This window comes from Haliotis rubra, unplaced genomic scaffold (assembly GCF_003918875.1).
Source record: "Haliotis rubra isolate DU_JTF1 unplaced genomic scaffold, ASM391887v1 Scf66, whole genome shotgun sequence".
In the NCBI taxonomy this organism is placed as follows: Eukaryota; Metazoa; Mollusca; class Gastropoda; order Lepetellida; family Haliotidae; genus Haliotis; species Haliotis rubra.
The window spans coordinates 2,255,892-2,327,980 of record NW_025767368.1 but is presented as its reverse complement, the minus strand read 5'-3'; the positions used below and the strand labels follow the sequence as shown (position 1 = coordinate 2,327,980).

The window sequence follows — 72,089 nt, the reverse complement described above, 5'->3', positions numbered from 1 at the left end:
CGATTTAAGAGATGTTAACCTACTTGCACCAGGTGCAACCTAAGACAAAAAACTACTTGCATCAGCCAAATTCAAATTGCACTGCTTTTATTGCAATATGTAATGAAAGAAATATGCTATTGAATTATTTAGATGTTTTCAATCTCATCATAATGCAACTAATCCCTGTTTTTTTTCCATTCCTCATTAAATTTGTAAGTCTTAATTTGTTTAGTATTGCATGTGACTGGATTTACGTTTGTCTCTAATTTACGTTTCAATTTATCATCTGTAGTTTTATATCGAAATGCCACACACATCGGCAATGTCAATGGAATCACTCTTGTTCATATTGGCATGTTTCTCAGTTTCCGAGTTTTGTCAGCTTATAACTTCACTTGATTTCTTCAGGAAAAATATTGTACTGTACCTCTGTATGATGTTAGATTTATCGATTTATTTCTCAAAATTTGGTGCAAGTTAGATTAATACCTAGGTTGCACTTTGTAATATTGGATGCACCAGTGCAAGTATCAAAGCACTAAATTGAGCCCTGGATTGATATAATGAGCAGCATCCTGTCCTCCTGGACATCCTAATTTTTATCTCGGTCATCCAATTCATCTCATCACTTCTTGCAATAATCACATGCCACTAGCATATTCTTACAGAGAATCAAGTTAGACAAGCACTGCTACTAAAACAAAAACCAGTCAGCAAACTGTCTAGTCCTTTCAGACATCTTGTCAAGAGTGTTCTTAGGAAGACATACCAGACTCTTGTGTTGGAAAATGAAGGCTGTCTTCCCCTAGCCCTGCCTCGTCATCATTGTGATTGCTTCCATCACTCATCCCGCTGCAAGAACAGATCACCATGTGTGGCTGCTAGTACTAATACAGACTTGGTTTTATAATGCTAGCATGCCAGATACCACGAGTCAGTGAGTATGGTTTTATGCTGCTTTTAGCAATATTCCAACAATATCACAACATGAACACCAGACATGGGCATCACACATTGTACCCATGTGGGGAATCAAACCCGGGTGTTCGACGTGACGAGCTGATGCTTTAACCACTAGGCTACCCCACTGCTCCACCAGATACAATGCCTCAGGTTAACATGGGTGCCCTACTCAGCAACTGACATACTGGCTGACAACTGGTAGATGTAAGACTTTCATATCGTGGGTTAGATCACTGACATTACGTACCACTTTGATGATTTGTGCCTGACTCTGAGTGTGGGTTCGAATCCCGGATGGGACTCAACCAAACACATTTACTAGAATCTGTACATTTCTGAGAAAGCGTAATCCCAAATATTAAATACATTACATCTGACCACTTTCAAAATGCAGTGTGTATTCATTGTGTTTACATTTGTTCAAATGTTGTTGTTCAAATTTGTTGTTCACAAACTGAACCCATGGTGGGAATCGAACCCGGGTCTTCTGGATGACGAGTAAATGCTTTAACCACAAGGGTACCCCACTGTCCTTTAGGTGATATAATTTTATACATATTATGCATGACAACTACGAGATTGTCCAGAAAGAGGCACAGGATTTACACCATTCATAGAGAGTTGATAAATCTGACATCTATTACAGAATGAATATATACAATTTTCACAATATTAACATTGAAAGTTTCATAAACATAAATGCAATTGTATTTAACATGCTTAACAAGGATAATGAATACTGGTTTGCATATTTTTTATCCGGTTTGGAATTCTTCTTAAAGTGTGATCAGTATGGAAGTAATCAAAACAGGCCTACCTTTAGTTACGTGGGCTGAGTGACGGGCAGATCATGAGTGGTCAGGCGGAGGATGAAGATGTCCCGATGGAAGGACGTCGCTACATGATTATGTGCAGGGGGTTGATGTGGTAGAACTGATCTTGAACACATGAAGCGAAAACTTCTTCAATCCTGAAACAAATATTGCATGCAAATTCTACTGTTCTGTCATTAAGATTAAAAACACTAATTTTGAAAACAACCAAGAAATCACCATGGGAGACGAGGGCGTATTGTTTTGATACAGTGTTTCAGCAAAACTGTTGAGTACATTTAGCAAACAAGTGATTCAACATTTGATGAGGGAACTAATATCTGAAAAAGACAAACTAGTTGAAATGAGGCCAATTGTTGTTATGCATTTAATCATAAAATACTATATCTATCATGAGTATCTCCAAATATAAAATTGATAAATTAGCATAATGACACAACTCTCTTTACCAGAACTACTTTGTGTCTACCTCAATTTACTTGTTTGTTGTTTAATTACGGAGTTGTTTAATATGACACTCAACAGTATTCCAGCTAGTTGACAGTTTCCTGCAAATAATTCAGTCTGGATCAGACAATCCAGTGATTAACATAGCAAGCACTGATCTGTGCAGTTGGGATATGGTGACATGTGTCAACCAAGTCAGCGAGTATATTCACCCAATCCTGTTAGTTCCCACGACAGGGATTACTTCTTTAATGAAGACACTAGTTCACTAGAAAGACACTGGTGCCATTAAAATGCTTCATTACTGGACACACAGACCCTCTTCACAGTATAGAAACATGTTGACCTTCTTCATTGTATCAGATCACATCGATCTACTGCAGGAATTACTTCGAGGCAGGTCAGGGAAATGGACAATCAGAGCTACAGATAACCTTTTGGGTCATTGAGTTATGTACTCGCTTGTCTTCATCTCAATTGGGTATCCTAATTTTCCTTTGAGTAACCAAATAAATTGTACTCACCTCACTCAAACTCAATTGGGTATTTAGACATTTTCGATTAATTTTTAAAATATAATCAAGTTTAAATGTTAGTTTTTGTTATTTATATTTGATCTGTAATATGAGAAACAATAAGAAAGACTGCAAGTTGTCAAGTTCAGGTGCTGAAATAGAACCTCTCAATACACCTCAGTTATCTTATCTATCAACCGGTACACAAGCTACGATTTGACATATTTGTGTGTACGCATGTAAGATCACATTTATTGAGTATTTACAAAAATTCAAGCGTACTTGTACACAATAGACTTATAGGAATTGAGTTTTCACATAAATATTTGAGTAATTTACACAGATACGCATCTTATCTGTACCTCTGGGACAATGTAATGGGGTAGGGGGCACTGCAAAAAGAATAGTTGAATTGTCTGTCAAGCAAGGCAAAACTAGAACAGGGATTCTAAAGACTTCTATGCATGGGGACAAAAGTTTTACTTGAGTGCAAAGTACATGTTTGTAACCTCTGAAGAAGCATGGAATGAAATCACACAGATGAACAAGAAGATGTTTCCGTTTAAAGGAACCATGCAGTTATAATGCAATAGTCACTGTTTGGGCAGGAGTCATCAAAACCATTTCATGCTACTTTAATCTTTGTCTGTCTCAAGATTACCACAGTGATTGGATAAAAGGATGATCTGCTGAAAACTTGATCTGCTGAAAATCTGACCTGCTGAAAACATGACCTGCTGAAAACATGATCTGCTGAAAACCTGACCTGCTGAAAACATGATCTGCTGAAAACCTGACCTGCTGAAAACATGATCTGCTGAAAACATGACCTGCTGAAACATGACCTGCTGAAAACATGACCTGCTGAAAACATGATCTGCTGAAAACCTGACCTCCTGCTGAAAACCTGATCTGCTGAAAACCTGACCTGCTGAAACATGACCTGCTGAAAACCTGACCTGCTGAAAACATGATCTGCTGAAACATGACCTGCTGAAAACATGACCTGCTGAAAACCTGACCTGCTGAAAACATGATCTGCTGAAAACCTGACCTCCTGCTGAAAACCTGACCTGCTGAAAACTTGATCTGCTGAAAACATGACCTGCTGAAAACATGATCTGCTGAAACATGACCTGCTGAAAACATGACCTGCTGAAAACATGATCTGCTGAAACATGACCTGCTGAAAACCTGACCTGCTGAAAACAACCTGATCTGCTGAAAACCTCACCTGCTGAAAACATGATCTGCTGAAAAAAATGAAGCTGTCATTCCAATCCCTAATGAAACTTGTCATGACATCACAGAAAGTGATGTTGAAGCAAACAGTGGTATGACAAGAACAACCAACAAGGGAAGCTTAAAGGAGGCGTGAGAGTGCAGGGGCGGAATCAGCTTCTTGAGAAGGGGGGTGGGGTGCACACTCTTGAGAAAGTGGGGGTGCACATTTCATTTTCACAAGAGTTTCAATGGTCATTTAATCAACTTTCAAGACAAAAGTGGGGTGCGCACCTCTGCACCCCACCCCAACCTCCCTCTGGATCAGCCTATGGAGTCAGCCTAAAACGCGTTGCGGGGGATAACAAGATGGATATGCCCTCTGAAAGAAAGTTCTGAGAAAATACTTGCCAAAGCTCATCTGATTGCCAGAGGATTCTAAGAAATAGAGTAAAGAAATCTGCCAAAAGATTCTCCAACATGTTCAACAGAATCTTTACTGCTGTTATTAGCCATTATGGCACAACAGAAATGGACACCATGCTCCATAGACATCAAGACAGCATTCTTACAGGGGCTCAACTTTAACCAGAGATGTTTTCCTTGACCCCAAAGGGAAGCTCATGTGAAAAAGGAGTCCTGTGGAAACTACAGAAATGTGTGTATGGCTTGGCAGATCGCGTCCACTATATTGGCATAACAGGATCTGTGAAGTTTTGCAGTCTAGTGGGGCAAGAATATCTAAAGTTGACCCACAGTGTTCTATTCATATCAATGGAAATCTACAAAGGTGTGCTTGCTAGCCATGTGGATGATTTTGTTTAAGTACGGTACTTTAGAGTTTGAAGAAACTGTCATTGCATCAATTAGAGTGTCGTTCAATGTTGGACGTGAAGAAGAGCACCTTCAAGTATGTCGGCATGACTTTGCGTCCAACATGACTGCATGAGAAACCTAACTTCGTCTGAACATAGGTAAGGATGGGATGTCAAAGAAAGAAGCACTCCAGAGCTTGCGTCTGAACTTGAGATGTTCAGATCAAAGGTTGGACAGATCTTATCGATAGCATGACAGAGCAGACCAGACATAGTTCTTGATGTATTTACTGTCGAGAGTAAAAGCACATGGCGTGCAAAGATGTTTTGTGTTGGTGAACTGAATTAAAACCAATTAACTATACAGTCAATTCAGACATGAGATTTTGCAGGGTCAGGTCTTGACTGTGCATACCAGGGTATGAAACTCACAAAAAATTCAGCCAGACCACAGGGCTGGTTAGATGAAAAACTTGCCAGCCCTGATCAAAACTTACCTGCCCACAAAATATCTTCATACATGTCTAAATTTAAACCTGACAGGTGAATTTGAGAATCTGGCAGTCTGTGTTGAAAATAACACGTCCTGAAGGTTGGGCAGGCAGGTATTTTGAACGCTGTATACATACAAGGTACAAAGGACCACATCGTGGTTCCCGGCTAGGGTACGCACAGTGGGTATTCAAATGTACATGAGAACAGGATGTTGCATACTAAGGTACAAAGGACCACATCGTGGTTCCGGCTAGAATGCGCACAGTGGGTATTCAAATGTACATGAGAACAGGATGTTGCATACAAGGTACAAAAGGACCACATCGTGGTTCCGGCTAGGAGTATGCACAGTGGGTATTTAAATGTACATGAGAATAGGATGTTGCATACAAGGTACAAAGGACCACATCATGGTTCCCGGCTAGGGTATGCACAGTGGGTATTCAAATGTACATGAGAACAGGATGTTGCATACAAGGTACAAAGGACCACATCGTGGTTCCCGGCTAGGGTATGCACAGTGGGTATTTAAATGTACATGAGAATAGGATGTTGCATCTTTGCAACAACCCATTTTTTACTGTACAGTTTGCACACTTTATTTTCATGAGAATTTCAGTGGTCACTCAATAAACTTTCAGGACAAACCTATGACTGACAGATTTTTTATACTTTTTGGTACGGCAGGATATCGCAATCTGAAAGGCGACAGTAAATCATCCCGATAAAGAGGATGAATGAATGTCACATCATAAATATAGTACTGTAGTTAAAGGGGCACTGATCCAGAGCAATTTCTGTGGACTGGTTGTTGCTTTTGTTATTGTTTTGTTCCGTGAGTACCCGGATGATATCCCAGAATTTTGACTGGTTCGTGACCTCTGATGCACCACCCGCATGCGCATGCGCAATTGATAGTATAAGTATAGACTGATCGACAAAGATGAAATCTTTTTTACTCGATAATATTTCAATCTTCATTATTTGGATAACAAATGAAAACATTTTGGTAAAAAATGTTAGAACTGAAACATAACAAAGTCAATGTACATCTTTATATTTTGTCTTATAATCCTAATTAGTTTATTATCATATTTGTATGCATTTTGAAACTTAATGAAATGAACACGATCTGCTTATTAGTTTAGTTTCGCTTTTAGCAATACAGCAATATTATGGCGAGGTACACCAGAAATGGGCTTCACATATTACACCCATGTGGGCTTATACTTAGTGAATTTATAACATGACTGTAATATCTAGACATTTTATCGACTGCCAATGGGAATCATATTTCACACACACACACTGCCCTAAGTGAGACCTAGTGTATGTTGTCTGTCTCATTACACTTCATGCGAAATAAAAATGATTCTGTTGAATGCTATAACAAATGAATATGAACAAAATGCAAACATCGAAATTAAAACAGACTAAAGTTTTGCAAAAATATCAGGCTATTACCTTGTCGAGGAATGTATCCATCAATATCCACATAAAGGAATGAGATGCCATTCATCTGCAGCTGACAAAGAATCCTGTTCCATGTCATGTGTCTCTTAACAGTCTTATATGCGATAAAGTGATCTATCATTTCAGGTTTTCACATTGTATAGTCCCATTGGTCACCCAAGATAGCACACCTGACAACTAATTGCATGATGTCCGCTATTCTTTAAAAAGTAATTTAGTTTGCCAATAATGAGCAATCAATCAATGTATTGGCGGTTAATCCTTTGAAGGAAGGGCGTTGTTTTACACAGGCACTTTATGACAGGGTGTATTCAGTATAGATTAGTAAATCTACATGCATAAAGCGGGAGGGAGGTACTGCCTATCTTTTGACAAATCCCCTGTGCAAGATAAAAGCAATTAATCAAACAGCGTGTTATTGGTTAATCCTTTGATCAATGTCTGTTTTTGTAACTCAGCTGATAATTCCTCTTGCTGCACTTCAATGCGCATATTACATAAGATGTAATATATTTGCCACATCAGACCTTAATTTAGAATGTTGAGTATTTATTCCAGGCACGAGAAATGCTAAATGGGAGCCTTTGTCAGATAATCTGAGTGGTGGTACCACTAATTATACCTGTCATAAATTCATTAACTGGCCATCAGGTGAATGATGGCAAATAACATGTGTAGGTTTACCACCAAACAAGGGTTACAGCAAGAAAGTAGTAATCGCTGTATTGCATGGAAGTTTGATTGCATAGACTTATGGGCCAACACTGTTTTCAGGATACGAACGGAACTTCATTGTTGAATAAGAAATACACATAAGCAATTGCTGTGTACTTACTTAAAGGTCACATGCAACCAAAAAATCAAACATAATTAAAACACAATTATCACTTATTCATGACATATAATATACATTGCTGGTTATGAAAAAACATAAAAACAAAATTATAAGCGTACAATCGCAAATCAAAAGTGCAATATTTTGTACTTGGGTTTACTTCCCAAGAAAAGAAGCAGCCGGCATACCGAACCCAGTCAGATCGGGTGGGTGTGCACTCAAGTGTAACGGCTGGTTCATTTGCATTTTCCCTCACGGCTCATTGTGTGTGTATATATATAGATGTTGGGTTTTGTAAATACATGCTCATTTTTTGTGTATAACATTTTGCAATCAACAGACATCATAACATGTCATGTGTACAAGTATCACACCTGCCTGTCTGTGTAATTACATAATGTGACAGAGACCGAACTCGGACCATAAATCAATGCATTTTGTTTATGGTGTATAGCCTGATTCGTGTTAAGTTCAAATTGCATGTGGTCAGTGATCGAAGTTGTGTATTGAATACTGTCATTAGCAGACGGGCAGGCAGACACATAGGTGCCAATAAAACAGACATTGAGTTTTGTCTGTGACAACGACATATCTATATATCACAGTTAGAAATTCTGTCGACGCTAAATAATGACATTGCTTTTAAGTATCGAAATGAGAAAGTGACTTTCAGGTAAGAAGAGATGTGTGGTGAAATAGACAAATGAAATTATATAAACAGTTAATTTACTGTCATAACATATAAAAAGCTTGCACCTGTGAAATATCAACAAAACATTAGAAAAATAGCTCACACCAGAGCCTTCACCGAATATTCACCGGACAACCTGCTTCCAAGCTCCGCGAACCTATTTCATTGCGCATGTGCTATGAGCGTAGCCCAGCTGTTGAAACCACTTCAATTCCCCCAAGCTGGGGAAAGTTAGTGAATCGTTTGAACTTCTACGATTTGGTAGTTTTTTTTCCTCGCGTTAAATTCAAGTTGAATTTGCATTTTTGATGATTTGTTTCGATAAGTCCATACCCGAAAAGTATCAGAATCTGCAAAGTTGTGTTTTACGTTGCATGTGACCTTTAAAACTGTATATATACCTATTTACCTAAGTCAATTTTCAGATTTTCTAGTAATGGCAAAAGTGGGTTTGTTTAGTGTTTTCCAGGCGTGTAGCAAGCCAATCTTTTCTTTGTAAGCCCAATAGGTTGCAAAGCTTTATATTTAGATGGTATTGAGAGGTTTGCCCGATCTTTTGTGTAAGCCCTGGCTTTTTTTTACAATGGTAGCTACGCCACTGTTTACGGATTCAAATACATTAAATGTGTGTTTTTAATATCATAGCATAGGTAATAGACTTCATATTTTTACATGACATGATTAAATATCAAGGTAAAAAACACAGAAATGGGATCAAATTGGATCAGTCATTATACCATCCAAGCATTAGAAAATCTGAAAAGGCCTACACTGCTGGAATACTATGTTACAATCAGACAAAAATAATGGCATATGATGGGCATCCACCTTCCTAATGTCCCACTGTTTAGGTTGAAGAAATTCTGCCAAGGTGGACAGTAGCTATCAGTAGCCCAGTGCCAGTGTCCGTCACGGTCGAGGGAGCAGGGGCTGACCAGCCTGCAGCTTGGTTTCGTAATTCGACTGTTGACGAGAAACATATATTACCACCATGCCGTACCATGTTTTCGGGGTATGTCTTTTTCCCGTTATTTCTCGCGTACAGTGAGATGACAGCGCCACCTGTAAACACCGTCTCCAGTGCAGAAGCTTCCGTGGCAACCGGGACACAAAATGTTTGAAATATCCAGCTTTCAGGTAAGTTGTGACCTGAATGTCTGTAAAAATACTAAAATTCTACCCTAGAACGTAATGCACTTTCAGAACCTTCATAAATGTGATGATAACTTTTGAAATAAAGCTTGTAACTTGTAAAGCGGACCATCGTCTTCTAGAGTCAAAAGCTAAACATAAACATCACATGACTCTAATGGAATGTTGCTGACATAATATAAAAACTATGGAAAACCGAATTGGTCATCTCTTACGGATTTTTTCCCCGTGTTGCAGAATTCGTCTCACGACAATACAGCGCTATAGCCAAAACGATCTAACCAACGCATTTAAAGCTGTAACTGAAGATCAAATAAGTGTTTATATAAAGCATCAAAAATGTTTGCTGTACCAGAGCAGACCATAAGGGATTGCATATAATCAGCGAAAGTTGACATTGACTCCACCACTTCCGGGCCATCCCCACTGCTTAGTCAAATTGAGGAATCACGTTTGGCAAAGCACATAAGTTACATGGCTTCAGTGGGTTATGGTTACACAAGTTCAGAAGTCAACTCACTTGCAACTGACTTCGCCATAATCTTGGGAAAGAAATGCACGGACTCTGCTGCATTCTCAATGCAATGGTTTTATGGTTTTCTCAGACGGTGGCCAGAGCTAAAAGTTACCAAGCCAAAATCTCTCACTGAACTCAGGGCTTATGCTACTTCTGAAGAAAAAGTCGGTAATTATTTCTGTGAACTGGAGAAAGTTTTGACGAAATATGATTTGAAATCGCGCCCAGAAAACATCTACAATGTCGATGAGAAAGGCATGTAATCAAGTTCATTCACCACCCTATGTTGTTGGATCGATTTCAAGTTCATCTATTGAGATTTCTTCAGAGCGTTCATCTGTTGTCACTCTGATAGGATGTGGAAACGCCCTTGGCCACCAGATACCACCTTTCTTCATATTGAAAGGTGCCCGTATGAGGGAGGAGTTACTTCATCATGCCACATTGGGAGCTGATGCAACTGTATCTGACAGTGGATGGTCGAACTTGGCAATATTTAAGAAGTACTTGGAAGGCAATTACCGAGACAGCTGTCACTGCCGACATAAACATCTATATTGTCGAGACAAAACAGAAGAAAATGACAAAAAAGCCATCTTCAGCTACACCTCAGTTATCAGCTGATTCAACGCAGAAATATCAACCAAAACAAAAAAGTCAAGATAAGCAAACCAGCTACTAATGCGGACGATTCTGAAAGACCAGGACCATCAGGGTTGGATAGGCTTTTGATCAGCGATGACGAGCCAATCAGCGACGACAAAATATTAGACGAAGAAAAATGTTGCGTGTGTAAACTTTTCCAGCCAGTGGAATTACAGTCATGTGTGTCAGTGGTATTTACAACATGGGGTCAATGCATGTACCCGGCTTGTGAGCACTGAGTTCACTTAAAATACTGCTTCGATGTCACTGTACTGCGCAGACATGACATGTTTTATTGTCCTTGCCATGGCGTGCCATGCAGACAAGAAGAATCAATGTGCACATGACTGAATAACTTACCTGTATGCTTGTTTATATTTAACAATTTTCACAAAAAACACTCAAATAATCAAGAAAAATATGACCAGCTGGCTTGACTTTTTATTAAATGCTGTTGACTTCTTGGGAGAAGAATGCATCACCTGGGCATCCGTACAAGGTCATGACCCCGAGCTATGACGAGTAACCCGAAAACATGGTACGTCACTTCTCCCACTCGTGCTGGCAGACAGACACGATATGTTCCCTGCACTGGAAACCAGCGGACAACAGAACATTCTGACAATAAATTTATGAAAGGTTAGATGATATTTTATTACGGAATTACAGTTTTGATAATTCCATTTAGCATTATTTGGCTAAATGTCGTTATTGTACGCTCCATGCATTTCCTTAATTCCTACAATTATTCTCATTCTACTGACAATTACATATCATTTCTTTACAGCAAACACAACAAATGCCTCTTAACAAAACACGTGCTCATGTGTACAAACACCCAAAGATGTGCATTTCATCACATCCACTTACATTATGTCATAACACAATTGAACCGTCATCATAATATTTATATTACGTCCACTTTCATTCCTCCTCCGCCATTTTAGATAACCGTGATTTTATCAACCACTGGTTAGCAATTTCATTTTATCATCTTTTTCTCAGTTTCCCTCTCCCACCCTCCCCATGTTTACCAAACCGTTTTATTCTATCACTTTCCTGTAACTTAAAGGTCACATAAACCCTAGGGGTACAAATACATAAATCACTAACTGGCATCGTTATAAATGAAACCCGTCATTAAAACTACTCATTTGACCTTTAATTGACTTAAATGCGACCTTTTTGACAACAGTGCACAATTCTCAACCCATGACGATAAATTTCAACCAATCGGCGGCGTCTCTGTGGCGTCATATGAGGAATAGCTTTGAGGGGCGATGCAGAATTCATCTACATTTTAGGGGGTAAATTATCTTGTTTACAGGCTTGTATAAAACTTCGAAATCGTGACAATTGTTGTGGAAAATGAAAGCTATATATGTTCTCACAAACTACTGTCATTGAATTTTGTCTCCTGCTTTGCCTAGTTTCCGAGTTACAACTTGTTTTCATAGACGATTCTGTCAAAATCGATCGGTGTCGTTAGGCCCTATTTGTATAATGACTGATCTAAATTGATCCCATTTCTGTGTTTTTTTACCTCGATATTTAATCATGTCATGTAAAAATCTGTTTGTATTCTCAAAACAGTGTCGGCCCATAAGTTTTCACATGCAATACAGCAATTAATACTCCCTTGTTGTAACCCGTGTTAGGTGGTATAAACCTACACATGTTAATTGTCACCATTCACTTGATGGTCAGTTAATGAATTTATAACAGGTATAATTAGTGGTAACACACTTAGATTACCCGACAAAGGTTCCCATTTGGCATTTCTTGTGTCTGGAATAAATATTCAACATTATAAACATCGATCAAAGGATTAACCGATAACACGCTGATTGATTAATTACTTTTATCTTACACAGCGGAATTGTCAAAAGGTAGTGTTTATGTATGTAGATTTACTAATCTATACTGAATACACTCTGTAGTGTCGGTGTCTGCGTAAAAACAACGTCCTTCGTTCAAAGGATTAACCGGCAATACATTGATTGATTGCCCCTTATTGGCTAACTAAATTACTGTTTTTAAAGAATGGCGGACATTATGCAATTAGTTGCCAGGTGTGCTATCTTGGGTGACCAATGAGACTATACACCGATACCTGAAAAGATTGATCACTTTTGCGTATATTAAACTGTTAAAAGACACATCATTTGGAACAGTTTTGTGGATATTGATGGATACATTCCTCGAACAAGGTAATGGCCTGATATTGTTCCTATAACTTTTAATCTGTTTTAATTTTAATATTTGCATTTTTGTTTTTATTCATTTTGTCGTGAAAGCATTCAACAGAATCATTGTTTTCGCCGCGTGAAGTGTAATGAGACAGACAACATACACTAGGGTGTGTGTGAGAATTATGATTCACATTGGCAAACTATAAAATGTCTAGATATTACAGTTCTGTTATAAATTCACTATAAGTTTCAGCAGATCGTCTGCTTTTATTTAGTTTCAAAATGCATACAAGTATGATAATAAACTAATTAGGATTATAAGACCAAATATAAAGGCGATACATTGACTAGTATCTACATACTGGTGAGTGAACATTAACCATGGGAATGTAGCAAAGAAATTTATCGCGCAGTATTGTGACTAGACTAATTCCCCACCGGCTTCCGTGGAAGAAATCGTTATGTTATAAGTTGTGTCATGCAAAATCCGGTTGGTTATGATTCCAATACATATTTAACTACTGAGTAGATAGTAGTCTTGATTTTCTAACTTGATGAAAACAAACTATAATCTCATTAATTCTAACAGATTTTTTTATTTTCAAAAATGGAAATACCTGTCGGGAACATCCGCCAGTCTGAGGATAAATGCTATTTAGGTTTGTTTTCACCGAGTTACAAAATCAAAACTACTTACTACTGGTAGTAAAATATTTATTTTATTGATGGCCAATAGGATTTTGCATGACATAGCATATAACATAACAATTTCTCTCCTGGCAGCCAGGTGGATGTCAATATAATACTACTTACAATATTATTGTTAGCCGACCACAACCTCACTTCGAGGAAGAAATCGTTATGTTACAAGTTGTGTCATGGAAAATCTTTATGGTCATCAATCATATACATATTTTACTACAACTAGTAAGTAGTTTTGATTCTTTAACTTTAAACGATGAAGCGATCTGAACACAAGTAAGATATGGTTTCAGGCTTCCACAGCGCTAAACCGCTCACAAACATAACCCATTTAGCACGAACTCGCGGGGTCCTGTGGAAATCTGTGCATGGTGACACCATCGCCCGACCCTAGAACAATTGGCGACAAAGCAACGATTAGGCATGTCGTAGTTGATGATGTCGAGAAATCATCAAAATGATGAGCATGCTACACACTTTCTATACAACTAACTGAAAATCGTTCCTCATATGACGTCACTGCAGTGCTCTGGCGACAGAGTTACGTAACCTGTCTGTGGTTTCGTTGGTGGGCGAGAGGGAGGCAGGCGACTTTTTGGCCACTTTTAATCGCTCGGTATTAATTAACCACAAGTTTTTAAAGAATAAATTTGGTGTTCCGCATAAGACTAACCACAGATCTTTCATATGTAATGGTTAAAAGAGTAACAAAAAACAAAGTTTAGTGGTTCTTTAAATCAGGCTTCTCATCTCAAACGTCCAAATACTACAACTGTCATCAACCCTATCTCTATGTTACATAACCTTAATCTCTTTACCCACAGATTTCATCCTAAATGGTTTAACTTAGTTGTACAATTAGAGTGAATTAAAATGACGTCAGGTGGCGAGGTTTGGGGCGGACGCGGGACCAATCTCTCGTTCGATTTATACCGCTGCTGCTGCTAGGCTGTCTATTTTCCAATAGAGGCTACTTCCATGACATAACTGGGCCAATAACGGCTCCCTTCGTCACTTGTAACTTCAGTAACGGCATTAGGTATTAACCTAAATGGCCCATTATGTATTTGACAGTACTGTCTTAACTGTATCGTTTTAATACTGGCCCAGTCGCAACATCACAGTTTGTTTAAAGGCATTGTTATACGTTACTGGGCCAGTATGCTGCATACACTATAGGACAAAGTTATTGGTCCGGTACTGGCACAGTAATGAAATACGGTACGGGGCCATTACAGGGCCACTACAGAGCCAGAACGTATATGGTGCATTGTGGGTAAATTGAATTGCATTGTGGGTTAAAAATGTGCCCGCCATTTTGTCGTCTGCTGGAGGTGAGGGGTTGAGGTGTCAGGAAAACATTTGGCCAAATATGTAGGTATTCTTTGAAAACAACATATAAATCATATGTAACTTTAAGCCTAATATAAAGGTGCACTAGAAAAGGTATATTACCACTTTGGGTCCATTCAGTTTTGCTCCAAACAAAACTGTTTTTCCTTCCACATTCAAAATCTGAGTGCAGTTCCATTACCACAATCTAACTACAGTAATGTCGTACTGGACATAACGAAGGAAAATAGAATCTAAGCTAAGAGAAAACATACAGATTATTCAACAAGGGGTTTTACAGACAGAAACAGACACAAGGGAACATATTTCACCTTATATACAACAAAGAACATATTCTCTACCTGGTACATGTACAGACTATGATGAACATGAACATCAGCATGATTGTTCAACTAACTACACAGATTTAAATTGTAGTAGTAGTGTTACAAACACAGATGGTGCTGGATTTTCTTTCACCTACCAGTCTGGAAATGATCAACATGTAAATGGTAGTGATGATGATACTGATTGTGAAGGCGGTTGTGAAGATGAGCTTGATTGTGATGATGATGTTGATGGGCAGCTGTTTGAAATTCTTTCACACTGGGCAGTGAAATACAACATTTCTCAAACTGCTCTCGGACATTTACTGTTCGAACTTAAGCAATTTCACCCATTGCTTCCAAAAGACCCCAGAACCTTGTTACAAACAGGAAAGGTAGATGGTATTAAGAATATTGCAGGTGGGGCCTACTATCATTTTGGTGTGAAATCCAACATTCTTTTGAAGTTGTCATCGGATACTCACTTTCAAAGGTTAGATACCATTCTAATACAAATAAATGTTGATGGTCTTCCCTTGTTTAAGAGTACAAATGATCAGTTTTGGCCAATTTTAGGCCTGATTCAAGACAAGGGTCAATCGGATCCATTCATCATTGTCTTTTTTTCAGGAAATCATAAGCCATCTAACCCTGAAACATTTCTGAGTGACTTTGTCAGTGAAATGGTGGGGTTGCAATCTGATGGTTTGGTGTACAATGGAAAGATATATAAAGTGAACATAGCATCATTTGTTTGTGATGCACCAGCCCGAGCTTTCATTAAAAGGGTTAAATCTCATTCTGGTTATTCAGGATTTGAAAAGTGTACACAGAGTGGTACCTATCAAGGGAAAATGGTGTTCTTAGAAACTGATGCACCCTTAAGAACAGATGTAGCCTTTCATGAGATGGTAGATGAAGATCATCATACAGGCCCAAATCCTATGAGGCAGTTGTCTATTGGCATGGTGACGCAATTCACACTTGACAACATGCATATGGTATGTCTTGGTGTCGTGAAACGCTTGCTTTGGATTTGGAGAAAATGACCCCTTCACTGTCGTCTAGGCTCCCAAACGAAAACCTTAATATCAGAGGCCTTGATGTCCCTTACTTGTTACATGCCACATGAGTTTGCACGAAAACCAAGGGCGCTTTCTGAAGTTGATAGATGGAAAGCAACCGAGTTTCGGCTTTTCTTGTTTTATACTGGACCTTTAGTTTTGAGGGGCAAGATACAAAATGAGACGTACAAAAACTTCATGCTTCTGTCAACTGCAATCGGTATTCTTGTGAATCCCATATTTTGCAATGTGTACGCAGATTACGCACAAGAAGTTCTTGTCTCTTTTGTTCACCATTTCTGTCAGCTTTATGGTACAGATCAGGTAGTTTACAACGTCCATGGCTTAGTGCATCTCGCTGAGGATGTAAGACGTCATGGCCCTCTTGATGCATTTTCTGCATTTCCATTTGGAAATTTTCTCCAATACCTGAAGAGGTTGGTTAGAAACCCCAATTTTGTCCTTGAGCAAGTGGTGCTCAGGTTGAGAGAAAAGTCTTTGTTGTCTTCATCAGAGAAGTGTGACAGTTTTGCACCATTTCAGGCAAAATTAAAACACTGTGATGGTCCACTTCCCGCAGGTAACAATTTCTTAGGTTGTGTCCAGTATAGAGAGGTCAAACTGAAAGAGTTTGCTGTCACATCCAAACGAGGTAACAACTGTGTAAAAATAGGCAAGGACATTTGCTATGTGAGAAATATCCTGAAATGTGACGAGGATATCTACATTGTTTACCAAACGTTCTTGTCGTCGGGAGCATTCTTTCAGTATCCCATAGACTCCAGGCGCCTTGATATTCACACAGTATCTGATGTGAATGATCAGCTCTTAGTTTCTAGAATACAGAGTGTCAAAGGGAAATATGTTCTGATGCCTTTCCAGGGGAACTTTGTTGCAATCCCAATGATCCATACACGTGCATAAAAGTAAACAATACATGTGCATTAACTTCCAAAAATAAGAAATTCCACAACCTTTGCTGATGTACCAAACATAGAACATCCATTCACAGTTAAGTCAGTAAAGCTGGGACGTGGGATGATTGCACACATCTCCTACGTCCCAGCATAGCCGATGGGCTTGAATAACTGCTACTGTAGCTGTTTAGTAAGTGTCTTAGCTTGCATTTAGATTTTATGTCAAAATCTTTTGATTTGAGACTTTGTCTTTTGAAATCTATCCAGGTTGTTTTATTAATGAAGTTTGCTCTTATAGCCAAAATGTATGTGGTCGTCGTCTTTGAAGAAAGCAACGAGGTAGAATTAGTTACTTCCAATTGGCTGCTGAATCAAACCAAAACCTACTGGCCTCCACTTCCTCTACTGCAGCTGTTAAGGCAGTAAAGGAGCGAAATGAAGCAGAAAAAACATGGCCGGTATACAAGATCAGGGTGTTGGCTGCCTGTCGTAAGTAAATTTTGATTTCCTTTAAATTCTCTTGTGTTTTCTGAAGCTGATGTTACTAAATTAAAATATCATAGTTTTGTGAACACTTGAATTCATAGAATATAAATTTTATTTTACCTGTTTCTACAGCGCAAATGTTCTAGGATGATGTTATATATCTGCAGATAGCTATGAAGACGGTAGAAGAAAATTAAAAGTTGCTGAAGACACTTCAGACATTCAAACAGAAGAGGAAGACTCCTGTGGTAAAGGAGCGAGAAAGTAAGTGCTTTATGCAATTATGCTAAGATGAACTTTTTTTCCCCACCAGTCAGTTTGCTGAATGGCAGTCTATCACGAAAAGGGTTACAATATTTGTTAATTTTCAAAGAGATTTTGTAGTAATGTTTGATACACACTGGTGATAAAGCATTTCATACTATTATTCCACTCAGGTTATTATTGCAAGAGCAATAATCTGCTTGGGTGCGCTATTTTGGTATGATCTTGTTTTGGTATGCATGTAATATTATGTTCTGTTTGGCCGTCAGACGAAAGCCAAAGCAAGTTTCCTCCAGTGAGGATGGGGATGACGACTATGAACCACTCAGACCAAAAAAAAAGTGCGACCTGCTGTTCTACCACCAGCTCCACAGCCACCAGAGATTTCAATGCCTTCTACCTCGGCAGTTACTGAGGTGGTTACAGGTATTTCCCTCTACCCGGACAACATTAGCATCAGTACATCATCAGCACATGCATCACCACCTAGACCTTCAACATCTGCCCGGTCTTTGTTCAGTGTCCATATGCCATCATCAGATTTTCCAAGGATCCCAGAGTCAAGTACCACTGCTACTCACATCAGACAGTGTAAGTAGATCACAGCCATATATCACATGTCATAGCTTTTATATGCAAGATAAAGTTTGGCAATCTTGATTCACTTTTAAAATATGTTTGTAAGATTTCACAAATCTAATACAGGCGGAATCGTGAATTAAATTATATGTGTAATTTGAAGTTTGTGCTTACAGCAATGCCAGGTACTAATGAAGGGTCTCTGATCCCAGGACTTATATCTCCTGATTCAGCAAGAGTGAATGGTAATTATGTTTTTCATTACTTTCTCCTCAACAACTACAATAATATTACTATCTCTTTCATGTCAGACCGCCGCCATATAGCTGGACTATTGCTGAGTGCAGCGTAAAAGTAAACTCACTCACTCTTTCATTTGTCTAGTAGAATTCTTCAATATGCGGTCCTGTCGCTTGTCATAAAAGGGCTCCAACTTGAATATTTCAGCTAAGGATAGGGCAATCATTAAAGCCATTTCATCAGTGCAAGTTGCTGTGGAGAGATTGGAAAAACAGCTTGCTTCTCAACGGAAATTCCTCAATGAAATCTTGCTGAAGGTGTCCAACAGTGGGACACCAGTGGACCTCCAGGAAGATGTACAGTTTCCACTAACTGATGAGGCCGCCCTTGAAGCTCTTGAAAGCAGACTGAAGGAAAAGGCATTTAGAATGTCTTCGGTAAGGCTAAAGATTCTTTTAGGGCAAATAGCTGACACTGGTGTACATGTGGTGTATGAATTTAAATATTCTGTACTAAGATACATTAAATCATCTGGCATTTTATAATTGTGATAACTTTAGGAGTAGTAGATTAAGGTCTAGTAGCAATACTACTTCTCAAGCTTATACTACTAGATTATATAGTCCAGTTGTACCTTTGTTTGTAAGCAGAGTGACATGCTCAAATTGTCCTCGGTGCATTTTCAATATAACTGGCTGGGACAAAAATGTTGGAAGAACAAAGGACCAAGCAAGAAAGCATTTGCTCATTTTCAGCTATGTGCTGCAATCACTAGTGAGTAAAATAGCTCTCATATATAGTTCCGGATTATGTAGATTTGAGAATCGAAGTGAGTTGAAATTTATAGTCACATCGGCAATATTCCAGCCATATTTTGGAGAATAAAAGGAATATGTCAATGAAAGTTAGCACTTCAGCAGGAGTGCCTAGTCAATATATTGAACCATATGTGACATTAATGGTGGTCATTCCAATCAGATTTCAAATATGGTCACCAGATTGAAAATGCCAGTTTTACTCATTGATCATTTATTTCTGCAGTGATTAAGCAGAAATTTGGTATGTAGGATTGGTACGGCCCTGATGTTTCGTTTTGATCTAGATGAGCTACAGTGACTTGGAAACTGCAGTAAGACCAACTTTCCAGGGCAACAATTCTAATAATGTTAAAGATTTATTAAAAGAATAAGGCATTGCATATTCAGTTTGACAGGTGTGCAGTTAAATAATTGGAACTTTATTTTTCTGCATAACAGTTTTGATGTTAATGAAAATTAATATCATATTCAACTATGTTTTAGGAGCTGTTCTCAAAAATCCCAACAGAAAAACAGCAACAGAAAAAGAAGCTCACAGTGAGATGATGCTTTGGCTGAGAAATTCAGGGGACAGGGACGGGGGCCGTAAGAAGAGGCTACTGGCTAAGGAGGCTGCGGTCACCACTCGCGATAACATGTCTGTAACTACAATATGCTGTATATGAACTCAGAAGATATAAAAGATGTTTTACTTTATCCCTTTTGTTTTCCTTTTGGCATGTTTAGCAAATTGAATACAGCGGGGTTTTGCTTCCAATTAGTCACATTAGTGACATGTTTTATAGATGAATCCTAGCACTGTATCAATTGTTGAACTCGTGCCAGTTAACAGTTTGCTGTTATAAAATTTTAAATGTCACCGAGATTCCTTTGGGGGGAACAATGGACATAGTTCGTGTACATTTGCACTGTCTATTTACATCATGATACATGAAATTTTGGGTGCATCCTCTGATGGAGGCGCGTCGCCTCGCTCACAGTGCCCACAGCTGGGTGGCCATGGACTGGAGCAATGTAGATTTAGTCTCCTTGGTCAAGGCTGACGCAAGTCTAGTGTGGTTTCATACAAAAGGGTCCAGAATGTACCAGTACACAAAATCTCATACGGGGCCAGTGCAAGACCAGTACACTGCAAGTACAACGCCAGTGTGTTGCTATTTGTACTGGGCCATTTCCACGCCAATGTGCAAAACGTTACTGGTCCGGTACTGAGATCCGTTATCAAACCTATATCCTGGTCTTTATAATACCAGTACGGGCCCAGTAGTGTCATGTTAGCTGGTCCAGCAATTTTGTGACGGTAGCCTTAAGTATACAGGGTGGTTGGTCTAACAATCGTGTGACTATAGCGTTATGTATACAGGGTGGCTGGTCCAGCAATCTTGTGACTGTAGCCTTGTTTATACAGGGTGGTTGTTTTAGAAATCGTGTGACTGTAGCGTTATGTATACAGGGTGGTTGGTCTAACAATCTTGTGATTGTAGCCTTATGTATAGAGGGTGGCTGGTCCAGCAACTTTGTGACTGTAGCCTTAAGTATACAGGGTGGCTGGTCCAGCAATCTTGTGACTGTAGCCTTGTGTATACAGGGTGGCTGGTCCAGCAATCTTGTGACTGTAGCCTTGTGTATACAGGGTGGCTGGTCCAGCAACTTTGTGACTGTAGCCTTAAGTATACAGGGTGGCTGGTCCAGCAATCTTGTGACTGTAGTCTTGAGTATACAGGGTGGCTGGTCCAGCAATCTTGTGACTGTAGCCTTGTGTATACAGGGTGGCTGGTCCAGCAATCTTGTGACTGTAGCGTTATGTATACAGGGTGGCTGTTCCAGAAATCGTGTGACTGTAGCCTTGTGTATACAGGGTGGTTGGTCTATCAATCGTGTGACTATAGCGTTATGTATACAGGGTGGTTGGTCCAGCAATCTTGTGACTGTAGCCTTGTGTATACAGGGTGGTTGGTCCAGTAATCTTGTGACTGTAGCCTTGTGTATACAGGGTGGTTGGTCTAACAATCGTGTGACTGTAGCGTTATGTATACAGGGTGGTTGGTTCAGCAATCCTAACCCTAACCCAAGCAACGATGCTGATCAATCTGAAACCCATAGCTACACGGAACAGTAAGTCAAGGTCTCTGACTCCTAACTGAACCATGGGTGTAACGAATCAACGAAGTAGAAATTCATCGGGACCCTTGGACCCGAATTGTGAATTACATATATCCACAAAAGGATGTTGATAAACCAGAACACATATGGAAACAGTATTTGGGTTGGTCCAGTTTGGGGGTTTAACTCATGATAAACCCTTACCGGGTTCGATCCCAAGTGTCTATACTATTTCTTCAGTAACTGATCTTCTTTATACAGGTTGTGTCTTTGCAAGCGTATCATATTGAATTTGTTGTTTAACTCCGTGCACATAATTAATCCAGCTAGCGGACAGTTATAAGGCTGGTACACATAGTCCGGTGACTGACAACAGCATTGATCTACGCTTCAGGTAAATCAGCAAACCTGACCATCCGATCCCGTTTGTCTCCTCTGCCGTAGACCAAACGCCATGCGTATCATCGGAGCAGATACACCTTCTGAAGCCTACTGCGTGCGTAGTATAACTCGCGTGGCCCGGATAAACCTTGTATAAATTTTTAACAATTTGTGGAGTAAAACGAGTCTAGGTCCACTCACTCCTTCATTCCTTGGTATTCCTAGTGTTTCCTTAGAGCAAATTACTCTCATTTACGTCACTCTATCACAGAACCCGTACACTTGCCGTAACGGCACGAATGGCTAATTTATCGGAATATCTATACATATACAGTAGGATATTGTGCCTACAAATCCGGAAATAATACTTCGGTTTGAAATGGTCTGTTTTCGATCTCATAATTGCAAAGAATGAAAAAGGGTTTTCGATACGTCTTCAATTGTGCAATGTTTGTTTTATATTATAACTTTGTTAGGTGACCACAGAGTAGCAGACGACATTTCGTTTCAGTGGTTTGTCAAGGCCGAATTAGACCGCCGTAATCGTCTATATTAGTGAGATTGCATCTGCTAAGGAGTTGCATAATTTGACAAGTATTCCAATGTTAACAGTTCATAATATTCTGCAGAATTTTAGCACTGTTCGCGATGCGTACCGTAATAAGTTTGGTACAAATCAACAATTTTTGTTACACAACCGACATCGCAGCGGACAGCTTGCCCTCGCTCATCCGATGTGGTCATCTAAGCAAATACTTTTTGAAGTGAAAAGGAGAGAGGGACATTTGGCATAGCAGTTGTCCTTAATAATAGACGTAATTCAATTCCCATGACGCCCCACACAGCCAGCTTCGATGAAAGTAAAACTGGAGACAGCGTCGTCATTAAAATGACGTTATCAAAGTTCACATTAATCCCTCCATGTACGCATGTGTCATCAGTGGATTTTTTCTTGGAACAGATTTCCGGCAGCCAATGCCCTTGTATAAAGTTAGAGCCGCTTGTGGAGTAAAACGACATCCACTCACTCATTCATTTCATTATATTGTTTGAGTTCCTTAAGAGAGAAAGGTCACTGGCAACTGAAAAGCGTGGGGCGGCATTTCCAAGATGGGAATTAAATTATGTCTATTATTCATGTGGAAGACAATGTCAAAATACACAGTTATTCAGGTGGAACCTCCTATTGGCGTGGGAGCGGTGGGGTAGCCCAGTGGTTAAAGCGTTGGCTAGTCACGCCGCGGATCCGGGTTCGATTCCCCACATGGGCACAATGTGTTAAGCCCATTTCTGGTGTCCCCTGCCGTGATATTGCTGGAATATTCTTAAAAGCGGCGTAAAACTAAACTCAGTCAGTCCTGTTGGAGTATCCCAGCTGTGTTGTGAAATCAAAAAAAGTCAAGGTGCTGGATTTTCCGCCCGCTTCACCCAACTTGAAACACAATTCAAGTGTGCAGTATTGTTTGATAAAGACAATAATAAAACCCGGAAATCTTGTGTATTTGAGAACAACCAAGACTGACTGACTGACTGAGTTTGGTTTTACGCCGCTTTGCTGCCATGTTCATAGTCTCCATGGGGCATGCTGTCAGGTTAAGTCACACTCAGCATGGCTTATGCTGCCATGCTCATAGTTTCCATGGGGCATGTTGTCAGGTTAAGTCACACTCGGCATGGCTTATGCTGCCATGTTCATAGTCTCCATGGGGCATGCTGTCAGGTTAAGTCACAATCTGCATGGTTCGTGTTGCTTGACTTCACCTTTGCTTGCTCTGTACCGGGTCCTCTTAAAAATATGGAGAACGAAAACTTTCATCGCATAAGAAATTTGCAACTTGTTTCCAAAATCTCTCCCGTTTCGCTTCCGATTGTGGGAATGAAAGGGTAAGCCCTATCCTAAAGAGTTCTGTTAGTCTTTTTGAGTTGTCATAAAGAATGTTTAGAACCCTTGTCCTGTTCCGGGAATTGGCTCCACACACTATACCTGCTTCATATTCTTCCCACTCACTGTCTCCAAGACACCTATCTCTTATGAGTGTATCAATCTTTATTTCATACTGAAAGGCCACAGGCCTGTAGTACATTGTTTAATCATGTGCGGGTAGTAGAGCATTCTTTCTGAGAATAAAAGCTTTATGAATATATATGGACAATCTTTTTCAAAATGTGTTTTACTGGAAATATTCATCAACTTATGCGTTTCAGGATGTACATAATAATATTTCTTTATATATCTATTTCTTAACGATAGGTATGCTGGGCAAACACATAAAAGTGAAACTCATCTTCGACCTCGTGTAAGTTGCACATTTGGCAGATTCTACTTTCTTTCTCAATACTTTGGTATCTCCCAGTTTCAACGCATAAATCATGCGCGGAGCAGCGGAATCTCGCCAATGAAGATTTATATTTCCTTATGGTCAAGACAGAAAGATAATGTTCTGTATATATGGAATCTTTTATCATTTTGTAGTTAAAACATTTATTAGATATTGAGAGACTAGTTAACCAATTTTGACGGAATATATCTTTAAGTCTTTGTTTAACTGTACAGACAAAGTGAGAATGAGATTCTACAAATTGTTCATGCCAGGCATTGCCGAAGCCGATAGATGATAATAACTGTTTTATGTATGTTACCCAATGACGTTTCCCATGGCTATCATATAGTATCATCATTTCATAACATTTTCTTGGCAATCGGTGTGAGGGCATTGTTAATAACTTCAACCAATATCTAATAATTTTTACATTTGATTCTATGTACAATGGATATCTTCCACAGAACCGGAAATGAGACAGTTCCTTGTGATCTAGTATCTCTTTCACAAAGGCAATGCTTACTGTAGAATACAACACATACGCATCGAACACAAAGCGTCTCGGCTGTTCAAACTCATGTGTCGCCCCTGTATGTCGAGCCCATCTGTTCTTCAGATTTTTGTAGAGACGTGTGAAGAATCCATTCCGATGGTAGTAGGCATACAGACCCAGGGTGCCGTTGTACAATGCAATCTTAGCGCTAAGGTGACCGTAACTCCAATACCATAACATAGGCTAAGGTATCCTTAGCGCTAAGGTTGTTTTGTACAACGGCATCAAGGTAATCAACAGGAGATGTGACGACAGATTTCCTGGTGTTCCTGTCTGTTCTTCTGTTGTGGGTCCTCCTGCAGTGCTGTACAAATACCTCTCCTATTCTCCTTGATCGGTCAGCCCTCGACTGTCTCTCTCCTGAGTCAATATCCATTGGAGCATCAGCGATGCCTGAAAATGAGGCAATACGTTTGGTTAATGCGTTTCCCTTGTGTTAACTTTTATAGATTCAAAGAATTGCCATTTTTAGAGAATAGAATATACTGACTGGCAGTGTGTTGGGGAAGAAAGTGTCCTGGGTTATGTCAGGGCATCTGATCTCAATGGTTGCCATTTATGACAAACGTATAGGTTCCTGAAAGCCAGTTCTAACTAGGGTATCTTCAGTGGCGAACGGCGGTTGAATTCCGAAGTGTGTGGTCACAATGTGCCGTGACCTCTTATATGTCATCGGTGGGGATCCATGCTCATTCTGTCAGCCACTGGTGTACGTTACACACTATCACTTAGATGGGATATTGCTTTCTGTGGCATATAAAAACATTCACTAAGTCACTCAAAGATACACTCACCGTCAACACTTTCGACGTCATCCATGCAGGCGACGTCCGTGAGGGTGGCGCTGAGGGTGTCACTGTCGCAGTGACAGTCAAACTTGGTGACATCTTGTAAGCGCGCGTCTTCGTAGAAGCCAGGACACTGTTCCTTCAGAGCTGCAAGGATGACGTCATGGGGAACATTCTTACAGATCATGTCCCATTTATCTTCTTTACTAATTCCACTTGTTTTTAAGTTACTGTGCACGTTCACGGTGATACATTCCTTTCCTAAGAAGATGTCTGCAAGTCGTTTTGGGTCAATTCTATTTCTTGTCTGACACACACTGCATATGGTGGGTTCAGGCATTGCCCAGTTTACCCACACGGCTGTCCGCAGTTCTTCATACACTGACTGAGGACAGGATGAAGATATTATGGGCAGACCCTTCTCCACGAACTGCCCAAACGAAAGCGTATCCTGAACAATTCTGAGAATAGCCTCAGCTTGCATCTTCCCATTTGACATTGCTGCTATTGATCTTACGTCGCAGTCCTCGATGGCGTTTATTTCGTCCAACTTCTCCAACAATTCCGGCCCTCTTCCTTGTAAGTAAGTCACCAACAGGCGATGTACCCGTTGAAGACCAGTCCTGTGGGCATGGCAGTTTGTACCTAGAATTATTTAGTGTATAGTAAATATGAAAGTAAAACGACATTCATTGCTATGTGGTAAAAAGGGCAGGAGTGTTGAGTGAGTGAGTGAGTTTAGTTTTACGCCGCACTCAGCAATATTCCAGCTACATGGCGGCTGTCTGTAAATAATCGAGTCTGGACCAGACAATCCAGTGTCCAACATCATGAGCATCGATCTGCGCAATTGGGAACCGATGACATGTGTCAACCAAGCCAGCGAGCCTGACCATCCGATCCCGTTACTCGCCTCTGACGACAAGCATGGGTTACTGAAGGCTCATTCTAACCCGGACCTTCACGGGTCCAGGTGTGTTGAGACATATTTGGAGCTATGAATACAAGTTCTGATCTGTATCTATCTTAAGCTTGCTATCCTAACTTCCAGTGGAGCGGCAAACAACATATTTCTATCTTTACTACTGCTAATTCCAGTAAGGATTAATGTTTGTACCAGGTTACAATGTTTTGGAGTTCCGTGTCATGGTGGGTGTCCAGTTGCAGGTGCTTGTCGAAATACCCGCCTGATATGGGTGTCAGACTCGGTGACCTGGCTGATGAAGCTTCACTATGCCCCCAAAGCATGGGACCTTGCATTTAGTCACCGGAATTGGTCCGGTGCTAGATATATTAACAGACTACCAAAATATATTTGCCCTGTTATACAATATCCAATCATCCATTTCCTTGTGAGTTCGAAATGTCGGCTTCGCAAGTAGAAGAAGATGCTATAACACTATTCTCCGGGTGCCCATAACTGACCATACATAATTCAAAATCTTTCAAAATATATCGAAGATGATTCAGAAGGCCTTGTTATTCAGATGTTTGCTAGGCATTTAGAAGTTGGTAGGGTAATACAATACACTTGATATGGATGTGCAACTTCTTTATCATTATTTATAATAAAGATGTTGCACATCCACATCAAGTGTATTGTATTAGCCTTGTTATTCTTCAAATTGACTCATTTTAACCAAATGCAGAAATGTAACTTTCGTTTTCATTATACAAATTAATTTTGAGCATTTGGTGACACCGGGTGTTAAATGCAATATTTTATTGACCGGATTCATTGAAAAGAAGCGTGTGTCACCTTGGTAAAATGTCAGAGCACGTGTATGGCGCTGACAAATCTAAACCTGAGGCCTATTATGTCTTGAGGGCAACTGGGGAACGCAACTTTGCATATGTGATTACGACAAAATGTTCCATTTACGTCTATGTTGAATTCAAGGTATAATAAATCTTCATCCATCGTTACTGCTGTTGACGTCTTGCTAACAGCTCTCACTCTTATGGAGACAAAATATGTTTGTGCGTATTGTAAATACCTTCATTGGCAGTGTCAGTGTTTCTTTCATCTTGCAGACTTTTAGGAACTGTCTGTTCCGCTGTTCCCATCTCAGCAACCTCAGCCATACCATTTTCTCCCATTGAAACAGGACATCTGCAGACGAATTCGTCGACCCTTCCAAGTTTGAATTCCTCAAAGACACGACACGGAAGAATCTTCTCCAATGCCTCTACGATCTCCCCTGGTCGTTTCACAGTGTCAACGATGCGTGCCCACCTGGATTCAGTACTAAGAGTCTGATTCTTTAGGTCTGAATGTAGGTTGAATGAAATGGCGGTCATCTCAAACAATTCATCTGTAATGTGTCTTGGGTCGACATACGCTTTCACTTGACACACTGGGCATTTGTTGACAGATCCTGGGGGCTCTGAATCCGTCAAATCTCGTAATTTCCTTGCAAGATCTTCCGGCACATATGAGGACAGAGTTGGGAGAAAGGTATCCACAAATTGTTCAAATGCAAACATAATGCAAGCTCGTTTCAGGAAGGCTTCGTTCGCAGCCTTTGTTGACTTTATCCCTGTCATGGAGTCGGCGTCCTCGGCATCGATGACGCCTTGAGCGACAAACTCATCTGACAGGGTGGTGTTCTTGATGTCAATATTTCTAACCAGATCCGTATAGCACGCCTGGATAGCTCTGCGGTGACGGTGGGTATCAACTGTGGACAATGAAACGAAGACAACTAGACTGACTGACTGACTGAGTTTAGTTTTACGCCGCTTTTAGCAATATTCCAGCAACATCACGGCGGGGGACACCAGAAATGGAAGACAACTAGAAAGGCTAAGGAACTAACATACTTGAAACGCTGGAAGGGTCACATACAATGAATAAAATGTGTCCCCACTTACATACACCGAAGACATGTTTAAACAAATAGGATTTAAATTGAATATATAGGGAATTTAGTGGTGGTCGTAAATTTTTATTGGAATTTAAAGATCAATATAAAGAAACATAAAGGGCGACGGCACTGGGGGTCACATATGTAGACAAATTTAAACACATATCTGCTAAAATACTGTGGACATATCTGCTGAAATACTGTGGACATATCTGCTAAAATACTGAGGACATATCTGCTGAAATACTGAGGACATATCTGCTGAAATACTGTGGACATATCTGCTAAAATACTGTGGACATATCTGCTGAAATACTGTCGACATATCTTCCGCTAAAATACTGTGGACATATTTTCCGCTAAAATACTGACTACCAAATAGTCAAATTAAAACAATTCAGAGAAATGGAACCTGTTTTCAATCCCTCATCAAACTAAACGTCTAATACTTTTTTTCAAATAATGGGCCTAATATAAATGTTTTTAATGCGATTGTGGCGTCATCATTAGAACCATATGTGATGTTCCATCTGAGATTGTGTTTGCAATGCGAACTAATGCATTTTGATTTGATTGCATGGTCAAACGCTAAGGTTGATACAATGTCAACATTTGTGACATCACCAAACTGTAACTTGTTCAAATCCACGACAAACTGAATAAACACAAAGTAATATAAATGGCGTTACCAACATGGCGGCCAAACTGAAAATCGGATTCGATGTAGGGCTATTGATAAGAAACTTATCAAGTTCAAATTTCTCTGGACAAGTGGTTTCTAAGGAGCAGATGTAAGCTCAGGAGCATGACGAAAGCTCACTGGACTAAACACTAAAATCGTTTAAATATTCCAAGTTTGTAAAGCAACCTCTTGCTAGAATTCATTCTTCGAGTCATTTACTTAAAAAGGTGACTAACCAACATGACCGGAAGTTGTAGCTGCATTTATGTGAGCATGGAACTCTGCAAGAGCTTGTGTCTCTGCCTCGAGGTACAGTGTTCGAACATCGTCAAGGCAACCCTTCCTTTGCAGCATGACTTCCCCAACATGGCGGTACTTCTCCTCCAAACCTCTCATTAAGTCCACGCCCAGTTGTCTCACGTGATCAGTGGCGCAGTCAGACAACGCCTCTCCGTCCACCAAACTTGCAACCAGGGCATCAAGGTATTCCTGGCGAGCAGTTGACAAGGTGGTCGCCATTGCAGCCTATAGGGACAATTAAAACAGACCAATGCAAGCACATCTGATGATTCATAGAATAATAAAAACTACTATTCAAGATAATTACAAAGAGATCTTGCGGTCGTTTGCTTTTAGTATGCACAGATGACTGACTGACTGAGTTTGGTTTTACGCCGCTTTTAGCAATATTCCAGCAACATCATGGCCCCACACAGATGATGAGGAGATGGTGTTTGCAGTGGTGTGTGTACGTTGATGTGATCTATTCGTAATAGCTCTGTTTCAAGTCTGTGAGGAAAATTGTGCTAGATAAATAAGATGAACTAATAAATGAATAACATTTTAAATATTGTTTCAAAAAGATGCATTAATAAAATATATTTCTCTGTTAAACCTACATATTAACTTGCAAATTATTGTGAGTTATTGACTAGTAGTTCATGATTAGTATATAAGTATATTTAAATGTTGGATATTCTACCAGATTTGAAGCTAATATAATCTCTTTTAATTCATGAACTTATGTCTTTTAATTTTATAGCCATTATTCCGTTTGCTTATGGACATAACATTTGTCGGATATCCCAACTGAATACTGACTGCTTTGTAAGTTGTCAGCTCATTGCCACACAGTGGTAAGTTGGGTGTACATATTGTATATATTGACTTTATATCTTGACAATTTGTGGAGACAGTAATGTGTCGGCCTCCAAAGTATACATTTTAGTTTTCCCAAGTTATTTTTTCAGTTTACCTGTAGCTACTGCTCCCTTTCTATATTCACGTATAATTCATAGATACTATGTGATATGTCTGATGATATTAATCTTTCTCGTGTTTTAATAGTATTTTTACATAATATTTGCGTGGCAATGTCTTATTTTACATTTTATTTATTTGTGTAAGTACAGTATCATCTTTAAACAGTTTGGTTGTGGTAGTTCTATTGGATTAGGCTTTTATTAGAGGATGTTTGGTATTTGTCTCCAGCTTGATTGTCACAATCTATTGGGAATCTATTGTTTTATTGTGGGGGAGCAGGGTGTTCTTTTGTTCTTAACTCAGAGGGCATGTTATTCCTTGATTTCTGATTGGTCAGTTTAATGTTGTCTGTTTTCTCCACTAACATCATCACATTTTAAATTAGTCTACCACCTAAGCTGCACAAGAGACACCTTAAACATATGACGTGACATTTTGACGGACGTCTAATTTCTCTTCTTTTTGGTCACAATTTCCCTCTGTTCCAGGTCAGTTAACTTAATTATAAAACATATTATGTAGGTTCTAATATTTAAGTGTAGTTATATTATAAATATTATTCTTACTTAGGTTATAATATTGAGTGACGTGAAGGCATGAATGTGTTTTAAAAATAGTGTCAGTCAAATAATGTGTGTTTTAAGGCATGATTTTCAGGTTTACTGCATCAGGATTATTGTCATAAGTCTATTAGTATTAAAGTACCATGTTATAAAGTCAGGCAACACATGAGCATTTGTGCCTGCTCAACAGCCATCTTTGTCGGCCATGTTGTATACTTGTTGATACATGTAATGTTTGTGCCACTTGAAATCCTATATTATTTTAATAACTGTTTATTGTATATATTTGTAAGCATATCACAGATAATGTTGTACTGTAAGGTATATATATATTAATTACGCAGGTTTGTTTTATAGAATGATGTATGTTTTCTTGTGATATTCGAATAGGTTAGCAAAATATACTTAAAGGTATGCTATTACTTATAGATGGGACATGTTGTTTCACAAAGGTAGACGATGCTCACTTGTTGTATATACCTCTGTTAAATCGAATTTTCGATCAAAACGTTTCTGGGGGCGTGGCCGAAGAGAGTTTCCGATCATAATTTTCACCCAATCTGAGGCCTCTGTTGAATCGAATTTTTCGATCAAAACAGTCCGGGGGGCGTGGCCGAAGAGAGTTTCCGATCATAATTTCACCCAATCTGAGGCATCGCCATTATATTCCTTTTCGGTGTTGTGCCTATAAAGTACTGGTGAGGTTTTCGCGTCGACTCATACCTCTGGTAGACGTCGATGTTAAACATGACTTCAGCGGTTAAAGATGTCCCGAAGTCTCTCTCAGCACAAGTCGTAGTGGAACCGAATTCGCGTTGTCATTTGGAATTAGGTGACAAAGTGTATGTGTCGGCCAAGATGTGGCATGGCAATCTGGGTATACATATCAGAAAATACGTCACGTATCGTAACGGCAAGTTTTATCCTACCAAATCGGGTCTGAGTCTGAACTTGAAGCAATGGCTCAGTTTACCCGATGGTTTCGTACAAGTGGACGAAGCTAGGAAAGAAGGGACTGAGGGGCGCAGTATTCATCTGGGGGGGTAATCTCTACCTTACCTTAGAAGATGACGGAGTGGATTTTAGAAAGTGGACTTGGGATCACGAAACTAAACAGCTGACAGATGAAAAAGGAATTATTCTTTCTAAGGATCAATGGGAGAGGCTGAAGAGTTACATTCCGGAGATGTTTGACTATGTTCCCGAATTGAAAGACATGATTCCTTGTATTCTTCAAGAGGATCACCAAAATCAGGAGGGTTATCTGAGGTGTAGCTTCTGTAACCCCAACGATTATTGGAACTGGTAGATACCACGTGACAGGAGGATGAAATCCCGTGACATTGTACAAAGTTAGTCATTCGCTTCGTAGACGGGGCACGGTAGTTAAGGACGAATGTCACGTGATTCGGATCACGAATAATAACTCGTGTTCGTTCGTCTCGCCATTACCTCCATAGACGTTGGACAGCAAAGACGTGACTTAGTGCGTCTCTGCGATTTGAATATGGAAGCGTCTCACAGGGATATTCTCAGACGGAACCAGGTGGGACTTCGTGGGAAGTATACGCCCGTGTAGAAGGCGTGGTACAAAAAATTGATAGAGTGTAAAGTCTTAACCAAATTCATGGAAGCCGAAATTATGGAAAAATATCAAACGACTTACGATCGTATTAGAGAACTCTTGTCTATTTTGCCAAGACGCAGCGGACCCGGAGCTTACACCGCCTTCTGTAAAGCGTTAGAGGAATGCGAAGAGTCGGACGCATTGAAGTTACTGGGTACGGAAACTGGATCGGACTTCAAGAATACGATGGACGTCTGCGGTTATCTCGACCAGCATGTGGTTGCCGATTGCGCTGCGACATTGTCCCCAAAGCTGGATTCGAATTCGTTCGAGAAAGGTTGGACTCCTTTAAGAACTGGCCTATTCAAATGAGTCAAGACCCACGAGATATGGCTCACGCTGGTTTAACTTATCTGAACAGAGGAGACTCTTATGCGATGTTTCAAATGCGGCATACGTCTGAAGGAATGGAAGAGCACGGACAATCCGTGGATCGAACACGAAAAAATGGTCCCCGACTGTCAATACATCAGAATGGTAGGAGTGTTCCAGACCGGAAGTAGAGAGAGACTTTCCCAAACTCATCGTTTGTTTCCATAAATATATCTATGTATGTCCATACACGAATGAATGCTGTGTACATATGTACTCGAATAACTTAGGTTGTATAAATAAAAAATAGTGCTTTCTTATATTTGTGTCAAAGAGGTTCATTGGTTCGCTGTATAAAAGCGACGTTTTAGATATCAGTCGTTAGTTTGTCGTCATGGCTCCGTGGGAAGAGTACCTGAGCAAAATGTATTACGACCCGAACATCCCGGTAGTTATGCGGTCCTAAGAAACTATATGAAGCGGTGAAAGCCGAGGGACGTTATAAAATTGGCTTACATAGAATCAAGAAATGGTTGAAGGAACAAGACATTTATACCATGACTCATCAGGTCAGACGAAAATTCCCGAGAAATGAGTACATGGTTGAAGGTTTAGACAGTTATTGGCAATCTGATCTTATGGACATGACATATTTAGCCAAGTACAACGATGGAATCAAATATCTGATGGTCGTGATAGACTTGTTCTCCAGATATATCTGGGTCTTTCCACTCGAGAGTCTACCAAGGGGCAAGAAATGGTGAATGCGTTGACTGAGTTATGGAATACTCGAGGTCGGAAGCCTAATATTTTCAATCGGATATGGGGTCAGAATTTAAGAATCGTTGGGTTAAAGTCTTTTGAAAAGCACAAAGTGACACAACTATTTACTCTGAACGAAACGAAAGCCCCTATGCCGAAAGAGTCATTAAAACCATCAAAATGAGGTTGTACCGATACATGTTGAAACCTGTTACTCATCGGTATATCGACATTGTACCCAAAGTAGTTGAAAGTTACAACAACACGAATCACAGAATGTTAGGTCAAACGCCTAAGAGCGTAACTAAGGCCAACGAGTGAAGTAAGACTAAACCAATATTTGATCAAGACGAAAAGGACGGAAACCAGTGAGAAAGAACGCCAAGCGAAATATACCTTCCGGGTGGGAGATAAAGTAAGAGTGAGTCATCTGAGGACAGACGTTCGACAGAGAATACCAGGAGAAATGGTCGGGTGAAATCTTTACCATTACTAGTCGCTACTGGTCTCAAGATAACAACTTGTACAAATTGAAAGATTGGGGAGGTGATCAATCGAAGGCACCTTTATGCCGCTGAACTTCAATCCGTTACCGAAAATCCTGATCAAGAATACAGGATACAAGAAATAATCAAAGAAGAACACGAAACAAACGGAAAGAAGTTTTGGTGAAATGGCTTCATTGGCCTAAGAAATATAACTCGTGGATTCCTGAAGAGGATGTGAAGCAATATCAGACCTAAATATATAAGCTAACTCTACCGAGTCACATCAGTAGTGATGGAAGATGCGGAACAAGTCACACCTATGACAGCGAGTCACCGATCTGAGAGTTGGACATTTTGGGGTAAAAAGTCGCCAAAGCGAAACTGTCTTTTCTCCCAGATTATCATCATTTATTTTGTGGTCATCACGTGCATCGTCAACTTGTCCTTGAACCGAGGCAATTCCAACCTGTGGACGGCCCTGTTGAGCAGTTCTCTGGGCTATTTACTTCCCAACCCAAAGATTAAGAAACATGGATAAATACCTGGTGCTCCGAAGTACAGACTGTCAAGATCTGTACCCCCAGAACCAAGGACACACCTTTAGGGTGACCCTGAATCCACCTATGCAGCTCGGCCCGGAACCAGCTGGGTGATGGCCTTGTCGCGACATCAGCTCAGTAACTGGGAAGCTCAACGAGGTCAAGATCACCACGTTCACGTAGGGTCCACTCTCTGCGATATGTCCTATGTGGGACCCCAGCAGGAACCTTTCTTACGTCATCTGTTTTTGAGAAGCAACAAGAAAGAAAAAGAGTTTTTCTTCCCCCAGCCCTACTACGTGCCCCTGAAAGGTAATGAGGTGAACACCCTGGATGTATATGTAAAGGACCACGAAGGACAACAAGCGATCTTTATCACGGGAACAGTAACAGCGACGGTTCACATCAAACCATTACCCTTGACATGTTGAAAATGTCCTATGGGACAGTGGTATCGAGTGAACTATATAAAGAGAATCTATGCAGAACAGACATCATTACACGGAGAAACTGGGACCCGTGCACACATCATGAGTAGCTCTTACTGGAAACTGTACGTACCAGGATCGAAAGAGGAGGATAAGATGTATTATAAATATTACTGGCTTCAAGCAATGGGATATCCCAAAATGCGTAAGAAAATGTCCATACAAGCTTATATTCAATATTGGGAAAATCAGGGGGTGAACATCGAATCGGACCATGCCCCCGAGAAAGAAAAACAGGTCAAAACGGTGGATGTGGTCCTTACGGCACCCACTCAACAGGTGGTCGACCAGGCCAAAGTGCTTCAAAAGATGAACAATGAGGGACGGTATAAATAAGGCTTGCGAGAGAAAGCGTAGCAGTTCTGTTCGGAACGTCAAAGGTAACGGATCGAACCGCGAAGCTCCTAAGAGAAGAAAGCTTACTTTCCCGGAAGATAGGTTTACCAAGAAGAAGAAATAATGGCTTGTTACACGCCTTCCTCCCATCAAGATATGCCTTTAGAAGAATTAGATCTTTTTTCGGAACCTCGAGCTATGACGGGAATTGATAAAATGCATTTCGTGGACATGAGACCCACGTCTCAAATGACTGCAGAAACCAGTCCTGTTGAATTTAACCTGTCTGGACAAAACATTGACTATACAGATTTGAAAAGATCTACCCTTCACGTCAAAGCCAAAATCCTGAGAACGGACAGTTCAATATTGGTTGCAGAGGAACACGTCGGACCGATCAACAATTGGCTTCATTCTCTCTGGTCGCAGGTAGACATCACGCTCAATGGTAAACTGATCACGACATCTACCAATCTGTACCCTTACAAAAGCTATCTCAAAGCTCTGATTAAAAAAGGGGTTGAAGGAGCGGGGTATGGCTTCCCAATTGTTTTATAAAGGCGATGGTACCGCGTCGCCCGGAATATCGATAGACTCTGCAGATACCTATTCGGGCTCGAACACTGGACTGCTTAGCAGAGCGTCTTTCACAGAACTCAGTCAGTCCGTGGATATGTCCGGTCCTCTCTACGAAGATTTCACGGAATGCGACAAGTTTCTCATCAATGGTGTCGATATGCAGATCAAACTCTATCCGACTAAACCTCATTTCAACTTGATGAGTAATGTGGAAAATAAAGACTACAAGATCGTGTTGGAAGACGTGTATCTACGCCTCTGTAAAATACGACCCGTACCCGCTGTCGTCACGAATCACGCTAAGCTGCTGTCTAAAAGTCCGGCGACCTATCCCTACATCAAATCTGATGTGAAGTTTGCTACAATACCTAAGGGCCAATCCAATTTCGTCTGGGATCAAATCTTTCAAAACTGTTGTCCAAACAACATCATTGTGGGTCTTGTGTAGGCCGGCGAAAAGCATGAGCGGAGACTATACCAAGAATCCGTTCAACTTCAAAATGTACAATCTGGCCACCATCGGATTATACGTCAATGGCGAATCGCTTCCCGGACAAGCTCTGAGTCTGTCGAACAAGAATTATAACAATGCCTTCAGTTGTCTATTCGATCCCCGTCATACCTGGCAATCTCCCATGATCCGCAGGGAAGACTTTGCTACAGGATACGCTCTATATCAATTTACCTTGGAGCCTTACTATGGTAAGGAGTTTCTGGATCAAATCAAACGAGGTAACATCCGACTACAGCTGCAATTCAGCCAAGGTCTACCAGAAACGGTCAACTGTTTGGTCTACTCCGAAGAACCTCAGATACTACGAGTGGACGAAGCCCGTAACATTCTGACAGAATGAACGGTGTCACAGTATGAACACGAGAACCCTTGGACAATATGTGTTTACTCATTGGGATACCAGGAAAGACTCCACGTTTTATATCTTAATGGACCTTTTCATCGCTAAAATGTATTTGTACTGTATAGTGAACACCCCCATAAGGGATTTCGATGTAACCTCTGTCGTGTCCATTTTCACTTCGTAGCTTGTAGTTGCTAGAGAATAAAATCTTGAGTACAATAAAAAGGGTTAGACTATTTTATTTTTTCACAACCACGCGACAAACAATCAAGATATACCATTTTTTTCTACCTATATTTTAATAGCTCCGTTTTTCGTTGTTGTTCATGAGTCAAACGATAGGATAGGAGCACTCCTATCATTGACTTTACAATCTACCAAGACAACCATTTAAAAGACATCTTCTTCTTCTCATCCTTCTTCTTCTTTGTCTTCTGTTGAATGGGTATGCCTGGAGGTCGTGTTGGAGGTGATCGGGGGAGATCATTCTTGTCCACTTCCCATCGCTGTTGATTACCGATGAGAGATTGTGGGACATGCATATCCCGTAATGCTTCGTAAAATTCCTTCATGCCTCGAGGTCGAAGACGTTTATACAAATATTGAGAATCTTTCAAGAGGTCTACGATGTGAGTGTCGGGAAGAAGCTGGCCTTTGTACACCAGTTGTCCTCGATCCGTCCAAGTCAACACATCTCTGTTATTGTGGATAAGCGTCAACAGAGCTGCGTTGCGTTGACGATAAGGTTTGGGTAAAAGCTCCACGATTACTTTCGGGACAAGGGTTTGCGCTCTTCTTCTTCGGTGCATCCCTCTCGGGAAGCGTCTACTTCCATCTCTCTATCCCTCATAGGCTCAGGATCACGATTAGTAGTGTTGACCAGACGTTCGTATTTTTCAAATGGCACTAGCACGTGCTTGGCAATATGCTGCATGATTATACCAATTGTAACAACGGGGCTACTGTTTTAATGGCCAGCACAACGGCGTTGACGTTTTTGATCAACAGTTCTTTTTTCTCAGCCGATGGGATGGATTTGTGAGCCAACTGTCTGTACACACGTCGATGTCGTTTCAACTTGTCAGACACCGATTTACTCAAGGGTAAACCAGTGTTATGTAGCACATTAAATACGATAGTGCATACTGCTTTTAATTGTTCCGGGGTGATGGATCGTAACAGTACTTTCTTTTGTTGGAGCGATGGACTCGCCACCAACATGTACAGGAAACGTGTGTTCTGTCTGATGATCTTGAACATTATGACGCTTTTCGAAGGATGTACAGTTATTTATAGTGTCCTAGGCACGTACACAATGGTGTCTTCTCCCGGAAAAATACGAGTTCTCAATCTCAATTTATCTTCCACTTTCGGTGACATGTCTATGACCAAATATCCATAAGGTCTCTTGACCGCATCCGTGTAAACTTCCACTAAAATACCCACACGTCCAGGAAACAGTTTGGCGCCCAGGTGGAAATTTGCGAGGCATCTCTCACGTTTTAAACAGCACCAAGTACCAAGTATTCAGGGCAATCGTTCGAGCAGATTTGCCCTGACCGTACTAAGTTCTGAGTGATAAAGATGACGCTCAGATTTCGATGGTGACATCCTTGAGTGAACAAAAGTTCCATTTCTTTGGAAGCCATTACTTGCTGCAGGAGATCGTCCAATACAATCAACCCGTGCGATCCTGCAGCGAATGCTTCTATGTCTGATGGAGTAGGTAACCCCTGTTGGAAGGTGATGTTGGGTATAGTACGTTCCACGTCATCGAACAAGGGTTGGTAGACACCGCAACAGTACAAAATCTTCTCGGGAGGGTCCTTCACGTACATCCCTGATAAATGTTTCAGTAGTCTGTACACCCACACTTTGCGTTTCCCACCAAGGTTTGGTGGGATCTAAGACTGCATCAGGACTCCAGGTTATCGCACTCTTGGGGGTGGTTGTTGTTACGGCATCTTTGTTCGGTTTGAGCCAGGGAGAGCGTTCTGTTATGTGGTGAACTTGAGTGAGATGATTGGAAAGTTTTGAAAGCTGTTTCGATGAGCATCCGGGTACGGGACAGTCCTTTCTGATTCGACCCATTGCGTTGCTCGAAAATATGAGGACTGACCCAGTGTTGGCAGAGTTTTCATATTTATACCTCCATTCATATCTTTTTATATCCCGAAGAAACTTATGAGGGACACTAAAGGGACACAACAGGGACACTGGAGGGACAAATGAGGAACACTAAAGGGACACTGGAGGGACAAATGAGGGACACTAAAGGGACACAACAGGGACACTAGAGGGACACAACAGGGACACTGGAGGGACAAATGAGGGACACTAAAGGGACACTGGAGGGACAAATGAGGGACACTAAAGGGACACTACAGGGACACTGGAGGGACAAAATGAGGGACACAACAGGGACAAATGAGGGACACTAAAGGGACAAATGAGGGACACTAGAGGGACACTAGAGGGACACTATAATGTCAGAGACACATCGATGATCTAATAGCCATAGGGTAGAGTATCTAAATCGGGTTGGATTACCCTTTTGGTATATACCATCCGATATTTCTTCTTTTCGACTCTGTTATATATTTTTGAGTTGATTTGGTCACGCGATATTTTGGAAGGGTTGGTGACTAAGATGTTTCCATCCCAGTTCTGCTATGTACTTTTGCTTGTCAGACTCATCTTTACACCGAGCGGGCCATCCGGAAGATTCCTGTTTGATCTTTAGGAAGGTATTGATATAATCCGCGAACAGACCCCCCGTTCTGGTGTCTGGATCGTATTGAGTGCTTTCAGACCAATGGTACACTTCATAAATTTTTACTATTTCGTAGCCAAGGCTTTGAGAAGTTCTGGAGTGCAAAATGTACCTATGAAACACCGTTCCACTTCCGTATGCTCGCAATGCTCTCGTTGTTCCATATCCGCGCAAGTACGGCAGAGCGGGAACTTGAGTTTCCCATTGGAACGGTAAGGCAAGACGGGATGATAAAGGCCTCTGGGAGGTTGGATTTTCACTTTGGCAATGCCAAAGTATTGGTCCAAAGCCTTAAAGTTCCGCGTGATGATGGTAGGGTGACCAACTGGATATCTTCCATACTTGTTGACACTCGGGTATAATGAAGTAAAATCTTGATACAGAATTTCTTCATCCTCACTGGCCTCGTAGTAGAGTTTGATGGCATTGGTGCGACCTCCAAAAAAGCTGTCTCTGACATCCAAGCGTTCCTGCAGATCCAGTTTCGACATAGTTTTTGAGCTCAGGCATGCTTCTTACCTTTTCGGTAAATTCGTGCTCCCACAGCGTGACCAAATTGTACCCTTGAGATTTCCAAAATTCATTCCTTTTCATGGTGAGTGCGTACAGTTCTGAAATGGACTGTTGCGTTCGTGGCAGAACTGTTGTGTCACGGTTGTGAGGGTAACACGCGCGACATCTGTGAAACATACAACCGTCGAACTGATAGATAGTATTTGTCTCCCTACAATACCCATCCGCTGAGTATTTGTGACCGGGATGCGAAATTCACCATCGTTCAACAGCGTGTTGTATGAATGCCTTTGGAATGAGCCAGCCATTCCAGCCATTGAATAGACACTCGGCTGTATTGATCCTTTTTGGTGTAGCCTTCGTGTGGTACTTGGGCTATTGGACTGGGTAAGGTTTCCTCTTCGACGATGGTAGCTCCCAGCTCTTGTAGTAAATCCTCCAGCAGTACCCATTCATTGCCTCGTTCAACAAATTTCATTCCTTCATCATTCTCCCTCAGTTGGAGCCATTTCTCGCCATTCGCAGTCTAATTTGATGTGACGATAGGGTTTCAGAAACTTTTCTTTAAAGACTTTCATACAGACACTGGCAATGGTAATGCTTTGGGTCGGATCCACGCCGTGTTTGATAACTTTCGTTCCACATCGAGACCTGTTTTAGGATCTTTGGTCGTCTCTGTCTCTCTGGTGATGCTGATCATTAGATCTCTAAAACCATGACGGAACGCCTCAGGATATCAACATGAGAACGGCAGTAGGTTTCCATTTCAGCGGCCCGAAATCGAATATTTTGTCTCCTTGTGCCAGCGTGCCAGTCCAGAAAAGTTATTCTGTCTTTGGGCCCCATAAAATCAATACCATAGTATCACGGGCTCGGAATTGGTCCTATGTAGTTTTGATGTTCGTGAGTATTAAAGAAATGTGGGAAATAACCCTTTTTCAGCTCCGTTAAGTATGAAACATCTTTGGTAGATTGGCGAGGCGGGTATTGAAAAAGGACAGGCTGTCCAGAAGACGCATATCTAAACCTCTTTCGATGTGGAGGTACATCACTTTGCTTCGCTATATATAACATGGTGCGGGGAGCATTGAGTTTTGGATGAGATAAGAAAGAATTAAGTATCCGTCATATCCCTTAAAATTATGAGCAAAGATGGTGAATTGTTTGTGTTGATCTGAAAACAACCATGAACAGAATTCGAGGCCGTGTCTTTACCACAGAATTGAACTTCTCTGAGTCCACACTTGTCCTCTCAAGGAGGAACGATGTACTGCTTTTTTTTGTCACGTTTTCCGCAAGTCTTACAACGCGTCCCGCAAGAAGGACAAGGTTTGTCCAAAGAGTGCTCTTCCTTGCACACATCGCAAACTGACTGGGCTATAACGTAATTAGCTTTGTGCTCTGTCTTTCCACAAGATGAACTTTTACAGTTGTTGTAGAGAAGGTGATGCGTGCAGGAGCCGACAGTGTCGACGGTGCAAACTTGACAGGAAGATGGGACGTATCCGTCTTTGCAAATGTAGATGTCATCCTGCGTACATTCGAAATCAAAAAAAAGGAATTTGGATATGCCTTTGTTTTCTCTTGAAGTAGGGTGATGATAACACTTGTGATCTTGAGGGACGTATTCTTTACACCATTTGCATTTATACTCCCCGCAAGTGTGCTGATCCAAATCGCGTTCTTTCACGTTTAGTACTTTGAAACAATGCTGACACCTCTTCCATTGGTCGCACTCAGAGGCTCTGTTGCTCTTCTTCTTTTCCGAAATTGGTCGTGCCTTATGACGTATGAAACAGTCCTTGGACCTACAGGTCATGTTGCAATCTTTACAGATGACGGTGTATCGGAAATTTCACAGCCAGGGCATTTGCAAACGATACAGTACATTTCACAGGAATGCTGATGCCTTTTGTTGTAAGGTGCTAGGCAGTAGTCACACCAATAGTTGCCGCCAAAATCCAGAGATCATCGTGATCGAGTGGAAGTGATTGTCTTCTTCGATTAAATAGATGAATAGTTTTGTTTTGGAGCTGTGCGTTTCTCCTTTCTTGAATAAATTTGTTGCCCATTTCTGCACTGAGGACCAGTATTTCGCAATTCAGCACTTTCTCAAAGTCGGGAATATTGGCTAGACTCGAAGAAGGGTGGTCTTGGGGCAAACCGGCACGATACATTAATTTTTCAGCAAACATTTTTTGAACTACACTCTTTGGATCTTTCATGTTTGCGAATAATCGGGGCCACATTTCTTATGAGTTATAACGAGATCAAATTCATCTTGCCCTGGATGTGCCTTCACCAGATCATTCCATTCTTTTCCCGTGACTCGGTAGGCTCTGGCTAAGGACACAGAGATAGATCAGCGCCAAACAGAGTTGATCTTGGTTGCGTATTTCAACAATGGATTTCTTTAATTTGATGCTTTCCCTTACATTGGTAATTTTATGGCCACTTCCAGCCCCTTTTGGCATCTCAATCATTCCAACATCTACTTCTGAATGAAGAGTCCAGTTTCAACTCATTGTGGCTGGCTAAAGTTTTGGAAATGGTGTCCAGGACAACTTTGGCATTAAGATCCTGTAATTTACTGAGAGGTACAACAATAGCATTAGCTAGACCTTCGTGGTGGCGAATAACAACATAACCCAAATCATTGTCGCCGAGATGTCCTCTGGCTCTCCTTAAAACATCGTCCATCATACTGTGAAGTTCATCTTCCAAGTCTTGCAATCTTTGTCCTTGCCATTGTTCGTTAAATTTGACCTCATACACTCGCTGGATGGCTGCGTTTTTAGCAAAAGTCTTTTCATTCCGAAATGAAACTGCGTAGGGCGCTTGTTCTGATCCCCCTGTTGCCGCAGTGTCAGGGCTAAAGAACGCATCATGGGGACTTTCGGGATTGACGGGAGCTCGATCGTGACTTTCAGGGTGAGAAGTTATTGACTCTAGTCTACCGAATCCTTTCAGTAATGTTCTCGGTGAATCTTGGTTGACCCTTGGACTAATTATTGGTAGGAACTGAGTAAACTCTTTCGTGGATATGTTTGGAGAGAGTGGCGTTATTTGCCCACTGGTTGATGGTCCAGCTGGCACATTTGATAATGAACGTTGTGTGCATGCAGATCGATGTCTTCTAAGATCTAACATTTTTTTGGAAAATCTGACCACAACGTCTACAAGGGATACTCTTTCCCCTCCCTTGATCGGAGGATTTCACGTGTTTAAGAGAAGGTGTTGTGCTTTCAGAAGGGTCGTCCTCCCAGTCCCCGTCGGCAATACAAAGAGCGGCCAGCTGAGCCGCGTCCTCCTTTTCGTCAGGAAGAAGTCTCTTCAGTGATTGTCAGAACCTTTTTGGAGACGGACTGTCATTCCAGTCCCCGTCGGCAAGGCACGCAGAGGCCAGCTGAGCTGCTTCTTTCTCTTCGTTATGACAAAGTCTCTTAAGCGACTGTACGGATGTTGCAGAAGATGGGTCGTCCTCCCAGTCCCCCGTCGGCAATGCACAAAGAGGCCAGCTCAGCTGCTTCTTCCTCTTCATCAGAACGAGGCCTCTTGGGCGTGACAACGGAGGTTGGAGAAGTCGACCAGTTGACCGGACAATGGATACCAAAATCCATGGGGAGTGGTATATCGGCTTGATCCTGATCAATTTCATCGCACATGAGTTTAAATTCGTGCAGAATGACGTACTCTTCATTCTCGAGGTCATGTCTTAGGGACCAAGCTCTGAGATCCTCGCTCGATGTGAACGAATTCACTATTTTTTTATAAATAGAACGGTATTTGTCCATCTGAAACATGAATGATACCATGCCTAAAATATATATATATATTTCATGATACAGATATTCTAATTGGTGTTATACTAAAGGAAACAGTAGATTAGGTCAAGACATTCACGATGCCATTATTTTCGCTCGATTCGATAGCATAGAAACGACGTAACAGTCACATAACCCAACTACAATACAAGATGACGTCGTACGACGCCGCCGACACGTTCACGGGAAAGGTCTTTGGGAGTAGATGTCCTTAAAAAAAAAGATTTTAAAAATCGGACGAAAAGGAGGCGAGAAATCGCCGAAATTAAAAAAAGACGTCTTTTTATGGCGTCACGTGTGGTCACGTGACCCACTTCTAACTTAGATCGATCATTAATCGGTCTGTATGGGTCCGATCTCGATGCGGATTAGTGCGTTGGAGCCGCCTTGTCTAGCCGCTTCCGTTTCGCGCTATGTTGTCGGCATCGGTCTATAAGTACGAGATATGACGAAAACGATGACGTCATAACGAGCTCGTATCCGACGATGAGGTTGGTATTAATACTCGCGTTTTGTTTAAAAAACAAATGATTCAAATAAAATTGGAAATCGACCCCGAGGTAGGGTAGTGAGAATATTTCTTAGTTCAGAGCGTTAATACGGCGCATTTTTTAAAATTATTACGGTACCTATAACTGACGACAGTCAACAGCTTTGGATAACTGTAACTGGAGTTCTAATGGATCGATTTAAACGAAACTTTTTGCATTATTTCCAACGTTGAACGAACATTTTATTCATCGGTGCTACCAAACACGTTCGTTTCGGAGACTTTTTTACATGATCGGCGTCCTATTATTTCATATGTTATTCAACAAATTCGAAAAACAAACATTAATCAAGAGAATACTCTTTTCAGGGTCATTCCCATTATTTTGCCTATGTTGATTTTCGTATCTCAAAATGACAGCTGCAATTGTTTGAAAAGTTTGAAAACAAAAAAACAAAACAAAATAAAACCCTAAAAGATTCTTCCCGATCTATGTTTATCGCTTAGTACGACCTGGTATCTCTTTGTTCCACGAACGCTAATTACAACGCCAGTTGCGTCGGCCGTAACCCATGATTTCATAACATTTTTAACCAATGGCAACGTCGCAAAGAGCATTTTCATTTTTTGAAACTTGAAATCTTATAGTACCTCTTCGCGACTTTGGCGTCACTTGCGTTTTGGGTTCCGACTTAAGTACATCTCGTGATCACTTCTCTCTGCATTCATTCATTCATCATGCATTCGTCATTTACTATGTGAGTATTTCGGTATTTGTTTTACTTCTGGAAACACGATGACATTATTACGTTATAATATTGTTATTAATCGCAATTAATTTGGTTTGACTGTTTTTTTCTATGATTTTTTGTTTGTTTGTTTAACAGCAATAACGGCGCCTCCTCTGCCACAACTTTGAAATATCCGTAAGTACTTTTTTTCTTTCATTTTCTTAGGTATTTATTAGAATGTTATGTCGACAAAAGAATTTTACGAACGAAGGAGCATTGGATTACAATTTTTAACGAGTCGTGTTCATCTTTTCCCCTTATTTTTCATTTTAATTTCATTTGTAGTCTCTGGAGCAGCACTCCCGTAGGTCGTCCGGGAGCGACGACGCTCAAGCGGTGTCTCTCCTACCAGGGAGAACTAAACTGAGGGGCAAAAGAAACGTCCCCAAAGTAAAATTGTAAAAAACATTTCTTCTGTTTTCGTTATGACGGAAATTTATTTAGGAACACATCTCCCGAACGCATCCCTACGTCTCACAGAAAGGAAATCCACGTGGAGTTTTTTGTAAGCATGAAAATTGCTTTTATTCACGTTTTTTGCATGCTTCTGTGGAAACATACCCGTATGAAAGTACAGTATAAAAATTATGCTCGACTGTTCGAATTCATCACTTCAATACGGTGGACACAAAGAACATGCCTCGACTCACGGCAGAACAGAGAACGAGCTATTGGGATGTTGCAGCTGGGTGCTTCTCACAGTCACGTTGCAAGAATCATGGGTTGCAGCAAGAAAACCATCACCAGACTGATGACACGCTTCAGAACAACAGGTCGGACTGCAGACAGGCCTAGGACAGGGAGACCACCCGTAACCACCCCTCAGGAAGACCGCCATTTACGGGTGCTTCACTTGCGCAACAGATTCCTGACTGTGACGTCATCAGCAACAACCAGCCTTACCCATCCAGTCAGTAGAAGGACCATATCCAGACGACTCCGCCGATTCGGTATCAGAGCCTACAGACCATTCCGGGGTGTGACGTTAACGCGTGAACATCGACGTCGTCGATTGGCTTGGGCACGTAAGAGTTCGGCAGTGGCAGCCGCGGAACTGGCGCCGGGTACTCTTCAGTGACGAGAGCCGCTTCCAGTTGAACAAAGCTGATGGTCGGGTACGAGTCTACAGACGTCGGAACGAACGCACAGCACGTTGTTGCGTTCAGGAAGTTGAGACGTTTGGCGGCGGTAGTGTGATGGTGTGGGGGAATTTGTGGCGAGAGGAAGACTGACTTGTTGGTGATAGAGGGAAACCTGAATGCCCGTCGATACATTGATGTTGTTTTACGACCTGTCGTGTTACCCTTCCTCCAGCAGAATCGAGGCGTGTTGTTTCAGCAGGATAACGCTACTCCCCACACTGCTGTTGTTACCCGGAACATCCTGAACAACAACAACAACGTAAACGTCATTCCTTGGCCAGCAAGATCCCCGATTTATCACCTATTGAGCACCTATGGGATCATCTCGGCCGTCAGTTTAAGCAACGTCAACATCCCCACAGACAAGAAACGCTTTGGCTCAAGCTCTACAGGAAGAATGGCGTCGCATCCCACATCACGTGATCAGACGTCTTGTGCACTCTGCACGACGTCGTGTGGCAGCATGTATCGCTGCAAGAGGTGGACACACTCGCTACTGAGGAGTTGGACACTCAAAGACACTCTGTCAGTACTGATGTGCATGTGTTGTCATGATCGAAAACCGGACATTTGAACCTCCTGTGAAAAACGTCACAAAAACTCTACTTACAGCAAATTGTTTCAATTGTTCTGTAATGACAGTCTGCATAATATGTTCAAAAATTATATCAAACATTTCAACATTGAATTGCACGTGTTTGTATCATTTTATGATACAAAAATGATCGGGGACGTTTCTTTTGTCCCTCAGTTTACCTTCCCCCGTGTAAGTCGCTATTTTACTACATCTTGCATCTAGAAATTGCTTTTTTAATGCGCGGTATACTTAATGCGCGGTATACTTGATTTGTCGATAGTCTTGATGCTTAGGCGTTTTATTCAACGGTTTTCTCGTACGACACCACGTTATATAACGTATAATTCAAAAATTTGTTCTATTTTCTTTTTGCTTTGAAGGGAGAGAAAGGGAGACACGCAGACTCCCAACTCGTCTCCGAAGTCGCCCTCCTGGGTAGAGAGCGCGGAGGCGAGTTCGCCCAAAAGGGCGAGAAAATGTCTGTTTTTGGGGGGAGAGACCCCGACAACGTAAGTCCACATGTTACTACATTTACAAATAGAAATCGTTTTTTTAATGCGCGGTATACACGTTTTAAAACCATTCCATAGAAAGCATTCGCTTGATTTAATGGTAGTCTTTTTTTCTGTTCTGCGCGATACAATGCATACGGTCTCTGATAATTCTAAAATGTATTCTGTTACTTCTTCTCTGAAGGGCGAGAAACGGTGACACCACTCCGACAACTCGGAACTCGCCCTCCTGGGTGGAAACCCCCAGCCCGAGGCATGTGAGTATCATTTATTCATTCATTTTCACTCATTCATTTCATTCATTCATTTTTTTATAGACGCGACAATTAACCAGTAATCTTAAGTTTGTTTTATTCTAATTCCAATTCCTTTTCTTTTTAATCCTTTCAGAAGATCTTACTCCTCGTGGCTGAGGCGAACCAGTTACTGAGGAAAGTAGAGGAGTTAGTAGAATTTATTTAGGAAAAAAAATGATTACTATTTTGGCTGTAAAAGTAAATTAATTTTTTTTTAAATTTGGAAAAAAAAAGAATTAAAAAACCAAAAATACAGGAACGGATAGAGTTTAGTTAGAAACCATTACTATTTTGGCTGTTTGGGAAAGTTAAAAAAAAACCACACCAGACTTTTAAAATTATAAAGAAATTTTAAAAAACCCTAAAAACAAAACTTCTATGAAATTAGGGTCTTTTGGAATAATGTGTTGGGGGGTTCTTTTTTGATATATGTCGACCGAGTACACGAAATCTCGGCCGCATTATTATAAGAGATTCACCCGACTAAAATGAACGACAGAACTCGGAGGAAAACGAGGATTTCTCGATATCTGAACGCTCTTGGAATTTACAGTGGATTTATTGTGCTTTCGGATTTGTTTATTCGTTGGAACGTCATCGACATACTGTGAGTATTGTGTGTGTGAGTATTGTGTTTTTATTTGTTATGGTCAAGAGCGCTGTCACAAATCACGGTCCTCGCGAGAGGGATGAAAATGAATTCCCACCGTATGGCGGGCCGCTCTCAAATGACGGTCCTTGCCGAGAGACTTTGCCTTCGTCTCCCGCAGCGCGGGGTCGCTCTCGCGGAAACGTTCAACGAGGCTTGTTCAGGGCTGGGGGTCTTTTATTCTATCAGCCCTAACACAGCATTCTTATGCCAATGGAATGTAAACGGTCTCAAATAGCGTATGAATGAACTGGCTTATAAGGGCTTGTTACTACACCGTTTTTTCGTCTTTGTTTTTGTCTTGTATTCTTTCAAACCGTCAGTTCATTACGATCACTTTCACGTACTATACAAAAAAAGGAAGTTGAAAATCAATCAATCAATCAATAAATAATGAAAATACGTAATTCGGTTCTCACCTCAGTTGAAATTGAATTTGTGGGACCGCCACACAGTTTTCAAAACGATGACTCGAAGGAAATGACGCTGACGTAGGGACGCTACGTTCATATATTTTTATAGGCTTTGTTCTATCGGTACTCCTTTTGATTGGCTAAATTATGATCGAAAACCAATCACCACTCATCTCCAAACCATTGTACAGCGAGGGACGCTATGGGACCATATTTGGCATAGCGTCTTTCGTGACGTCATCGGGTTGATTGCCTCTCATTGGCCGCTTTTTCCACTTGGACCGTATTTTTCCATCGCGTGATCCGTGACGTCATCGACACTTTGTGTCCTGACGCTGGGAATAGGCCACGCCCCCCGAAACGTTTTGATCGAAAATTCGATTTAACAGAGGTATATACAACACTCACTATCGCCTGAGTACCATGTATTTGGTAGGTATTTCATCCTTCTACTGTGTTTACATATCATGTATATTATTGCCACAAATATGTGTGGAGAATTATGTATTTTCTATCATGATTATTATTGTGAGATTTTGCTGCTGATAATCTGCATAATACCTTTTGTGAACTGGATATATTTATCATTTATATGTCTTATTGGAATTTATGCAGTTTTATGTAATTTGTATCACATTAAATATACATGTCTATGTCTAAATATAGATATGCCTGTATTTAGACAGACATATAATTATTATCTGTAACTATAATGTGCAATTTGACTGGTATAGATGTGATAATGAGTGTGTCATTGATTATTGATCATTGTATATCATTATGTTACAGGGTGAAAACAAAATATACAGTATATTTGAGTAATAAACTTGTCACAGCTCATACCCCACCAGGCGTGGTTTTCATTTGAACAGTACCACCCCTTACGCTGCTGTATTTACAGAGCTTTAAACTGAGTACTAAACTTTATTTGCTCACACCCCAGTAGCTGTGTTTTTCTTCCAGAGCCCCGTCCGCTACTACGGTTGTAGCGTCCCGTTAGATCTGTGGGAATTCATATAAGGGTAATGCTATTTTGAGGGCATTATCATTTGCAGAAGCCCGCGGTCTTCCAAAAGACCGAGGGCTTCTGCAAATGATAATGCCCCTCAAAAATAGCATTACCGTTATTATTGCTAAAATACATGGAATTTGTGTTGAAAAGAAAAAGGAAACAATGAAGGAATTTGACTGTAAGTTTACTCAAAACCAACTTCTGACGGGGTTGACTGCCCGAATGCAATTACGTCATCGAACAATTCAAGTGACGTCACAACAGAAAGTGACGATATTCGACCTTGGCCTTTGACAAGACCATAGCCTGCAACATGCCAAACCATGTCAGTGTTCGGTTTTGGTCCAACAACAACGTTAATAGTGCAATTGTTAAGGTTAGGACCAGCAAGAAAGCCAATATTACCGCTATTTATAGCGGAAATTCGGGTTGCTTTGACTTGTTTGACCCAGAATATCTGCCAGTCCAAAGCCAATGTCGAATGAACCGACGCACCCAATATGACGTCACTTGACAACAGAACTGATAGTGGCTTGTCGTTAAGGTTGAGCGGTCAAATATCATTTGCAGCGGCCCGCAAATTTCTGATAATAGGAGGGCCGTTTCATGATGATTCCATGTATTTTAGCAATAAAAAAAAAGTAGTACATGCAATTGTATTATCACAATAGGTCTATATATATATATATCGTTTCTTCACAAGCCCAATGCGGCTTGACCCCGTCGTTGTCAAGTTGGTGTCTATAACCGGGATAATGGCGTTGTTGTAGTAACAGAAAATGAACTGAACCCTGTACATGTGTACAAGATTGATGACCCCGCCTACCTCCCCATTAAAATCAGCATCACACACACACCAAAACACACCACACACACACACACTCTCTATCCCTGCCTGGCACTCGGCATTAATGGGTACAACAAGGACTGGTCGGCTCGGAGTCAGTATAATGTGTCTGAGTGGGGTATTCATGCTTCACTGCGGCATGGTATCTCAGTGGGCTAGCACTATAAACCCAGCTTCAGTCTGGGCTAGTACAAGCAGCTGCACATACACATACACACGCATGCACGTCGTCATATGAGCGAAATATTCTCAAGCACGACGTTAAACCCAATTTCACCTCACCTCTTGTGGGACGAAATTAGTGAAAGTCTTTCGCGGCGACAACAGATGCGCAACATCCGGGAACTTGAGGCTGCACTTCTGCAGAAGTGACATGCCATCCTCCAGAACTCTATTCGGACGCTTATTGCCTCAACGAGGAGACGTTGCACTGCATGTGTCAATGCAAATGGCGGTCACACGCGATATTGACTTTTCGATTTGACCCCACGTGTGTTTGATCCTTTCTGACTGTGGAACATTTAAATGAAATGAGCGTCTTTTCTGTGTGTTTTTTTTCAGTCGTCCATCTATTATTATCCACTGAAAAATATTAATTGCTTACCCGTGCTTTTAGTAATCTGAACTTTTGTAAGTGGTGCGTTTTCAATGTTGGTGAGTATATATATGGGCGAACAGGAACTTTACCAGGATGTATGCATGAAAGAGAAACTGTGGTTAAAGTGTAAAGTAAATAAACAATTGAATTCTAAAAGGAAAGAGGATTTCTGTCACATTCGCCGACTGTTTGATAAAAGTGCGAAGAGAGCTCAGCCAGGTTACCAACAGAAGAAAATAGATGAACTTTTTTTTTTCCAGGGGCTTTATCTATACCCTCCAAAATATACGCTGACGTCATCAATCACAAACTGTTTAAACACATCGAGTCCCGGGACATGCTGGTCTACGAGCTGAACGGTTTTAGTAGAGGACGAACCTGTCGTGATCATGTATATAGTTTATATAGCATTGTAAATAACAGAAAAAAAGCAGCAACATATCTAGACTTATCCTTGTGTGGTCGTTAAGAAGGCATTTGACTTCGTAAACAATGACTTGTTGTGGTGTAAACATGTGGACTATGGTATATCAGGCAAAACTCTTCAAGCCATCAGATCACTGTATGACAATGTTTTAGGTTCGACAATGTTTTAGGTTCTGTGCAAAACAACATCCATGAAACGGATATCTTCTCTGTGGAATCTGGTGTGATGCAAGGATGTGTTTTATCCCCCCACGCTGTTCGCCATATACACAAATGATCTTGCTGTTGAGTTGAAAGAGCACCTGTTGACAATTGTAATGTATCCGTTTTATTATATGCTGACTGTCTTGACTCGATAGATGCACACCCTATCAAGAATATTATTGAGATACACCTTATTCGGGTCCACATTTGAGGTCACAATGTCACTGAGCGAAACTTCAACGATTTCAACGGAGACAATATGTGGTGATCTCAGGCGAAAGCTAGTGAACTAAATGCTAGTGAAATAAATGTGAAGTCTGAAGTAAATACTCACCGCTCCAAGGAAAAGTTTGATCAGCTCGCTGTTGTGTTTGTAGTGTAAGTGTATCCGGGTTATTGTTTATCGATGTGCGCGCACCAATGGGTACTGTCCTCAACACAGGGTTCTATTGTTTCACTGCTCTAACCTTTTCCAGGAGTCATCTTGAAATGCTTGGGATTATGTTTGGCTACTCTCTTTTCAGTTACCAGGGGTATCTAACTAACACCTTGGGTACCCTCTGATCACAAGGATAAAGTTACGTGTGGCTTAGAATAGCGGACCAATCAAATAACAGCGACATAGGGACCACCTGCTTTGACTCTGACAGGGGTATTTAATACCATTGCTGAGTAGACAAGTGTCATGTGGCTTTCCTTCACAGTAATCCATTGTGTGTGGGTGTTCCTCTCATCAACCTCTCTGTTGAAAGACAACCGTTCCTTCATTGTTGTGATGCAAAATTTGTTCATTCTCACATTCTCATAACCCTCGATGTCTTCATTTTCCGAGAAATCTCAATAAGAATGAATATTATATTAATGTGAAGGTGTTTCTTAATTATAAGCTACAATTTTCGTAAATATGAACCTTGCTACTACGTTTATTAAAACAAAATATATGTTTCATTAACATCCAACTTTGAGGTGTCGTGTTGTAAAAGATGTAAAATCTGTTCCCTTGCAGTTCGTTATTGTTACATATTCGCTCTCATCTCTCGGATGTAGCGTAGTTTTCAAAGTAGACAGTCGAACATATCTTCAGCTTGTCGAAACCCGTTCAGTGTGGGACCACTTGGCTCGTGCCAAGACTAACATCTAGTCTCTGAAAGTAACTAATTCTACAGATAAAGTGAGTGAGTGAGTTTAGTTTTACTCCGCACTCAGCAATATTCCAGCTATATGGCGGCGGTCTGTAAATAATCGAGTCTGGACCAGACAACCCAGGCCGGGATCAACAGCATGAGCATCGATCTGCGCAATTGGGAACCGATGACATGTGTCAACCAAGTCAGCGAGCCTGACCACCCGATCCCGTTAGTCGCCTCTTACGACAAGCATGGGTTACTGAAGATCAATATTCTAACCCGGACCTTCACGGGTATTACAGATAAAGAATGTTCATAAGAAATAATCATTAAAAACCGAAAAGGAGCCCAGAGACGTTCTCCATTTTCAGAGAACTGTGGAAAAATAGACTTGCCACATATCGTAGACTTGCATGGGCTTTTTGGGATATATTTGTTTCAGTATGTAGTTCAGTTTCTGTATGACAGATAACCCGTGCCCTGGGTCATGTGACCACTGACCACTGCTGTCAGGAGTGTTCTTGCCTCCTGGGGGTTTCGTTCCATGGGTTCACCCTATCCACAATGAACAGTAAAGTCGCGCAGTAGAAGGACTAGCTCTCTGTATTCCTTTCCCCGCTTACATCCATACATGTTCCTTAAAATGCATGTACTTTTAGAAATTCAGTCTAAATGTGACCAGCTCTTCAAGACAACAACTCTGCTGGTAGGGGTGAGGACATTTTATTTCGTAGGGTAGTCGGTGAATCACAATCAACAAAATATTACAAAACATCACCCTGAAACATTTGACAAATTATCAAATGGACAGCAAAATCATTCTAGGAGAATGTTCTATATAAACATGTCTCAATATTTTACAGGTTGCAATAATTAAAAGATAGTCATGTTACACAAATCAGAGACCATATATATACACACACCACAGTCAAAACATTCACACTGTACTGAAGAAAAATAACCCCTTACCCATCTATGGAATGGAGTTTACAATTCTACCCTGTTTGGCACCTACAAACAACATTTTCCAATTTCACACAATTGCAAAGGCATACACAAGTGCATACACTACAGTTACATGTTATGCTAGAAATAATTTGCTAATTATTTATTTGTAGTATTTCCTAAGTCTTATTCAAGCATAATATAAATAACAACTTCTAACTTGATTAAATTCAATATTAATATACTTCTAAATAATTATAATTATTATTGAAAATAGACATTATTTTATTTTTGCGGTACTAGATCTATAATAACGTGTCAGTCTGAAGATATGATTGCGTTTGTAAATACGGAAGTAGGAAATCCCCGCCGAAAACGAGGCCATTGTGGGAAAGCCCTTCCTGTCCACGTGTTGTAAACACAGGTCACAGGAATGCCTCCAAGGAGAAGACCGGCGACATCACCGCCGTTAGTGGCAGGAGGATTACACAAGGTTCAACAAGATGGGGACACGGCCAGTAGCAGTGACAAAAAACACGTAAGAGACTGCCAGACTTTGTACAATGCAACTGCTTCACTGATTGACGCAGGTTCGGTCAGACCTCTATCAGAAAAAAAATAAATAAATGGGGAGGTTCATGAATATAATGAAGATATCGACACAGCAGTGAAAAGCAGTTACTGCCTACATGCAGATTTGCTGCTGTGTCATCTCTCTAAATCTCGGTTTGGTTTCACTGACATTGTGTAAAAATCGGGGAAAGATGGTGAAGCCTAAAGGTTCTCCCCAGTCTGGGGCCATTGGTCTAATATACAGTACTAGTACTATATCTACGTACAGTGTCAGAAGTGGCAATATCTAAATTTTATCCTCACTGCAAACTGTTGATATATTTCAGATATGTTTTTCAACTATTACTGTATAAAATAAAAATATGAGGCTTTTAGTCTTATGACAGGATATGTGATATTATGCTGTTTTGAATCGGTCAAATGAAAGAAACTGATGATAAAATAAGTAAACCATGAAATTAACAAACTTTATGGATAACAACTTCTTTATTACAAGATTGTGATGTTTTTCGACACAGGTTCTTGTACCAATGTCATTTGTTAGTTTTGTAACTTCCCAGCTTATACCTTATGTAAATTGTAATAATTTGTCTTGTTATAGTATTGGAATGTGTCCAGGTGTAATCAGCCCATGACATGCTGTTTCTGCATGAGTATATGGGTCTTGGTGAATTAAGTTAAAGGTTGACTCTACAGTGTTTGATTTGCATTTTCAAGGTCAAGAAGTCCAAGAAGTCTGTTACAGAGACTCAAGGGAGAAGTCTGACAAGCCGATGTGTCGCTTCCCTCAAATACATCCTTCTGTTCATTATAATCCCACCGTTCATCAACTACGCCTCTCTCCAGAAGGAATACAGCTCTCTGAAACCCACAGGTACATCAAACATCGGCCATACCTCGTGTAGTTATTGTCTGAGAAATGTGTACCCTGAAGGAATATCTCGTATATTATGTGCATTGTACTGTTGATGTATCTAGTTGTGTGGTAAGTAGTTTCAAAGGAACTTTTCTGTCTCTACTGTTTGTTCTGATGCACATCACTGGTTCAAACCTACTTGTATTATAGTTCAGATGACACTGTTAGAAATGAATGATGAATGAATGATAATTGATTTGTATAGCGCCTGGTTTCCAGATTGGACATGACTGCTCAACGGCGCTTGTTGAAGTGAGCGGAAAAAAGATATGTCTTCAGATGAGTTAGAAAAGAGTCTTTTGTTTCACATTTTCTACTTTCCAGTGGTAGGGCATTCCACAGTTTTGGAGCTGCAAAAAAAAGAAAGAAACATACTAGCATAGTGACAACATGTTCCCAGTGACCAAAGGGCAAGCTGCTCCTGCTGCAATACCTTGTGGAAATGTTTGTTGTATGAAGGCAAAAACAATGAAACATGGTAAATTGTGGGCATGAGGGCACAATATGCCCAGTGTGATTTACACTGGGTTTGGGGTTTTCAGAAATAAAAGATGGTATAATCAATTGTAATGAAAGAGAACTTTCAAAATTGCAACACTTGTTGATGTTCCTCTTCAAATTCACTTTATCATGCAGCAAGAAATGTAATGTTTAACGGCAAGTCAATGTAGTCCCTGCTGTGCTGACTCCCATTATGTACAACGGAAATGTACAGTTGCTTCACCATGGTCATAATTATATTAACAAGACTTACTACAAGATTTAATGAACTGTGAAATGTTTTCTGTGCTATACTTTGCCTGTTGTACATGTCAGGAGGGATATTTTCTGTTACGTGAGAAAGCCTACCAAAGTTGTGAAAACTTGTACGCAATCTTTTAAACACGTGAATAATACATGTTTGTAATAAAACTTATATATTTCAAAGGGCATGCCTATACATTTCAACAGGTAAACTGTAGCTTGTACTGTTGTTTTAAGGTAAACTGTATAATGTAATGTTGTTTCAACGGGTAAACTGTGGCATGTTTTGTTGTTTCAACTGGTAAACTGAAGAATGTATTGTTGTTTCAACAGGTAAAGTGTAGCACGTATTGTTGTTTCAACAGGTAAACTGTAGCACGTATTGTTGTTTCAACGGGTAAACTGCAGCATGTATTGTTCTTTCAACAGGTAAACAGTAGCATGTATTGTTGTTTCAACAGGTAGGCTGTATGATCGATGTATTGTTGTTTCAACAGGTGAGCTGTATGATGTTGGCTGGGGACAGAAGCTGTTCATGATGTGTGAAGGCAAGGGTCCACCCACAGGTATGCCATCACACTTTACTCATGGGTTTCATTAAAAGCAAGCCAAAATATGGGGTAAAACATACTACATTGCCATGATCATAATGTTTGAGGTGAGGTGAGGTGAAATATGGTTTAACATCGTGCTTGAGAATATTTCGCTCATATGACGACGTGCATGAGCCTGTATGTGTATGTGCGGCTGCTTGTACTAGTCCAGAATGAAGCTGGTTTTATAGTGCTATTCCACTGAGATACCATGCTGCAGTGAAGCATGAATACCCTACTCAGACACATTATACTGACTCCGAGCCGACCAGTCCTTGTTGTACCCATTAATGCCGAGCGCCAGGCAGGGACCAACAAGTACATTTTAACGTCTTTTGGTATGACGCGGACGGGGATCGAACCCGCGACGTTCCGCTCTCCGGGCGGATGCTCTAACCACTACACCACGGAGGCGGTCCATAATGTTTGATAGAAGCAGACAAATCCTTTCATGAGTATAGGGGTGGTGGGGTGGCCTGCTGGTTTCGCTTGTCACTCACAATCCTTACCAGTGGTAAGATGGCCAGAGATATATCCGATCAAACCTGATAGAAGTAGCTGGTAGCAAGTGCTTATGTACTTACTGGTATATGGTAGAGCTTCTCACTAGTGGATATGCTTGTTGCAGTGGTTCTAGATGCTCCTACAGGGATGACCTCAGATGTGTGGACGCTGGTGTGGCCTAAGCTGTCTAAACATGCCAGGGTAAGGAAACATAGCAGCCCTTGGTGTCTCGAACAATTCAATATCAGATCATTATGGTTGTGGCTATGTTTGGAGAAATATCATTAGAGCGGAAGTTAAGTGTGTTGTGACATTTTGGACATGTTCTCTGAAGCCACAGGCTTTTGAAGCTGAAACTTATCCTGGATCATCCAGGGGAGATAAGTCTGGATTTGATTTCTCTTAAAGAAGTATGCACACCTTGGGACATGACTGTTTCTCGAAATGAATGTGCTGTTGTAAACAAATGTGTGATGTGTGTGGTGTTATTGAGTGTGTGATCTGTTACAGGTGTGCATCTATGACAGGGCAGGACTTGGATTCAGTGAACGACCCTACGTTGTGAGTACCAGCCTACGACATGTCCTCACCCAGTTTAAATGTCATCGTCACCAGGTGTATAAAAGTGTATCAGCTTCGTGACCAAGACTGATTCATGAACTTGACACACAGATTTGACACACAGACCACATGGGTACAATGTGTGAAACCCATTTCTGATGTCCCCTGCCTGATATTGCTGGAATATTGCTAAAAGCAGCGTAAAACCATACTCACTCGCTCACAGCTTCATGGCACACAGATTAATATGCATGCCCCTGATTCATGAATGTCAAACATAGTCATGAAAATGATATTTGTAAACAGGATTTTCATGAACATTACACAGATTCAAAAACATGAGACAGATTTATCAAAACTATGCACATATTCAACAAGGTCAGATTTGTGAAAATGAATCTGTTGTTGGGATACACGTATAAGTGAGCAGACGGCATGTATGTTTGTGACTGTATCCTCAGAACCAGTCCCAGACTCAGGAAGAGCGGAAGTACACCAGGAACCAGTGGCAGCCATACACGGGGGAGAGGTGAGGCCATCGGGGACACGCTCCCATCTACAGTCTGCACTACACACTAACACTTATTATCCCCCACTGCGCGTTTAGCGCGAAGCCGGGGATATAGTATTAGGCTCCGTCCGTACGTACAAATTAGAATATCTTATGAACCGTTCACTAGGTTCTTTTCATATTTGGTACCTAGTTTCATCACAGTATAAGAAAGGTCCAACTCAGGTTTGGTGACCTTGACCTTCATTTCAAGGTCACAAGGGGGACTTTAACATTTTACCTGCATGTTAAGCTATATCAAGAAACTTTCACTGGATTTTCTTCATATTCAATACCAAGTTTTATCTAGGGAAGGCGCAGGGCCCAGTCAATTTTGGTGACCTTCACTTAATTTGCAAGGTCACAGAGACACTTTGAAGATTTCAGCATATTAGCCTACATGTTATGCTTGTCAGCGAGATACTGCAAGAACCATTCACTGGAGTTTCTTCATATTTGATACCAAGCTTCATCCAGGGAAGGCGCAGGTCCCAGTCGATTTTGGTGACCTTCACATAATTTTTAGGGTCACGACGACACTTTGAAGATTTCAGCATGTTAACCTGAATTGTCAGCAAGATATTTTAAGACGTTTCACTGGATTTTCTTCATAGACTTTTAAAACTTCTCTTGAATGTTTTTCAATAAGCAATTTCTTTAGTACTAGTTTTTACATATTTCATACACTATGACATTCATGTCAAGGTCAAAGTCAGTCTTGAAAATATGTGTGTGTTTGAACAACTAAAGAGACAGATATCAAGAGAGGTTGATTAGTCATGTTTTTGTTGACGTTTAACTTCATCTTAAACTTTCATTACTTTATAAGTTTGATTTGATAATTTGCAGCGGGGGATTATGTCACCTTAGTGACAATGCTTGTTTGTGACTTATAACTGAATCGTACTGAACATACATGAGTAGCCCAATGTCACGTGATTAGTGAGTTTGAAGTCATTTTGTATTGTTTTGTATTGTTTTCCTCATCTTGGGATGCATCAGTGTAGTGATTGTTGCCAGGATGGTGGATGACTTGAACCAGCTCTTCACTGTCAGCAGTCAGCAGCCTCAACCATTCATTCTGGTGGGAGCAGAGCTCGGGGCGCTGGTCAGCATGTTCTACACCCAGATGTATGAGGGGTGAGTTGTACACTGACATGTACGAGGGATGAGTTGTACACTGACATGTACGAGGGATGAGTTGTACACTGACATGTACGAGGGATGAGTTGTACACTGACATGTACGAGGGGTGAGTTGTACACTGACATGTAGGAGGGGTGAGTTGTACACTGACATGTACGAGGGGTGAGTTGTACACTGACATGTAGGAGGTGTCAGATGTTTGTTGGCATGTACGAGGGATGAGTTGTACACTGATATGTAGGAGGGGTGAGTTTTACACTGACATGTACGAGGGATGAGTTGTACACTGACATGTAGGAGGGGTGAGTTGTACGCTGACATGTAGGAGGGGTGAGTTGTACGCTGACATGTAGGAGGGGTGAGTTGTACACTGACATGTAGGAGGGGTGAGTTGTACACTGACATGTACGAGGGATGAGTTGTACACTGACATGTACGAGGGATGAGTTGTACACTGACATGTAGGAGAGGTGAGTTGTTTGTTGGCATGTAAGAAGGATGAGTTGTACACTGACATGTACGAGGGATGATTTGTACACTGACATGTACGAGGGATGAGTTGTACACTGACATGTACGAGGGATGAGTTGTACACTGACATGTAGGAGGGGTGAGTTGTTTGTTGACATGTACGAGGGGTGAGTTGTACACTGACATGTACGAGGGATGAGTTGTACACTGACATGTAGGAGGGGTGAGTTGTTTGTTGACATGTATGGGGATGAGTTGTACACTGACATGTACGAGGGATGAGTTGTACACTGACATGTACGAGGGATGAGTTGTACTCTGACATGTACGAGGGGTGAGTTGTTTGTTGACATGTACGAGGGGTGAGTTGTACACTGACATGTAGGAGGGGTGATTTGTACACTGACATGTACGAGGGATGAGTTGTACACTGACATGTAGGAGGGGTGAGTCTTACACTGACATGTACGAGGGATGAGTTGTACACTGACATGTAGGAGGGATGAGTTGTACACTGACATGTACGAGGGATGAGTTGTACACTGACATGTAGGAGGGGTGATTTGTACACTGACATGTAGGAGGGGTGAGTTGTTTGCTGATATGTACACTGACATGTCTGAGGGTGAGTTGTACACTGACATGTGTGAGTTGTGAGGGTGAGTTGTACACTGACATGTGTCAGATGTTTGTTGGAGGGGTGAGTTGTACACTGACATGTAGGAGGGGTGAGTTGTACACTGACATGACATGTAGACTGACGAGGGGTGAGTTGTACACTGACATGTACGAGGGGTGAGTTGTACACTGACATGTAGGAGGGGTGAGTTGTACACTGACATGTAGGAGGGGTGAGTTGTACACTGACATGTACGAGGGATGAGTTGTACACTGACATGTAGGAGGGGTGAGTTGTACACTGACATGTACGAGGGGTGAGTTGTACACTGACATGTACGAGGGGTGAGTTGTACACTGACATGTAGGAGGGATGAGTTGTACACTGACATGTAGGAGGGGCATGTAGGAGGGGTGAGTTGTACACTGACATGTACGAGGGGTGAGTTGTTTGTTGACATGTAGGAGGGGTGAGTTGTACACTGACATGTAAAGAGGTTGGTTCTAAACCCAGTGCCATTCGTGACCAGCTCGTGTTATTCCGGGACAAGCCGAATAGCGACTCATGCCCCTCTGGAAGGAGTTCATATTGGCGCAAGAACATCAGAATTACTTTAAACAGGAACGATAACTCTATTCTTGTTTGATTCCAATGGTACTTAATATCACCGAAGTAATCATACATTGTGTTGCTGTTCATGGTTTTAAAGATTTAAACCTTTTTGATACAACTAAAAGAAGGAAAAAAACCTATTTGTTACAGACTTATTCTGACGTAATTATTACCAGATGTTCACCTTATATTTCCAATTATATTTCCAAATAGGGTTTGATAATCACAAATGGGATTTGTTTTATTAAATATGTAAATAAAAGCTACATTAAATCCCAAAGCAGAAAGTCAAAAATGACTGTAAAATATGTCTCAAACTGAACATTAGTGTAACCTTGCTGTCATACCCCAAAAGGAATTTGATGAAATTGAAAACTATATGAATGACCAAAAAAAAAAAGTCAGACTAAAAATATTCCCAGAGAGGTGAAATATATGCCCAATGTTTTAGATTAAAGTTGATTAGTTACATGCAGCTATATGTCCAATATTATTGTTTTGAAACTCGTAGCAATTTATAATTACATTGCCTAAACTTGTTGGAAGCACACATACAATCTCCATAGCAAGCCTGCAAGATCGTCAGAAATACCCTCAGTTGGACCCATGAGAGTCGTAATGTCAACAAGCGCACGTGCGTGTATTTGAATCTCTCACCGTCAATCGCATGATTCTTATCAAAAACTTCATAATAGGCAGCAAATCCTGTCAGCTAAGTTCTTTAAACTTTCAATGTGACGATATATATTTTTCATGCTTTTTTAAACAATGACATAATTAATGCCATAAACGATTTAAGTACTCAGGATTATTTTTACCAAAGCACCGCAGTCATTTACGCCCGTTCTGATTGGTTTGTGGCACATAACAAGCATCGATAGGGGGACAAGTCTTTTTGGAGGCTATGGAAAGAGGTGAGTGGTGACGAATGTGTCATCTGAACTATAATACAAGTAGGAAAGAGGCGAGTGGTGATGAATGAACCCAGTGCATGCACAGTGAGTTCTACACCCAATTGTACAAGGGCTGAAATTTTACAGCAATGCCTATGAGCGTTGACATGAGGTTACCAGGTTACTATGATCCCTGTTGTATGTTTCAGCAATGTCCTGGGCCTAGTACTGATCAACCCGCTGTCAGGGAGGCTGTTTGAGCAGGACCAGGGTGTGTGGACACAGTACTGGTCAGTTTCAGCCACTTTCACCAGCCTTGTGTTTACTTCTAGTCAGGCCTGTTGGGATTCAGTTTCTCTCTGTGTATCGAATGTGTGGACAGAAGCTGTTTCCTTTCCTGTGAAACAAGGAAATACATACCTATAGCATTTGTCTGATTAATATTACCACACTGAGACTTAGTTACTCCCCGTGGTGATAATGGGTTAGGATAGGTCCCAGCAACCTATAGGAGTTGTAAGAGTTCACTAAATGGATCATGTGTTTAGGCTGAAAGATTTGGTTGACACTGTACCTTGTTACTACTACAGGTTTGTCTGTGTCAGACAAGTGTCAATGTTAAACAAGCAGACATACAATGGTCTAATCAGTTAATCATGAAACCCTGAAAATGCCTGATTAAATAAACTTATTTCTCACCGTTTCTAAAATCGACATTCTTCTAGGTTCGGCCAACTGATTCCTACGTATCAGTCCTTTCAACTGGGTGCAGCACTGGGACTCATGAGACTGGCCCTGATGGTGGGCATCCTGAAGCACCCGCTGGCTGGGGTGGAGCTGCCTGCAGAGGTGGAGATGAGGCAGGTCAGTCAGCGGGGGAAGAGGGAGGGTGGAGCTGCCTGTAGAGGTGGAGATGAGGCAGGTCAGTCAGCTGGGGAAGAGGGAGGGTGGAGCTGCCCGTTGAGATGGAGATGAAGCAGGTCAGTCCCGGGGGAAGAAGGAGGGGTGGAGCTGTCTGTTAAGGTGGAGATGAGGCAGGGTCAGTCAGCAGGGGAAGAGGGAGGGTGGAGCTGCCTGTAGAGGTGGAGATGAGGCAGGTCAGTCAGGGGAAGAGGGAGGGTGGAGCTGTCAGAGGTGGAGATGAGGCAGGTCAGTCATCGAGGAAGAAGAGGGAGGTGGAGCTGCCTGTAGAGGTGGAGATGCAGTCAGCGGGGAAGAGGAGGTGGAGTCAGTCAGCGGGGAAGAGGGAGGTGGAGCTGGTAGAGGTGATGAGCAGGTCAGTCCGGGGAAGAGGGAGGGTGGAGCTGTAGAGGTGGAGATGAGGCAGGTCAGTCAGCCGGGGGGAAGAGGGAGGGTGGAGCTGCCTGTAGAGGTGGGAGATGAGGCAGGTCAGTCAGCGGGGAAGAGGGAGGGTGGAGCTGCCTGTTGAGGTGGAGATGAGGCAGGTCAGTCAGTCCCTGGGGAAGAGGGAGGGTGGAGCTGCCTGTAAGAGGTGGAGATGAGGCAGGTCAGTCAGCGGGGAAGAGGGAGGTGGAGCTGCCTGTAGAGGTGGAGATGAGGCAGGTCAGTCAGCGGGGGAAGAGGGAGGGTGGAGCTGCCCGTTGAGGTGGAGATGAGGCAGGTCAGTCAGCGGGGGAAGAGGGAGGGTGGAGCTGCCCGTTGAGGTGGAGATGAGGCAGGTCGGTCAGCGGGGGAAGAGGGAGGGTGGAGCTGCCCGTAGAGGTGGAGATGAGGCAGGTCAGTCCCCGGGGGAAGAGGGAGGGTGGAGCTGCCCGTAGAGGTGGAGATGAGGCAGGTCAATCAGCGGGGGAAGAGGGAGGGTGGAGCAACCCGTTGGGGTGGAGATGAGGCAGGTCAATCAGCGGGGGAAGAGGGAGGGTGGAGCTGCCCGTAGAGGTGGAGATGAGGCAGGTCAATCAGCGGGGGAAGAGGGAGGGTGGAGCTGCCTGTAGAGGTGGAGCTGAGGCAGGTCAATCAGCGGGGGAAGAGGGAAGGTGGAGCTGCCCGTAGAGGTGGAGATGAGGCAGGTCAATCAGCGGGGGAAGAGGGAGGGTGGAGCTGCCTGTAGAGGTGGAGCTGAGGCAGGTCAATCAGCAGGGGAAGAGGGAGGCTGCCTTAAGAGGTGGAGATGAGGCAGGTCAGTCAGCGGGGGAAGGGTGGGGCTGCCGGTTGAGATGGAGCTGAGGCAGGTCAGTCCCCGGGGAAAGAGGGAAGGTTGGCCTGCATGTTGAGGTGGAGATGAGGCAGGTCAGTCCCCGAGGAAGGGTGGGGCTGCCGGTTGAGATGGAGCTGAGGCAGGTCAGTCCCTGGGGGAGGGTTGAGCTGCCCGTTGAGGTGGAGATGAGGCAGGTCAGTCCCCCGGGGGAAGGTGGAGCTGCCTGTTGAGGTGGAGATGAGGCTGGACAGACCCTTTGGGGAAGATGGAGGGTGGAGCAGTTTAGTTCACAGGACAGAGAGATGGTGGAACTACTTTTGGGGTGACGATGAAGCAGGCTCGTCCTGGGGTAAGAAGGAGGATGGCGCTAACCCTCAAGCTTAAGGTGGAGCTACAGGTGAAAATTAGGCAGGTTAGTTCTCAGTGTAGAAAGATGGTGGAACTACCATTGGGGTGGAGAGAGGCAGGCTAGTGTCCGGGATGAGAATGAAGCTGTGTCTATGCTAAGAAGTGGAGCTGAAAGGTGAGTTTTTAAAAGAGAGAGGGCAGAATTGGATATATAGGGCACTCTCAGTGATCTATGAAGTTAGATATTTGTTGTGGAGTTGCCTTATGTTTTGCATGTGTTTTTGTCTGTTGTTTATGAAGTACACTTCTGTGTTGTAGAAATACCTGCTGTGCAACCCCCGACACCTGAGTTCTGTGGTAGATGAGCATCACTTCATCAATGAAACATTTTCACAGATAAAGTGAGAAGCTTCACTGTATATGTTTCAGTGTCACATACCAGTGCATCATGATATGTATACATTGGACTATGTCACCTTAGCTTCTGTTTGGGTCTAGTTTGACGTTTCTTTCATGACTGAAACAATCAGTATTCTGACCAGTTCCCAACCTCTCTTGTTGCCATGGTTACACGCAGTCTCAATTTTGAATAGCGCAAGGACTTCATTTCCCTGTCTCAATACAAATGAAACATCTTTTCCACTTGAAGTTCACTTCAGAGACTCATGATTACATATATTGCAGAGTATTTCATGTTGTATAGCTGGAACTTGTGATCATCAGGAATCTGTGTGACTGGTTGATGATATAAAGCTGCTGAGGTTGAGTGTGTCATTGCCAGTTGGATGGAGATATGATATGGGATGATCATGGATGGTAGGGGTGGTTATTGCAGAGAATTTTAATATTGCAATGCGAGAGCATATATTGCGATATGTATTGCAATATATTGTAAGAAATGTTTTAAAACAAAAATCTACTTATGATTGAAGGTTTTGAAAGGCATTTAGAAGTTGAATACATGACACTTTTATGGATAACAACTTCTTTTTATTCTTTACACACGTTGTTTCAGAGCTAATTCCTGCTCCTTCATCAGGTGAATACTGAGTCAGTACAAAGAGTGAATATATATAGATAAAACATGTTTACACAATACATGGAGGGAGAATGTACAAAGATAACAACATAATTACGTAGCCAACAATATGAATACGAAGCCAATAAGATTACGAAGCCAATAAGATAGGAATAATGCATAAAGAAAACAAGTCAAAGAGTTGGGGTGATGTAGAAGAATAACAAAATAATAGGAAACCAATTGGATAGGATTAATGTACAAAGTTAACAATGAACGTATGAAGCCAAGAGATTATAGGACAACAGAGTATACACTGGGAAGGTAAATGCCTTGGTCCCGGTTAATGGCTGGCTTGGTTTAACATTCAGATCCAAAACTTTGCGAAACATTTGAACAAAAAACAAGAACACAACTTCAAACCGAACTTAACTTCCGGTCTGAAAAACGGAAATGTCCGAAGATTTCTGAGTGTTACAATGTTTTCCGAATGCATGTCGAACTACCGGTTTTGATCAGCATATCGCAATACGTATCGATTTCATGTCTGAACAGGTAAATACCGGTAAACCGGTTATATTGAGCAGCCATAATGGATGGTAGTCTTAATATGAGAGCAGTCTGACGGGATTCCAGGTGAAAATATGTCCATTCCTGGTGGGTCCCAGTAGGAGCTGATTACAATGGGAGTTTATCTGTATCATAATACCTGGTGGGTCTCTGTAGGAGCTGATTACATAATACCTGGTGGGTCTCAGTAGGAGCTGATTACAATGGGAGTTTATCTGTATCATAATACCTGGTGGGTCTCAGTAGGAGCTGATTACAATGGGAGTTTATCTGTATCATAATACCTGGTGGGTCTCAGTAGGAGCTGATTACAATGGGAGTTTATCTGTATCATAATACCTGGTGGGTCTCAGTAGGAGCTGATTACAATGGGAGTTTATCTGTATCATAATACCTGGTGGGTCTCAGTAGGAGCTGATTACAATGGGAGTTTATCTGTATCATAATACCTGGTGGGTCTCAGTAGGAGCTGATTACAATGGGAGTTTATCTGTATCATAATACCTGGTGGGTCTCAGTAGGAGCTGATTACAATGGGAGTTTATCTGTATCATAATACCTGGTGGGTCTCAGTAGGAGCTGATTACAATGGGAGTTTATCTGTATCATAATACCTGGTGGGTCTCAGTAGGAGCTGATTACAATGGGAGTTTATCTGTATCATAATACCTGGTGGGTCCCAGTAGGAGCTGATTACAATGGGAGTTTATCTGTATCATAATACCTGGTGGGTCCTGGTGGGTCTCAGTAGGGGCTGATTACAATTGGAGTTTATCTGTATCATAATACCTGGTGGGTCTCAGTAGGAGCTGATTACAATGGGAGTTTATCTGTATCATAATACCTGGTGGGTCTCAGTAGGAGCTGATTACAATGGGAGTTTATCTGTATCATAATACCTGGTGGGTCTCAGTAGGAGCTGATTACAATGGGAGTTTATCTGTATCATAATACCTGGTGGGTCCCAGTAGGAGCTGATTACAATGGGAGTTTATCTGTATCATAATACCTGGTGGGTCCCAGTAGGAGCTGATTACAATGGGAGTTTATCTGTATCATAATACCTGGTGGGTCTCTGTAGGAGCTGATTACAATGGGAGTTTATCTGTATCATAATACCTGGTGGGTCTCAGTAGGAGCTGATTACAATGGGAGTTTATCTGTATCATAATACCTGGTGGGTCTCAGTAGGAGCTGATTACAATGGGAGTTTATCTGTATCATAATACCTGGTGGGTCTCTGTAGGAGCTGATTACAATGGGAGTTTATCTGTATCATAATACCTGGTGGGTCTCAGTAGGAGCTGATTACAATGGGAGTTTATCTGTATCATAATACCTGGTGGGTCTCAGTAGAGTAGGAGCTGATTACAATGGGAGTTTATCTGTATCATAATACCTGGTGGGTCTCTGTAGAAGCTGATTACAATGGGAGTTTATCTGTATCATAATACCTGGTGGGTCTCAGTAGGAGCTGATTACAATGGGAGTTTATCTGTATCATAATACCTGGTGGGTCCCAGTAGGAGCTGATTACAATGGGAGTTTATCTGTATCATAATACCTGGTGGGTCTCAGTAGGAGCTGATTACAATGGGAGTTTATCTGTATCATAATACCTGGTAGGTCCCAGTAGGAGTTGATTACAATGGGAGTGTATCTGTAACATAATACCTGGTGGGTCTCAGTAGGAGCTGATTACAATGGGAGTTTATCTGTATCATAATACCTGGTGGGTCTCAGTAGGAGCTGATTACAATGGGAGTTTATCTGTATCATAATACCTGGTGGGTCTCAGTAGGGGCTGATTACAATGGGAGTTTATCTGTATCATAATACCTGGTGGGTCCTCAGTAGGAGCTGATTACAATGGGAGTTTATCTGTATCATAATACCTGGTGGGTCTCAGTAGGAGCTGATTACAATGGGAGTTTATCTGTATCATAATACCTGGTGGGTCTCAGTAGGAGCTGATTACAATGGGAGTTTATCTGTATCATAATACCTGGTGGGTCTCAGTAGGAGCTGATTACAATGGGAGTTTATCTGTATCATAATACCTGGTGGGTCTCTGTAGGAGCTGATTACAATGGGAGTTTATCTGTATCATAATACCTGGTGGGTCTCAGTAGGAGCTGATTACAATGGGAGTTTATCTGTATCATAATACCTGGTGGGTCCCAGTAGGGGCTGATTACAATGGGAGTTTATCTGTATCATAATACCTGGTGGGTCTCAGTAGGAGCAGATTACAATGGGAGTTTATCTGTATCATAATACCTGGTGGGTCGTCTCAGTAGGAGCTGATTACAATGGGAGTTTATCTGTATCATAATACCTGGTGGGTCTCAGTAGGAGCTGATTACAATGGGAGTTTATGTGTATCATAATACCTTATGATATGGATCAGTGATCATGACTGCTTGTTTGCAGAAGCTAGTCTAATTACTGCTTGAACATAGGATGCAGTGTGCAGTGTCAATTGGATGCCTGTTCATAAGGACTGAAGAATGGAAAATGATCAAGGTGCAAGAAATATATTAGTGATTATTTATATCAGTCTTATATCAGGCTTGTTTGTCTTTCCTTCCAGAACACTAAGCCTCATGAAGTCAGTTCCTAAAAACATCTCGGTCACCCTCATCACTGGGAACTACTACGATGAACAGATCCCCAGCCCCCTTAACAAGGTACTGGCCACACCCACCTGTAGCATCCAACATGTTAGGCCTGGTATCAGGGCCAACAATTAGTGGTAATAAGTAGAAACATTAACACTGTTTGGTGGTAATGCAACACTAGGCAATATTCCAGCTATGTGATGGTGGTCCGTAAATAATCGAGTGTGGACTAGACAATCCAGTGATTGATATCCTCAACCAAGTCACGAGCTTAACCACCTGTTTCCATTTACACTGGGGTAAAAAATACTTTTCTGTAGGTGAATATTCCCATGTGAGTTGTGTGTTTTTGTAACCTGTTTTAGGGGGGTGAATTTGGTGGAATAAATAAAGCACTTTTCAGATTATATTTTAGGGGCTGTGCAATAGAAAATAAACCAAGTCTTTCCCCAACATGCGTCTGCTGACTGAAAATTAAATTCTTTCAGGCATGGGCCAAGTCGGAACAGTCACTGATCTCCAGCGAGCTGCCCCACGCGACCCACATCGTGGTGAACGGAGCTGACCATCACATGCTGTACCGGGATCCCGCAGCGGTAGTGGAGCCAGTCGTCAAAATGATTAAACAATACAAACTGAGACACAAACAACAATAAACCATAGCACCATATATTTTACAGGTCATCACTGTATACACCATTGATCATTCAACCTGCAATTCCTTCATTTCTCAACATGAATCAGTAACATGTGGTCATGTTCATAACATGAATCAGTAACATGTGGTCATAGCAAATATCTATTCATACATCAGCATGCTCCCTTCAAATGATGAAGTTGTTAATGAAGTTGCTCGTCACGCCGAAGACCCTGGTTCCATTCCCCACTTGGATACAATATGTGAAGCCCATTTCCAGTGTACCCCACGGTGATACTGCTGAAATATTGCTACAAGCAGCATAAAACCAAACTCGCTCACTCACTCATTCAAATCATGAAATCCATCAATATTTGCTTAAGTTATCAGTTGTGCCAATAATACAATAAATGTTATCATACAAATCCCATTTAATTATGTTTGGTTTGTTTTGATGACTTTAATTTAACTTTGTTACTCACTTTAACTGTAATTAAGCAAATCAACAGTAAAATCTCAATGGTGCCATTCTGTGCAATGTAAGGGGAAAAAAGTCTGTACAAATCATGGGTTGTTATTTAATATTAAGGACATTTTCACTTGGTTATGTTTTGTGCATATTGACCATCACTTGTACAGTTCTGTTCATTTGGATGTGTTGCTAGGCAACTAAAGGAAGGAGAATAACATACATTCCATTGTTCATTGTGTTCATTCTGTAAAAATAAATTGGCTACATCTTTTTTTGAGAATTGTCATTTTTGTTCTGGATATAAAACGACATGATTACGAGATCACTATGATATCATAGTTTCAACCACAACTCCCTTGTTTGAATCCCTAACTGATAGTTGAAGACCTCTTGTCAAGGATAAAATGTCTTTCTATTATTAATACACACACACTTACAAAATGGCATTTACACATCAGAATCAAAATGCTTACGACAAAATTAATAAATTTCCCATATAATTAATTCATCCTTTCTATTACTGGGATGCTGTTTGTGACTACAAGGCCACACATGAAATATATTTTATTTTAAATGAAAAAGAGCATAACTACATTCCATCTTTGGAAATAGACATAACCACAATATAAGAACCTCACATTCCTAACAGACATTATTTAAAAAACTTGTTTCAACAAAGATGAACTTTATTCCTTTGTTACAGTTTCATCACATTTAATATAATCTTTATATTTTATTTCAAATTTGACTTCACTGAGACATAATGCATTGAGTCTGTTCCAACTGCCATCTACGCCAGCCTTTTCCAGGATTACCTTCCGTCGGAGCAGTCTGTCTGGGCTGAAGTACAGCACAACTGGTTGCTTCACAATGTCTTGGGGGTCTAGCTCCATTTCCTTCAACAAAATATCAAGGCAAGGTTGAATCTTCCTTGCTCGTAAATATTTCAGCTTGGTTGCCCGTATATGCATCGTCTTAAGAGTGTCTTCATCGATACCAAGCCTCTTCTTTAAAACACAATCGCAATCTTCACACCCATCCAGATAAACCAGCTCTAACATCCAAGTCCGAAGTGAGACCCGAAACTGAGATACGTTTGATCCCAATATTGTAAGTAAAGACATTTTGTTCAACACACTGTTTTCTTGGACCAATGCAAATCTTTGTCTTGCTAGCTTGAGACTAGCAATGAGAACTTGTGGTGACTCTTTGATCTGTTCCATTGTAAAACCATACTCGAGGATCATGTCAACAAGTTTATCAATTGCTGAAGGGGGGCGTGTCATCAAGTGTGTGTGCCCCTTGTCAATCATGTCCAGCACATCTGAGAAGTCACAATTTAATTTCCAGGCTACAAAGTGAACCTTACTTGGATGATCTCCTAGAATAGAAAGTTCTTTTCTATATAAAGCAATTCTTCTCCTGAATTCACGTTCGGGAAACATACACCATTCTCAATGAGAAATGATATTTTCGCACAGTTTCCATTTCCGCCAACCTCCTTTTTGAATCATTGTAACTTCTACAAAACACTGCTGGGTAGGTGGAGATTTCTTCTGGGCTGAATCCAAAGTCTAAAAACATTTGCATCTTAGCACTGATCTGTTCATAGGTGAAACTTGTCACCAGCCGAGTGTCAGCTTGGATCAAGGATTCCACAATAACTCTTGGACATTTCATTATGGTAGCAAAGCCATCGATTTTATCAGAATGTTCCTGCATCACCTTCTGTATCTCTGCATCAAAACGTTTAGGGATGCGGTCTGTAGCAGAGAACACTTGGTGACTCGTGTTCTCTGTTGTTGCATCTTTGTGTGTGCACAGCATCCTTGGCCTCAAGACTGAATTATCAATGCGCCGCAACATGACAGCAGGATCGGTGCGCGCCTCAATAATGCAGCACCCACCAGCCTCCAGGACTTGACCAGACATGA

At 41.3% G+C, this 72,089-nt stretch overlaps 3 protein-coding genes across 3 annotated transcripts in view; 1 reads left to right on the top strand and 2 right to left on the bottom strand.

The window, feature by feature from the left end:
* LOC124257385 overlaps positions 1–1,884 on the bottom strand; it is a 5,024-nt gene extending 3,140 nt beyond the window's left edge. The window contains exons 1-2 of the mRNA XM_046691432.1: positions 1,763–1,884; positions 752–834 (exon numbers count right to left, since the gene is read on the bottom strand). Coding sequence (XP_046547388.1) covers positions 752–830 — 79 coding nt within the window. The 5' untranslated portion in view covers positions 831–834; positions 1,763–1,884. The remainder of the gene's footprint in view (positions 1–751; positions 835–1,762) is intronic.
* Positions 1,885–24,479: 22,595 nt separating this feature from the next.
* Positions 24,480–52,791, bottom strand: LOC124257408. The gene is made up of 5 exons (XM_046691457.1): positions 52,415–52,791; positions 29,436–29,724; positions 27,648–28,331; positions 25,657–26,295; positions 24,480–25,255 (listed from the first exon to the last, which is right to left on the bottom strand). Exons 2-5 carry the CDS (start codon positions 29,716–29,718, stop codon positions 25,011–25,013), a joined length of 1,851 nt encoding a protein of 616 aa, XP_046547413.1. The 5' UTR covers positions 29,719–29,724; positions 52,415–52,791; the 3' UTR covers positions 24,480–25,010.
* A 1,683-nt stretch (positions 52,792–54,474) lies between these two features.
* On the top strand, positions 54,475–69,808 carry LOC124257409. The gene is made up of 12 exons (XM_046691458.1): positions 54,475–54,690; positions 55,443–55,599; positions 56,883–56,951; positions 57,607–57,683; positions 57,993–58,043; positions 58,505–58,572; positions 59,614–59,733; positions 62,544–62,624; positions 63,060–63,198; positions 65,156–65,238; positions 69,019–69,115; positions 69,535–69,808. Exons 1-12 carry the CDS (start codon positions 54,586–54,588, stop codon positions 69,700–69,702), a joined length of 1,215 nt encoding a protein of 404 aa, XP_046547414.1. The 5' UTR covers positions 54,475–54,585; the 3' UTR covers positions 69,703–69,808.
* The last annotated feature ends 2,281 nt before the right edge of the window (positions 69,809–72,089 follow it).

What these genes read in the sequence shown, in the direction of transcription:
- LOC124257408 (XM_046691457.1), bottom strand. Translation starts at nt 29,718, where the DNA reads ATGGCGACCACCTTGTCAACTGCTCGCCAGGAATACCTTGATGCCCTG. An exon ending in TACAACTTCCGGTCATGTTG is followed by an intron (nt 28,332 to 29,435) that starts GTTAGTCACCTT and finishes CATTGTCCACAG; the next exon opens with TTGATACCCACCGTCACCGC. An exon ending in TGACGTCGAAAGTGTTGACG is followed by an intron (nt 25,256 to 25,656) that starts GTGAGTGTATCT and finishes CCTCATTTTCAG; the next exon opens with GCATCGCTGATGCTCCAATG.
- LOC124257409 (XM_046691458.1), top strand. Translation starts at nt 54,586, where the DNA reads ATGCCTCCAAGGAGAAGACCGGCGACATCACCGCCGTTAGTGGCAGGA. An exon ending in AGGCAAGGGTCCACCCACAG is followed by an intron (nt 56,952 to 57,606) that starts GTATGCCATCAC and finishes TGCTTGTTGCAG; the next exon opens with TGGTTCTAGATGCTCCTACA. An exon ending in AGCTGTCTAAACATGCCAGG is followed by an intron (nt 57,684 to 57,992) that starts GTAAGGAAACAT and finishes GATCTGTTACAG; the next exon opens with GTGTGCATCTATGACAGGGC.